We start from the raw sequence: 71,480 nt of genomic DNA, 5'->3' as shown, positions 1-71,480 counted from the left end.
GAGCTACCCCCCATCCTGACGGTCAGAATCGACCGGCCAGCCTTCCCCTCCCCTATGTTGCATATGTATGTTTTAAGTGTTTCAGGCGTTTCAGATGTATATTACATTTGTTTCATATGGATGTTGCAAAAGTAGATCGGAGGATGTTGCACATGTTGCATATATTGCAATTGCTTCAGAGGCATGTTGCAACCATATGTTTTGAGTGTTTCAGAGGTATGTTTCATTGGTGTTTTCCGGATGCAAGTTGCAAGTGTGTTTATCTGGATGTTGCACATATTTCACACATACGTTGCATGTGTTTTATTTGGATGTTTGCGTATGGTTGCAATGGTTTTCAAGTGTTTTTCATGTGTTTTTTTTAAAGTGTTTTAAAACCATGTTTCAAGTGTTTCAACTACCTTCAGACTTATGTTGCAACTATTGTATTTGGATGTTTTAAAAGTAGATCAGGTGTTGCATCTCCCCTCCCTAACTTTTGCTACATCGTCTCTCCCGGCGATGGCAAGGCATCCATATGACGCCGTGGCCGGGTCCTACCGAATCATAGGCGTCGCGCGCCCTTCCCCTCTTGTCGCTCCGGCTGGGTAGGTCCCGTGTGGAGCGCGAAATGGAGTGTAGCGTGCGGATATCCGAACACGAGCGTCTGTCCGTCCAGACGCTAGCACTTCTGAAACCAAATATATACGTGTGCAAGCAAGGATACAGCTAGGGCTGCAGTCTCACATCTCTAGCTCGTTATATCAACACTGTGCTAATTCACCATATAATATCATATAGTAATATTATATCTGGCACCCGCTACGTCCCTGCATGGCCAGGAAAAATAAAGAGCCTTTTACTTGTGTGCCATTATAAAAGACAGTCCTAACCTACAGGCCACTAAAATTTTTGAACATACCCCGGTGCCACTAGCCTTAACTCTTTTGTCCCACACGTCATTCCATCCATATTTGCCTCTATCAGTGTCAAACCGTAGCGGAAAAAGTCTAAAATGTCCTCAGAAATTTATTTTCTCCTTTTCTTTTAGTCCTTTTCTTTTTTCCTCATTTTACTTTTTCTCTCATCGGAGAGCGCAACGGAGAGGTCGTCAGCACCATGCGGCTCCTCTCCTCGCCCAGCATCGCCATCCGGAGCTCGCTGTTCAGGACCCTGATCTCCTCGTCTGCACCGCCGAACATGAGGTCCTTGACGCTCCTCTGCTTCAAGACGCCGCGCCGGGCGTACGTAGCAGCGGCCGTGGCCTCGAGGCTCTTATTAGCCTGCTACCGACGCCACGGTACGCGAGCACCAGGGCACCCGTGCGCACCCATGGAAGCTCGCGGCCGAGTGGGAGATGGCACGGGGCCCACTGCCCACACGCAGCAGCTGGCGGCTATGGTGGCTCCTGGCGGCAGTAGCCCATGGCAGCGACCACGACCAGGGGAAGGGAGCGGCGCAAGCGCGTTGATGCGAGCTAGGTGGTCGGTGCGGACGGCAAGGCGGAGACGGCGCAGAGCGGGCTCCCCACAGGATTCCTTGTGTGGTGGCCGGAGCTCTGCTCGATCACGGCCATGGCGGGCATGTGCATGCAGCAGCGAACGATGGAGGATGGCTTCGTCGAGCAAGCTCTTGGCGCGGAGGAGAAGAAGGCGGAGCCGGCAGTGGTTTTGGTTTGGGCCGAGGATGGCTGTAGGCAGTGGAACATGGTGGCGCTGCGAGCTCTTCTCGCAGGCCATGGCGACCTGCGCGCTCTGCAGTGAGGAGTGGGGAAAGGGAGAGGGGCAGCGCAGCGAGGCGAGTGCGACATTTCTGATCTGGCGGTACAACAATTAGTCTTCATCTTCACGAAAAGTAGTCGACTGATCTTGTCCTTCTCAGATGAGGTGGCTCATAACAAGGACTTCATCGACCTGAGATACCTCGGGCTTACTGTTCGGTATTCCGAAAGTGTCTCCATGGTGGCATCAATAGTCTCATCTCATGCTGTCTAGTGATGGGACTCCTTTTAGCACCTGCTCATTTGGGCAACCGATGATCCTGATTTTCTGTAACCAAGAGAGGTTGTTGATCCTTTTGAGCATGGGACAATCGATTGCATATGTCGAGTGCGGGGACACATTGAAGCACCTGCAGATTAGGACAGCGGAGGATACTAATCTTGTGTGATCTGCTGAGGCCAGTGGCCCTCTTGGGCTTGGGGCAGACGGACACGTCAAGCTCGACAACTGATGGGAAGTTCTGCACATATATATCAGGTTGGTATAAGCTCCTCGTACAGGTTGAGAGCCCAAGTGATAGAGGTGTTCTGGTGGAAGGCCCATAAACCAAGCGACGAGAGGGTGACTGTGCTCTGCTCTGCTTTGTTTCTGCTCTGTTATACTTCGTCCTTACTATGTTGACTGAACTGCACTGCATGCTGTCCCGTGCTTCCAAAGAAGTATGAATGAACCATTATATTCCTCAGTCACAGCTTTGCAGACACAGTGAAGGCTCGTCCTGCCCATTTGCTCTGCCTCCCTCACAAAGCAGAGGGCCTTCATATATTGGTGTAGTGCAGGCGACAGAAGCAGAGGACACATATGGTGTTGCCACGAGATTAGAGGAGAGGAAAACTCCATAATCGCCATTACATTGAGGAGGCTGAGTAAGATCGACCAACAATAATGATTGGGATGCCTGATTTCATTATCATCAACAGGTTAGAATACAATGTTCTTACTCCATGTCTGCTTTCATCACCACACATTCGGTCCATTACAAGATCCACGACTTCAGGCCCATTACTTGTGTTAATATATATAGGTCCATGTTGTAACATGGCCACTGCGAGTGGCGGAGACCTATGCAGTCAGCAGGTTACAAGGGCATCTCCGGCCTGTTACCAAAACGGAGGCCCAGCTCTCACGCCTCCAAACCCGGGAAAGAGAACGGTTTGTTAGATTGTGCTTGCAGGTTGTGGACGGTGGCCCTGGCGCGGTCTCCGCCCGGTCGACTCGTAGGCATCTCCGGCTGATGGGGCGGAGGCCGCTCCACTACAAGACTAATTAAATGCCAACATTGCCTAAGTATGTGCAGGTAACCGGATGAGGGCGCTCGTGGACTGTGCGGGCGCTCCAGCATGGTCTCCGCCCATCGGGGCGAAGACTGGGCGGTCGGAGGCAAGCGGCTTTGGCACTCCCAGAGGCGGAGGCCGACGGCAGTAGTCCAAGGCCCAAGGCCGAATCTTAGGGCCTGATGGGCCGACTAATCGTGCAGGCCCAGTACCTGAGAACGGTGCAACAAGATTACCCCCGAGACGAAGAGCATGTAGAGGAATATTCCCAGAATGTACTGTAGCAGTTGAGGGGCACTGTTGTAAACACCGCAAAGGCGGTAGTTGAGCCCTATAAATAGGGAACACTTGTAACAGTACCGCGAGGTTGGTGAAGGTATTAATGAAACCCCAGCATTACGTGTCACTCCCTTACACGCCCACTTGCCGTGCCAACCCTTTCGAGCCTCCGCCTGAGTACCGTGCTCAGCGGGCGGAGGCCTCTACCACTTCTTCACTGTCTGAGACCGCAAGTTTCAACATTGGCGCCCACCGTGGTTTGGCCAAGCCAAACCAACGATGGCAGGGAAAAGAAAAACCACCCCCAGAGCAGCAACGACCACGGGTCAGAGAGAAAGGCCTAGGCGCACCACTCGTAGCACCTACGCAACCTCGCCAGCGGAGGATGACACCAGAGCAGATGCCCAGGGTCAACCACCAGAACCCCAAGATCCAGAGATTCAAGATTCGAAGGCCCAACCAAATTCAGGCACAACACTCGAGCAAGAACTACAACAGCTACAAGCACAGTTGCAAAGAGCGCAACAAGAGAGGGACAGAATGGCAGCAGCATTCATAGCTAATCAGCAAGCTACTCAAGCATCATACAAGCAGCAGAAATAAGGCAGCAGTTGGCAGTCCTACATGCTGAGATGCTAAGTATGCAGCATACAGTACCAGCGTCAACCTCCGCAATCCCAGCCTCCGCAGCAACACCAACTGCACCTTCGCTAGTGATCAGCCCACCCACGATGCCATCTCAGGTGATGCGGAGGCCTATCGATCCCAAGTCCCCACTCTCTGAAGTCATACAACAGTCGCCATGGCCAATGACGTACAAGCCAATCATACTACCAAAGTTCAACGGAAAAACAGACCCCCATCAGTTCATTATGAGTTACGAGGCAGCAGTAGCCTCCGCCGGCGGAGACGACGCCGTCCTGGCAAAGTCATTTGTCATTGCAGCCGAAGGCGACGCGTTGGCTTGGTATTCTATGCTTAAACCAAACATAGTCTATTCTTGGGAAAACCTCCGGGACAAGATATTGACAAATTTCAAGGGGCTAACAGCACAGTCGCTGACATCCACAGATCTGTTCCAGTGCAAGCAAATGCAGGGAGAGACACTACACGACTACTTCCAAAAATTCGTGCAACTAAAGGCGAAGGCACCAGATGTCCCAGACGAGATCGCCATTGAAGCAGCGATCAAAGGCCTCTGAATCGGGCCGTTCGCAGCACACCTAGCAAGAAAGAAACCAACTTCCATACAGCAGTTGTATGACGAGTTCGAGAAATACTACAGATCAGACAATGACCTCCGGAAAAGGCTGGAGGAGCAGGGTCAAAACAGGCAGCAAAACAGCAGCAAAAACTCCCAGAAGAGCTATACGAACCAGAATGCATCAAATCAGAAACCAGGCCAGGGGCAAGTGCTCAGCATCGAGGGTCAACCTTACCCCGAACAAGGGCAACTGGCAGCGCCAGCAGGGCCAGAGACCCAGACCAGGAACCAAGGTCGGCAAGGTTACCAAGGCAAAAACTGGAACAAAAACCATAAGCAGAAACAACGCAGGCCATATTGCGTTTTTCACGGTGAAAGCACAGGGCACAGCACCAAAGATAGTCCGGAGACAAAAGAGACACAGGAAAGGATGAAGAACAAGCAGACTGCCCAACCTCCGACACAGCAGAGCGCAAGAGAGGTCAACACCACCTACACAACTGGTCACCAGCAGTACTACCCAATGTACCCAGCGCTAAATGCAAACAAAATACATCCCTCCACACTGGCCTCCACCTATTACCCAAACTTCCTACCAGCATGGCGGCCAGCGCCTTCGCAGCAGCCTCCGGCGGGTAACTACAGGTCGGAGGCAAGCCTGACCTACATAAACCCAAATCCTCCCCACATAACCTACCTCGAAACAAACCCACCGCCACAAAACCAAAGCAGGTTCGAGCCTCCGCCGCTACAACAACACATGCAGCAACTGCCTCCGCCACCACCTCACAACCAACCCCCAACACCAAAAAATGAGCCAAACCCAGAAAACCAAGTCAACCCCCATGGACCGCTACCAACAATAGGCATGATACTACCAATCGCCGGAGGATCATCAATGGAGTTTCAAACAAAAAAGCAGAAAAAGGATCACCTCCGCCTAGTAAACAACGTAGCAGTCCAAGGCCTAGCAAAATACATAGATTGGTCCAGAGTCCCAATCACCTTCACAGAAGAAGATCTCCAGCTAGAAAGCTACCCTCACACAGACGCAATGGTAATCAAAACCAACATAGCAGCATGGGAGATAAGCAGAGTACTGATTGACACTGGCAACTCAGCTGACATCATCTTCGCAAATACCTTCGACCAAATGAAGTTCAGCAGGAATCAACTATAGCCCTCCGAATCCCCTTTGATAGGATTCGGAGGCAAGCAGATACAAGCATTAGGGAAAATCTCACTCCCAGTGTCATTTGGAACCCAAGCAAATGCTAGAACCAAGTACATAACCTTTGACGTCGTCGATCTGTACTACCCATACAATGCTATCCTGGGCAGAGGATTTACAACTAGATTCAACGCAGCCCTGCATATGGCCTACCTGTGTATGAAAATACCAGCACTCCATGGTATTATCACAGTCCGAGACTGCCAGAAAGAAGCAAGAAACATAGAAAAAACAATCTACAGAGCCCAAAGAAACATCAATGCAGTCGAGTCGGCAGACAAAGAACTAGAGCCTCCGGATATGCCCAGAGGAAAAACATATATGGCAGGTCAAGAAGAGACAAAGGTGACCCCTCTAGAAAAGGAGTTACCAGACAGAAAAGTAACAATCAGCTCAGAATTGAGCAAAGCAGAGGAGGAAAAGCTCATGGAAACTCTAGTAAAAAACAAAGACATCTTCGCCTAGTCAGCCTCCGACCTCCAGGGAGTCAGCAGGGACATCATACAACATGAACTAGATATCAATGAAAACATGACGCCAAGAAAGCAGAAACAAAGAAAAATGTCGGAGGACAGAATCCTGGCAGCAAAGGCGGAGGTGCAAAGATTGCTAGATGCAAAAGTCATCAGGGAAGTCAAGTATTCAGAATGGCTTGCAAACGTAGTACTGGTACCAAAGAAGAATGGCAAAATGAGAATGTGCATAGATTTCACAGATCTGAATAAAGCTTGCAAAAAAGACCCTTTCCCATTGCCAAGAATAGATGCCTCTGTCGACAAGGCAGCCAGGTGCCAGAGGTTCTCTATCCTCGATTGTTTCTCTGGGTATCACCAAATCTGGATGAAAAAAGAAGACGAAGACAAGACAAGTTTCACCACTCCATTCGGGACATATTGCTACACCAGAATGCCGTAGGGCCTCAAAAATGCTGGAGCAACCTTTGCCAGAATGACAAAGGAAGTTTTGGGCTCACAACTAGACAGAAACATCATAGCCTACGTCGATGACATAGTGGTCATGAGCAAGAATAAGGATGATCATGTCTCCATTTTATAGGAGACCTTCGCCAACCTCAGGACAGCTGGCCTCTGCCTCAACCCAGAAAAATGTATATTTGGAGTCACAAAAGGGAAGATGCTCGGATACATCATAAGCAGCGAAGGCATCAAAGCGAACCCAGACAAAACCAGAGCAATAATGACAATGGAAGAACCCAAAAACAAGAAAGAAGTGCAAAAGCTGACGGGAAGAATAGCAGTGCTCAACAAATTCATCTCAAAATCAGCAGAACGCAGCCTCCCCTTCTTCCAAGCCCTGAGGGGCGGAGACAACTTTGAGTGGGGGTCCAAGCAGTCGGAGGCATTTCATAACTTGAAAGAGTATCTGGCAAACTCCCTGGTGGTCTCCGTCCCAGAATCGGACAGCCACCTATTGCTATATGTGGCGGCCTCCGACCATGCAGTCAGCGCAGTCTTAGTTCACGAGCTAGAAAAAGAATCAGGCAAAACTCAAAAGCCAGTTTATTTTATCTCAGAAGCATTGTCCGGAGCCAAGCTAAACTACACTGAGGTAGAAAAAATTGCCTACGCAGTGCTCATGGCATCAAGAAAACTAAAGCATTATTTCCAAGCCCACGAAATCTCAGTTCGAACATCGCTGCCACTACAAGACTTGCTCAGAAACAAAGAAGCCTCTGGCAGAATAGGCAAATGGGCTATAGAGCTATCACAGTTTGGTATCTCGTATGTCCCCAGAACAGCAATCAAATCATAGGCACTAGCCGATTTTGAAGCAGATTGGACACCTCCGACAGAGCCCAAGGTACAACCAACCACTCAAGGCTGGATAGCATTCACGGATGGAGCCTGGGGCCAAGCCGGAGCAGGAGCCTCCGCCGTCCTAATGGCACCCTCTGGCGTCAGACTGAAATACGCAGCAAGGCTAGAGTTCAAATCAACAAACAACATAGCAGAATATGAAGGCCTGATCCTAGCACTCAGTAAAGCAAAGGCCCTAGGGGTAAAAACATTGACAGTCAAAATAGATTCTCAAGTGGTTACTGGCCAAGTAGAGAAAGAATACACAGCAAGAGAGCCAGAACTCATCAAATACCTATCCGTTGTCAGAAATTTGGAGCGGAAATTCGAGGGCTTCACCCTGAAGCACATCCCAAGATTAGAAAATGCGGAGGTAGATGAACTAGCAAAAGCTGCGGCAAACAACCTGCCACTGCCACCAAACACTTTTTACCAGATCCTGAAGTCCCCGACAACCGCGGAGACATCTAAGGCACCTAAGCCCATACTACACCTGCAAAATGAAGATTCGAGAAAGGTGATAACAGAATTCTTGGAAGACAAAACCACCGAAGAAGATGAAGCAAAAGCAGCAAGAATATAGGCCAGGGCAAGAAATTACACAATCATAGATGGTGTACTGTACAAGAAAGGAGTAGTCCAGCCTCTCCTCAAATGCATATCGCAGAGCGAAGGCATAGAGTTGCTTCAAGAAATACACTCAGGAATTTGCGGGTCGCACATTGGCTCTAGAGCATTATCAACAAAGGCAATAAGGCAAGGATTTTACTGGCCAACACACATACAAGACGCTGAACAGACAGTCAGAACATGCAAAGCATGCCAAACATTCTCTCTCGGGCAGTCAAAACCGTCGTCGGAGACCAAGCTTATACCTCCGACATGGCCGCTACAAAGATGGGGTATGGACCTGGTCGGCCCATTACCACCATCCCAAGGAGGAAACAGATTCACAGTAGTGGTAGTAGAATATTTTACAAGATGGATTGAAGCAAAGCCGCTGGCGAAGATAACCTCAGAAACTGTCAGAAAATTCTTCTGGCAAAACATCATTTGCAGATTTGGTGTACCAAGGATTCTGACAGTAGATAATGAAAAGCAATTCGATTCAAAGAACTTCAAAGAATTCTGCAAAAGCATTGGGACAAAACTAGCCTTCATCTCAGTATACCACCCAGAGTCCAATGGTGCTGTGGAAAGAGCAAACAGAGTAGTGTTTTCAGCAATATCAAAAACATTGATGGGCCTCCGCAAAGGAAAATGGGTAGATGAATTACCCAGAGTGATTTGGTCACATAACACAACTATCTCAAGGACAACAGGATTCACACCATTCAAACTGCTTTATGGAGAAGAGGTCATGATGCCAGAAGAAATCAAGCACGAAAGCCTCCGCACAACGAGACAGCTAATGTTGCAAGATGAAGAATATGCAAAAGAAACAATAGAAGCCACAAGACTAGAAGCAGTCAAAAACATTGCAAAATATTAGTCCCAAACCAAGAAGTGGAGAGACTCTCAGGTGGTAAGAAAAGACATAAAACACGAAGACCTCGTACTCAGAAGAAAACCCGACGCACAACTTGTTGGCAAACTGCAACCGAAATGGGAGGGCCCATACACAGCAACAGCAGCAGGGCGCCTAGGCTCTTTCCACTTGACCGACAGCGAAGGTGTCACGACAACCCACACCTGGAATATTGACAGCCTCCGTAGATACTACATCTAGGCAATGTACCAAAGGGCAACCTCCACAAATAATAAGCGGAGGCCCCTCCGTTCATTTACCTTTCAGTTCCTTTTTTCTTCAACCCAAAAAATGTAAAAGAGCCTATACTCTTTTCCTCACAGGGGAACTCCAAGCGGAGGTGAGGTTTTTAACGAGGTAGGCTCAATGTAAAAATCCTCTAGAAGTATAAAGAGGTAATTCCCCAACAGAACGCTCGAAAAGTCCAAAACCGAAAGCGGCCAGCTCTGGCGCCGCAATATTCGGTGAACAAAAATAAGCACAGGTCCTTTCAAAGCGCCGGCCACAGCCTTTGGCAATTTGAAACGACTTCTGTGGCCAAACAGGCCTCCGACCTTGACAAAGACCTGACTAAATCCAGGCATCAAGGCAAAAACAACCTTGGCCAAACAGGCCTCCGACCTTGACGAAGACCTGACTAAATCCAGGCATCAAGGCAAAAATAACCTTGGCCAAACAGGCCTCCGACCTTGACAAAGACCTGACCAGATTCAGGCATCAAGGCAAAAACAACCTTGTCCAAATAGGCCTCCGACCTTGACGAAGACCTGACTAAATCCAGGCATCAAGACGAAAACAACCTCGGCCAAACAGGCCTCCGACCTTAACAAAAAAACTACCCCAAGCATCAGGGGCAACACCATTATGGCGCTAGAACCAGGAAGAAGGTCTCCGCCATCGAAAACAGCAAAAAGAGGAAAATGTCTGACAAAACACTGTCACCATTATGGCGCTAGGCCTATTTACTTCAAAAGATCTCAAAAGGAACGAATAATTCAAGCAAGATATAGGCCATTAAAGACAAGATATGTTCCAACAAACAACGTACCAAAAATTTAACACCCAAAAGCCACCACCCCACTATAAAACGGGCTCGCCCCATGCCCTTAAAACCTCAGTCAGCATAGGGCGCAAGGGGGGAAGAAGGCAGAGCACAAGCACAAGCCACAGCAACAGCCATGGAGGCAGGGGTCTCCTTAGATATCTAAGTCGGCTGTAGATATTGTACGAAAACTCATAAAATCGGAGGCACCAGTAGATGGTCGGAGACAGTGGGAATAGAGATAGAACCTACGGCACGGTGATGAACAGCGTAGGCCTATGGAAGAGGGGGGATATCGCACAAAATCTCGTAACATCCCCCTGACGCTGGAGACCTAACCTGCCATCCCCACAAATGAAACATGTCCCACGGATGTGCAGCGTCGGAGGCCCATACCACCAAACAGCTAAAACACCCAGCTAAAGAAATACCAAAAGTCTCCGCCGTCTGCACAGGCCGCGCCAAACCTCCTATTGGATCACACACCGATTCAGCAAGCCTCGCCAGGCGGACTTCAAGTACGCCTCCGCCGGCTAGAAAAGTGCCAACACTTCTATCCCGGCCATCAGGTAGGCACAGAGAAGGGGAGAAGATGGGGCGGAGGTCCTGGCCACCACCTCTGTATCACGCATGTTCGCCCAAGCAAAGGCCCACGGTGTGCAAGCTCAGGACTAGACGAGATATGTAAACTAGCACAACAGACATAGGCCCCCGCACAAACAATCAAGAAAGTGAACCTGTTTTGTATTCCATAAAACGTCAAGTAGCATTCTTACAGGACACAAACTTACAATAAAATCCAAACTATTGTGGTGGAGGTCCGCGCCAAGCAAGCGCGCGGGTAAACCCAGCGCGCTCGTCGTCTATGTCAAACTTAACTGACTCAAACACGTCGCGCGCAACGCTGCGGGGAAAGGCCGAACGCCAATACTCCCAAAGCTCTCCGCTCACATAAATACCATCGTTGTAGAGAGTCAAAGGCGCAACATCTTGTGCAGGCTCCCGATTCGGAACCTGCGCAAGGTTAAAATTTTCCACAAAATCATTCAGAACAAAACAAACTTTATTTACAAGAGTTCAACTGGACTACAATATACAAGTCAAAACAGCTAAGTCCTAGAAAGAGCCTAGACCTCCGGCGTCCCGGCCACAGCAGAAGTCCCTAGAATAGAGCCCGCATCAACTATGGGCGGAGACGGCGCCTGCGGCCTCCGACCATCACCACCGCCGATCGTAGCGCCCCCCGGAGCACCAGCGGTGGCGGAGGCGTCGCCAGCGGTCGCCGAGCATGGAACTAGCGGAGGCCTGCCCGCAAGACTCTTCTGCGCATCCTGTAGCACAGCCTAAAATATCAGTGACACAGGCAATGAAAGCATTCACAGCTTCGTAAAAAACAAGGAGAGAGAAAAATAACGGCTACAAAGACTAGAAATACCTTCGCCCTCTTTTCCTCCGCCAGCTTCCGGGCGGCAGGTCTCCCAAATGGAGCCCAAAAGTACCCAATGAAATTTCTCAATGTTTTTCGCAAACCAGGAGAAGTCTCACCAAGTGCCTCCGGACCCGGCAGCACCCTTTCCGGAATACTCTCGGTATGCGTACACCCGTCGCGCACCAGAAGCTTGGCGTTGTTCGTTACTCCCACCAGCGCCCCGTGGTCCGTGCAGCCATTTACCAGATCGGGGAGCTTCACAAGGTGACGCTTTAGCTAGGAGGCGAGGGCGTAGACGTTGTCTTCCTCCGGAGGAGCGGAGGTTTCACCTCCGAGCTTGGCGACGGTGGCCCGGTACTGGCCAACGGTTTCAGCAAGGACCCCCTTGACCGAGTCCAAACACCTCGTCGTCAAAGACAGCTGCTCCCCCACCGCAGCTGCGGATTCCTTCTCAAAGGCCAGCTCTCGCCGGAGACCCTCGGCCAACTCGTTCGCCCTGCAGGCCTGCTCGGCGGACAAAGCTTCTGCATCCTGGCCCTTGGCGAGATATGCCCTCAAAGCCTCTGTTTCTTGTTCCTTCTCCGCTAGAGAAAGGCGGAGAGCTGCAAGGGAGTTGGCCAAACCCCCTTTTTCACCTTCCACGCGCTCGTTCTCCACCTTGAGCGCTTCAATCGCAGTATCTCGGTCAGAGACCTCGCGAGTGCAACGCTCTTCCATAACAACGGCCATGTGATACCCCTGCGATCAGAAAGAAGAAGACCAAGGCGATCAACGATAGAAATAAAAACAAGTCTAAAGACGAACATACACCAAAAAAGGTAAACTACCGAAGACGCACCAAGCTCTGGTGTTCTAGATGAACACAGAGAAGTTGGAAGAAATCCATGTCCCTCAGACGTTGTTTGAAGCGATCTGTTCAAAGAAGAACAAACAAAAACAAAACCATAAGGTGAGAAAAGCAAATCTCACAATGAATACACCAACTGTCGGAGACCACCTCCGATGTCTTCAAGAACCCCAAGATAGCACTCTTCCCAACCTGAGATAGAAGTGTCGGAGGAGCCTGCATAGCAAAAACAACAACAACAACAACAACTCAGGTCAGAGGGCCGATCAGAAATAGGCAATAGCAGCAGACCAAAAGACGAGTAAGCTAAAAACACTCTACACTCACTTGGACCCGGCGCCATCGGCCCCGGCTGCCCCGGACCAAACCTGGCACTGGCGGCGGCCGCTTGCTCCTCCAGAGTGAGGAGTCCGGCCATGACATCACCTGCGAAGCAACAAGTACACGGCATTAGCACTTGGTAGAATACAAAAACAAATAAACCTGGCGAAGACAGCGGACACACAAATGTGCGCCAAACAAACTTACTCATAAAAAGCCCAGGATGGGCCGTCTGACGAGCCCCCTGGGCAGAGGTCTCCGCCCTATCATGCGGCGAAGGCCCAAAAGGCTGGCTCTCCCCAGCCCACGGCCTGGCGGGCGGAGAGCTCGAAGAAGCCTGAGCTGCCGGGGCCTGCTCAGCGAGCACGGCCTCCGGCTACCCGACGACGGCCTCTGGCGCGGGGGGAGATGCAGCAACGGTGGGACGTGAAGGAGCACGCGGCAAGACGACCTCCGTGCCCTCTTCAGAACTGGAATACAGCCCGCCAAAAATGTCGGGCATAGGATTGGCGGCGCTGGCCTCCGGCTGTTCGGCGCCACTCACAGCACCGCGTACAGAGCGCACCAGAGCCCCAAGAGAGCCGCTATCTCCGCCGCTCGCGACCCGCACGTCCCTTGATGGGACGGAAGAGCTCTGAACGTCTTCACTGTCGGCGGAGGCAACGCCCGCACTACCGGTCGAAGACGCGGCCGGCGCGATCACCAGAGCACCGGACTTCTTCTTTTTCGCAGGCGCCTGAGCAACAGCGGCGCCCTTCCTCTTCTTGGACTCGGCCTCCGCCGTAACATTCTTCACGGAGGCCTTCTTCTTCTTCTTGTCAATCGAAGCCATGACCTCCGCGGGAACCTCGCGCTCCCGGTACACGATCCCGAGATCCTCAAAAACTCGATTGAGCCACAGCATGATGCCTGCCACGGCTCTCCGAGACGTGTACTCACGCTCGGAAATTCTACCGACCAACCCGATGGCGGCTTCCTCAACCTCGGAGATGAAACTGTCCTCTATCACCCCCTCCTCCAAAGACTGGCCGAAGCGGGGGAACGGAATCCCGGCCTCCGGCCCAAAAATGGGAATCGCCACCATTTCAAGACGAAAGGGTGGATTGTCTCCTTTCAGGGGCCAATAGTTGGAGGCCATAATCTCCTCCACCAGATCGCAGCCCCCGGAGTAGCGGCACGCCAATGCAAAGGCCCGGTCACAAGCCTCCCTCGCCGGAGACACCGCCTCCGGCGGTTCCACGCGCGTATGCGGCGACATCACCTCCATTCTTAAGGTCAATGGATACTCCACGACCTCCACACCATCATCGGTGGTGCCGCGGACCCTGTAGGTCTTCACATAGAACCACCCCTCAAGCCAGCCGCGGTCCCATTTGCCTTTCTGGCAAAAAGAAATCTCCAGGCGATCTACGCCTTGGTTCCTCTTCGACATGAAGGTGCAACTACCATACTGGCAGATCACCTCCACCTCCTTGCCCTCCCGCATCTCCTTATTCTTCTTCGGCTGCTTCTGCAACTCGTAGTAAGCGCAGAAGGTGTCCACATCTGGCTCGGCGCCATAAGAAACACACGCCCAGCAGAATTTGCTGAGCGTAAGGAAGGCCGTAGGAGTCAGATGATGGAGCTGGACATTGAAGGTCTCCAACACCCGTCGGAGGAAGGGGACGTAAGGAAGGCGGAGGCTGCAGGTGAAGAAGTCCCGAAACACCACCGCATATCCCTCCTTCGGCTCTGGAACAGTCTGGCCAGGCGGAGGGATTTTTACCCTCGAAGAAGGAAAATAAGATTCCTTCAACATCTCCGCAACCGCCTCATCAGTAATGGATGAGGGGCCGAAATCCCACGACTTTATCGCCATGCCTCCGGAATCCGCGTCGATCAGGTCTCCGACGGATGCAGAGACGCTCCCTAGATCCTCCTCCAGTAGCTTCTCAAATTCCAATGCAGAGGCAGAGGCTAGCATGCACTCCTCAAAGCGCGCACTCCAGCCGGCTGCCCTAACACCGAGAAGGTGGCGATAGGGTCCGAAGAAGGCGGGCCGACGAGTGTGGGCAGAGGCGGAAGAAGAAGCCACCGCGGTGGCGGCCTAAGCGGAAGACGCAAGCGAGGAGGTGGAAGACGCGACGGCGATGCAGGTGAGAGCAAGGTGGGCGAAGCGCGACTTCTTGGTGGCAAGGAAAGAGAATGAGGCTGTGTGGCGGGACCCCTCCACCAACCCCGCCCTTATATAGGCCGAGGGCGGGCGGTTCGGCTCCCACCGTACAACGGTCATCTCCGGAGAACTCGCCCGGTGTCCAACGGTCGTCTCCGAAGAACTTGCCCGGTGTCCAACGGTCATCTCCGAAGAAGCCGCCCATAGCCCAACGGGAAGCAACGCGGCGCAAACGGCTAGGTTTGCACAAACAGCTAAATCTGCAGCCTAAACGGCTACTTCAACAAGACCAGCGGCCGCGCCAGAGCGGGCCAGGGGGGAACCGACGGGGGCTCGGTCAGAGACGCTACTACGCGAGGTCTCCGCCCACATGGACGTCCTTGGCTAGGCCTTTTTTGAGCTCACGACACGCTCAGGCGGACCGTGGTCTCAAAAGGGGGGAACTGTTGTAACATGGCCACCGCGAGTGGCGGAGACCTACGCAGTCAGCAGGTTACAAGGGCATCTCCGACCTGTTACCAAAACAGAGGCCCAGCTCTCACGCCTCCAAACCCGGGAAAGAGAACGGTTTGTTAGATTGTGCTTGCAGGTTGTGGACGGTGGCCCTAGCGCGGTCTCCGCCCGGTCGACTCGCAGGCGTCTCCGGCTGATGGGGCGGAGGCCGCTCCACTACAAGACTAATTAAATGCCAACATTGCCTAAGTATGTGCAGGTAACCGGATGAGGGCGCTCGTGGACTGTGCGGGCGCTCCAGCATGGTCTCCGCCCGTCGGGGCGAAGACTCAAGCAGGAGATCGGCAATCCTGGGCGATCGGAGGCAAGCGGCTTTGGCACTCCCAGAGGCGGAGGCCGACGGCGGTAGTCCAAGGCCCAAGGCCGAATCTTAGGGCCTGATGGGCTGACTGATCGTGCAGGCCCAGTACCTGAGAACGGTGCAACAAGATTACCCCCGAGACGAAGAGCAAGTAGAGGAATATTCCCAGAATGTACTGTAGCAGTTGAGGGGCACTGTTGTAAACACCGCAAAGGCGGTAGTTGAGCCCTATAAATAGGGAACACTTGTAACAATACTGCGAGGTTGGTGAAGGTATTAATGAAACCCCAGCATTACGTGTCACTCCCTTACACGCCCACTTGCCGTGCCAACCCTTTGGAGCCTCCGCCCGAGTACCGTGCTCAGCGGGCGGAGGCCTCTACCACTTCTTCACTGTCTGAGACCGCAAGTTTCAACAGTCCATTACTTCAAAAAATATATATGGAGTGTACAAATATACATGGTCAAGACTACAAGAGTGCAGGAGACAGTATCCGTATCCATGATTTTGCAGTATGTCAACAGTCTGCATGTGAACAGAGTATGTGTACTGCGTGCTGGAGACGAGCTTCTACCAAGCAGATCTCAGTCCCACTTGCCAGTGCAAGCTAACATCATGTGTCTGCCATAAGGATCCTGGATGCCTGCATACATTAGTTACACGGTCAGTGCATAATGACACTTGAAAATACGTAATAATTTGAGAGAAAAAAATATAATTACAAATATAAGAGATGATAATACACATACTTTGGCCAGACTTGAACAGGGAAAAGGTGAACACAAGCACTGTGTTTTTCTTTTGTTCCAAGACAATTGATTGTTAACAATTGTAGATGTCCTCTCGTCGGACGGGCAGGCTGTAGCAACACTTTGTTTAATCACCATATATTTTGATGCCCTGCTGTTCTATGTGTGGTCCAATGAAAGCTTTTCCTGCAACGAATCAGAGTACAAGCAATAATTAATAAATATGAAAACTGACTTCCGGCCTAGTGAAAGAATGCAATTTACCTGAACACACGCGCCATCTTCGATGCAGCTACGTAGTTACCAGTCTTGGTCTGTGTCTCAATCTTCGAGGCAGACAATGTTGTGCTTTCCAATGTGGCTGATCTTGTCCCATTCGGAGCTACCTGGAGATGAGGAGGATTCGTATAGCTTCTTGTTGCATTCCAACTTGAGATACCTTGGGTTTACAGCTCGCAGGTATTCTGGAAGCGTCTCCATGGTGGTGTGCAGTACAAGGCTGTCGAGTGCTGTGACACCTTCTAGAACCTCCAGCTTTGTGCAGCGAACGATCCTAATCTTCTGCAACCTGGAGAGGCCGCTGATCCTCTTGAGCTTTGGGCAGTCAAACACGTCAAGTTCCACAACTGAAGGGAAGTTCTCCACATGTGTCAGGTTGGAGAGCTGGTACAGGTTTAGTTCTCTAAGAGTATGCCTCTTGGTGCTGGCGAGGCCTGGTGGAACACAGCTCAGCTTGCAGTTTTTGATTTGGAGTCTCTCCAGACAAGGCATGGCTATGGCAGTTTCCACATCCATATGCTCCTCACAGTCGTTCCATTCCCACTCTTCCCACTCACGTAGCCCATTCAGAAATAGCTGTCTCAGTTTAGGAAACGGTGCAGATGTACTAGCAGTGGAACCTCTAGCTGCCACGGAGGATGACGCTTGGAATTGGGGGCCAATACGCTTGATGGCTGGCGCATCTCTGATGATCAGCAATTCTAAACTTGTGAGGCAGCACAGACCATCAGGGAGCTGGGTGCAGCAAGGCAGGTTCTCCAGTTTCAAATACCTTATGCTCTTAAACTCTGCCGATGCTGGAGCACACATCCAGTCTGGTAGCTGGCGACCAACGTATCCCCCTTTCAAAGTAAGATTCTCCAGGCAGGTTGGAGGGCAGAGCTTTTCCAAGACCTCCTCGGCCACCTTCTGTTGTTGCTGCTGCTCTGCCTCAGCACCACCTGTCCCTATAGTATGTCCACTTGCACTATACTGTAGCTCTAGATACCCAAGGTGGCGCTTGCTGCTAATCATGGCCTTTTCAGCCATCCGGCTGTCCTGCACCTTCTCTAGGCCATATAATGTAAGATTCCTAAACTGAGAGAGAGGCTCCAGCTCCTGCAAACTGCACCAGCTATTGCTTGCATCCATGTCCACGTATACTGGGAAGCCATAAAGTGACCTCAGATTTGTTAACTCACCGAACCCCTTAGGAATGACACTAACATTTGATCCTTGGATGTCAAGAGACCTTAGATGCACAAGTTTTATGATGCTGCCAGGAAGATGGCATAGCCTCTTACAGTGACCAAGTGAAATGTATAGTAGGAATTTCATCTTGTGGATGTCATCTGGGAGCCTAGATATATCAGTATCCTCTAAGTGAAGGTATCTCAAGTGCTTCAACATAGACAGAGAGGGAACTAGTGTATCACAATCGGCAGACAGTATGTACAGCACACGTAGACCGGAGAAACTACCCACCGAATCACCAGGATGAAAGTTTACCCTAGAGTTTACAATTAATGTTCTAAGTGACTCGTGCCTTTGCAAAACAGCCCATTCCACCACTGATACGGTTTGTCCTATAGATAGGCGACGTACAAGCATCCCACCACCACTGGTAGTAGCCTGCTCTTGGCCAACCATCACAACTGATTCTTCTCTTACCATATATTCAGCAAAGGATCGGACCACATCATGCATGGTGCACCTGTATCCAGTGAGAGAATATCCTTCCATAGGTTCTATAAGATTCCTCATTATTAACTCTCGGTAATACTCGGTTGCTATGTCTTCCAACCCATACTCATGTGACCTGGTACTTCTTCTTTTATCTGGTGGTTGAATAAGTCCTTCACTGATCCACATTTCAGTAACTACGGCTTGTATGATTTCTACACCTTTAGGGAACATCGAGCAATACAGAAAGCACTGCTTTAATTGGGGAGACAAATCCTCGTAGCTCAAGTACAGCCGGTTGTCTAGTTCTAGAGGCAGTCCAGTTAGTGACCATGCAGGCATGTTCAGAACAGCTTTCCACTCATGCTCACTTGGGTATCTTGTGCTCAAGAGTCCTCCAATCACTTTAATTGCAAGTGGTAAGCCATCACAATTTTCAAGAATTTCCATCCCGATAGTTTTCAGTTGGTCAATTGCGACTACCTGCCAATAAATTCATTTAAGGCCCTTTATTATTTCTGACAATGATCGGGTTGCTTATGTACATTACCATGCAAACACGATAATGCTTCTTCTATGACACAATGACACTTATGTTGGCCAACATATTAAAAGTGTGCCATATTTTATATGAACTTACACATAAGCCTCTGCTCGCAATGGTCTGATTTCAATTGAGATCTGCATGAATGGGTGCAAATTCCGTAACACTAATAATATGGAGTTCATGCATTGCATTGAGCTCTAAATGTTCTCATTTGGGAATTGGGACTACAATGCAATGTTTTCTAGTGGTTATTTTTATCATCGTTCACATTGAGGTGTCCTTGCGTTTTAAGGGCAAGAGGTTTGAACAAGTAGATTTGTTGTAGCATAAAGGCATTTTCGGAGGCGGTTATCTTATACGGCACGCCTCCGAAATTCTGGCCCAACACGCTACCATTCCCAGGCCCAATACTGAGTGTTGAGTATATAAGGTGAACAAAAACCCTAACCGGTACTAACACATTCACAGGCACCCGTCCATCCCTCGATCTCTCTCTCGCACGCCTCCCTCCGCCCCTCCCTCTCTCCCAGCGCTCCCTTCGTCTTTCCCTCCGCCCCTCCCTCTCTCCTAGTGCTCCCTCTCCATGGTGGCGTGGGGCCGCAGGGCCGCGCGGTGGAACATATAATTTGCAAAAGCAGGTGATGCAACTGCCTCTGGCTGGACGCTAGTGGAACTATTGATTTACCTCTTTCTCCAACACGTCTTATGAGCATTATTGTGGAGACATTAAAAGAAGTATCTAATTAAGTACTCCATATAATGCAACAAGTTGGCAGCTTTATTATTTAGGTGAAACTATCATAGGTTTAACTAAATTATAGAGAAAATTGTCCACATTTATGAATCGAAATATATATACTGCAAATTCATTTCTCTAAGTTAAATCTAATGATAATAAAATTGATACCATAAATACTGATACCTTTTATTGATACTAAATAAGGTCAAATTTGAGATTGGTAGACTTCACATAGAACTAGGCGTGTAGTCAGTTTCTGGAGGGAGAGAGTAATTAATAGCTCATCTGACCCTAGTGTCATTTGGTTAATAAATTTGATTATGTCTGCAAGATCATAGTTTTGCTGGTCTCCTTTGCTACTCTCATAAGCTAGCTATGAGTAAACAATGCTGGGAACTAGATCATAGAATGCTTAGATTGTACTATAAGATTGACTTCATAGGCTTTCTATGAGTATAGCAGGTGTTCAAGTTGTATAGAGTATGGATAGACTAACCTGATCAGGCTGTAGCTGTTTCTTGAGCAAGGACCAGGCATCATCATTGCCTAGAGGCCTGACACGGTGTTGGTGCAGCGCGGCTTGCATCTGCTGTGGTAGGTGTGCAGATCTTGTGGTGACAAGGACCCTGCTTCCAGGCTGTTTCTTGCTAGCATTTCTGACTGGGACATAAAGCACGTCGTTCCACACGTCATCCATCACTAGCAGAAACCTTCCACTGGACAGGGTGTGCAATAGGGTCTCCGTCAGAGTGCTTTTGTCCTTGTCGGCACCATGGTCGCCTCCAGCATGCTTGATTGCTGTCCACAGTAGCTCCACCTCATCAAAGTGTTGAGTGATGCTTAGCCATATCGTCTTCGTCTTGAAGTGCTCTTGGATGGTTGCAACATTGAAGATCTTCTGAGCAAGAGTAGTCTTTCCCATGCCACCAACACCAATTATAGACACGACTTTGATGGTGTGATTATCATCACTTGAGACTAGCAAGTGAATGAGCTCCCTTATATCCCTCTCTATCTGTTCCCCAACTATGGCAGACTCATCGAACTGTGAACTTGTCCTATAGCTGAATAACTCAGCAGCAGTTAGCTTCCTTTCTCCGGGCTGGAACCGAGGCCTATATTGAACTTGAACTTGCACGCCTCCTTGTGGATGCCTTCTATCTGCTGATTCAGCTCCTTGATGCGGCTGCCTATCTTGTGTGCGAACACGGGATTCCGCAGGCAGAAGAGCAATGGCTGGAAGCAGCTGGGCAACTTCTGTTCCACGCCGTCGCCACCTTTGGACTCCCTGCGCTTGTCGGCCTCGAGTTGACACAAGTCTATGATGTCAGTGGCATCATACATGGCGTTCTTAAGCCTTGTCGCCCATCTCTGGACGCTTGTGTCAGTGATGTGCCTCCTCTCGGCATCTGCCATGAAGGCTTTGAGGCCTTCCATGTTGTCCTCCAGCTTGGTGATCTCGGCGGAGATGCCCAGCAACATGGAAACCTCTTCTTGCGCCATGTCTGTTATTAGCTTCTTGACGTAGGGTGCCAAGGCATCCAGGACGGCTGCCATGTCTCAACTCTCAAGCACAGTTCCTACATGAGCAAGCAATAAATCCTGAACCATTAGATAGATCCAGGATATCTACCAGCCCTGTTAGTCAGCTGTAGCAAATCAGTAGTCAAGGTAACTAATAAGTGCCAAGGTGCACTATTGTAGATTGATTTCTTCGTCAGCTTAAACGTACGTCATCTATAATTTGGACTGTAAGGACTCTGTTAAAGCCAGGATGACCTTATAGATTGATATCTTCGTTAAGCAAAACAAAGATTAGTTAACATGTCATACTGATGAGTGGGTTCATGTTCATGATCTGAAACCTTTAGTGGTTAATTACATCGAGAAGAGCAGCTATTAGGGGCTTCGGCCCCTCCAGTTTTCTCAAAAAAAAGAAGAAGAAGAGCAGCTAGCAAGGACTGCAGATCGAGTCTGTTTTGCTAGGTCTCAGAGAACGAATCAGATCAGAAAGGAGCTACCTTGAAATCTCGACGTTGAAGACGGAAGGGTGGTCGGGTGCAATGGCTTCTGGAGTGGATCTTGTCGGTGAATACGGAGTTGAGTTCAGGGACGGCGGTTGTGGGATGGAGACTAGGAGCTCAGAGACGGAGCAGAAGATGACAGGCTTGGCAGAAGGAAGTCTGCTGCTCCCTTGTGCTCTGCTGCTGCTCAGAGAGAGAGCTAATAACCTCCCTCGTGATGATGATCATCGATCCGTGACCGCGAGTCGTCAGTCGTGTATATTATATAATAAATAAACAATAATTAAGCATCTTCTTTTCTAAAAGCTTGGCAGCCTAGAACCGCAATACCCTGAAAGCTTGTTTTCTAACAACAACCTTTAGACTTCTCTTTATTTGATCATCTATCACTACCTAAAACCTTCCCCAATCTCAATGAGAAGGTGTCGAGAGGGGCCGAAAGCGGGGACAAGATAACATCAAACATATATTATTCTGATATATGAAAACAAACTGAGACATCTCCTGGAAAAGGCACAGCTTTCTTTTTCTGTAGTGGCAGACACATGCCTTTATCCACTTTGTTACTTTAGTATTTGTCTTCATCCAGCGCTTAGCGTTTCGTGTCTCGTGTGGACAGTGATCTGCTGCTATTGTTTCTACTTAGTGGCATGGCATCTCTCCATTTGCTGCTACAGGCATGCATGTGAGCATATGGAATAAAAAAAACTTTACTTGCAGCTTGAATTATTTTTATTTAATATCCCACTCTCTCCTTCGCTGTCGGTTCATTAGGCACTTACTCCTCTTTTATCACTCGGTCCTGTCTCCCCCACTATTTATCTCGTCTGTTCATCTCTCACTCGATAGATCTAGTATTTTAGTCTCATCCTTCTCACTTCGAGTCTGGAGTTGCAAAACATTTGTTAATGCCACACCACTCGTATCTTGGCTTGGCCTCGGAGCGAATTTACGTTACGGCAAAGCCCATTTTTGGTACAAGCTCAGTGCAACAAATTATACAAACCATGGTATGTACACCGTTGCCAGCACGTCAGACTTGTATATATATAACTAGAAACAAACAACAAATAATGAGATTAGAACGATAAACTTGTTCCTTGCGTACGTCGATGTACTACACTGTATAATAATAATATAAGCTGCCAGTGCTTTTTGTGCATGGCGAACCGCTGTCCTACAGTCTTTCCACATGGTTGTCGATCTCGAGCTAGTAGCTAGTATGGTTGCGTGCTTAGAAAAAAATATATTAGCTACTAGTGCTTGGAAACACGAGTCACATCATCATAATACATCTAGTTGCACGAAACAATGTTTGGTATACAGTCGACGTCAGTCGTCGAGTCGACGTCAGTCGTCGAGTCGACGACTCAACTTTTCATACGTACTGACTGTGTAACTTTTCCTACGTCTAAGCGGCCCGTTAGATGAAGATTATGATGTTACACAGTTGTTGTAGTACTCTCACAACGCAGTGTACCTACATACATACACAGTCGGCTCAACTGCTGCCGTTGCTTCTAAAAACACTTTTAATTTGTAAATTATACTACCAAAACCAGATTGAGAATGGGTAGTTCGTCCTCGGCTGCCAATGTTAGAGGCTATCACTATCGCACAACCAAAATAATTGACGACCTTCAACCCAGGCAGCAGATGCCAGATTAGCTAGTCACGTCGCGTCAAACCACCCCTCCATCCAATAATGCCCAGAGCTACTAATACTTGTTGGCCCCCGCGAAATAGGTAGTTTTTTTTTAATCCCACGAAATGGGTAGTGTCTGCCCTATCTAGGAGCACGAGCAGACTAAATTTTTTGGCTGCCCAAGCCCACTCCTTTTATTTTTCATATATCGTTGTCTGCTTTCTTTTTTTTCAGAATTAACCATGTAATGTAACCCGAAATGGGGGCTGTCCTTTTTAACGTTCCGAGCATCTTGAGTGCTGCCTTTGTTTAAAATAAGAATAAAAAAATTACTCGCCAAGATCTTGACCTGGCAAGTCTACACCAAATACGCACCTAATTAACCAAGATGTTTTGCTATGTGAAATGGACGTGTTAGAATATTGTTACCAATACATCTTCTTGACTGTGCGAGCCAACACTCACCCAATAATTAACATAGACAAAGACAAGTAAGTTGGGGTACATGGGTAGAGACCACATGATTTGCGCTGTCTTTTGCTCCAAAGCTAGTCGTGGGCCAAGAAGAAGAGACCACGGCTAGTCACTGAACTATGTGCATTTCCAAAAAGAAAAATGAAAAGAGAGCACCCAGCCATAACACGCCAACCTACCAGGCTCGCGTCTAGCCCACCCATGATGCCCTTGCCACAGGAAGAAATTAATAGCGGCTCTCACTGATAGGGGCTTTTGCATATGTATCACCCACAACTGGCCGAGTTGATGATGGATTAGTAGTAGTAATAGTTTACAGACGGAGTGCGTGGCAAAACTGATTGGGCTTGCTTATCACTACCAATGATGCCAAGAGGTATACGTTGCGCATGAGACTACTTTTTTCCTGTGTCGACCTGAGTCCAAAGCCATAGAGAGCCCAAGCTACAGGGTGCCTTGGCACTGCATCTGCTCTGCTTTGTTTCTGATCTGATCTACATCCTCTTTGCTGTGTTCACATGAATCGAAGTATATTATATTATTAAGCATACATATACGGTGGCCATCTGGGAGGCCGGCTGGACAGCGAAGAACCGGTCTGGCCGCTTGGCTCAGGCGGCCTGGACGGTTTCCTCGATCAGCTCAGGTCCCTGAAATTCTTCCCAAAAATCTAAAGTTGGATCGCCTCCAAAAATTCCCAAACTATGTTGAGATGATTCTTAGGTGTATTAGATGATATCCCCAAAGAATCAAACCCCAGAAACTCTGGAAATGATGCAGATCTGAATATCCATCTAGGGAAGTGGAGTTTTCTCAAGAAATTCTCCCTAGGGTGAAAAATCGTGCTCATGATGAATCTGCCTGATTCACTTGGCTGGGTGTTCATCTGGTGTCCTTTCACGAATTAAACCCAACACAACAACCCCAAAACCTCACGGACTCAAGATCGAGCAAAATGGTGAATAGGGGGAAGAAAGAAGGGAAAAACCAAATACAAATCATCTTAGATCAAAGGCTCAGGTCTCAGGGAGCATGATTGCTTTATTTCCATGATCTACCAGGTCTGGTTGTCTTACAGAGGATAACTTACAGAAAACTTAAACATAGACATAGTATTAACCTCCCACATAGTGGATCTCAACAGCAGTAGAACTCAACTAAATACTGGAAAAACTAGATAAGAGGGCCGGAGATATGGGGAAAAAATTGGGTGCAGACCCCTGCGCCCAACCTCTGTGTAGACCCATCTTGGATATAAGCCACGTGTCCCAAAATGACCATCACACAGGTCAGGGGTGGTTGGCAAAAGGCCCACGAAAGTTGGCCCACCGAAGTTTAAGCCTAAGCCAACCTCCCCTGACCGTGTGATGGGCTTTTTGGGACACGTGGCTTCCATCCAAGGTGGGTCTGCACGGTGGTTGGGTGCAGGGGTCTGCACCCATTTTTTTTTCCGAGATATGGGCTGGTTAGGAGCAGTCATCCTCTTATGTATAGAGATATTACACAACCCCTTAAGCAAAAAGACTATCTCCTAAATCAATCTTACTATTACTAATTAGAGGACTCAACAGAGCCTCCTTGTTAATCCTCACCAGATGCGCTAGAAAAAAAGATTAAATGCTAGAAATTCTCATATTAATCAGAAACATCTGCCCATCAAATCAAATACTCTAACCATCCATCACCGTTGGATCTATTTTATTTCCTGAGAAATTACCCATATCTGCCTTTATAGATTAAAATCATATTTTTGGGAGAAAACAAACTTTGGCCGAGAGAATCTTGATCGGTCATACCCACAGAGTCTAACGTTCACGGTTAGTTATTATTAATAAAATATTAAGACGAGTCCTATTAATGGCGTCACATGGTGATGCATTATCAAAATATTATTATATACAGTAACGATGTTAGTAGTTAGTTGATAAAATATTTGTATTAATAAAAAATATGTATTAATAAAATATCACGTTACCAACATTCACATAGTTGATAAATTATCTGAGTTAAATCCTATTAATCACGTTACATGGTAATGCATTATTCAAATATCATATCTATAGTAGTAACGATTAATAAAATATTTGTATTAATAAAACAAAATATATATTAATAAAATATCACATTACCGATGTTCACAATTAGCTAACAAACTGTCATATGAGTCCTACTAATCAAGCTCACTGGGTAATGTGTTAATAAATTATCATATCTGTAGTACCCATCACATCCACATTTAGTTAATCTATTAATAAAAAATCTGATAGAATTTTAATAAGGTAATAAAATATGAGAGGCAAACAAACAAGATTCATATGTGCTATTGGACCGTTATATATATATATATATATATATACACACACACACACACGCACACACACAAATAAAGAGGAGGAAATTTTCATCAACCACATGTAAACTGAGATTAACTCTCCTAAATTTACATCTAAAATACGCACCTGTGTCATTTATGAACTATAATTCTAAATAGCTCATAAATTTGTATCCAAATTACCCACATAAATCACCAACAAAGGCAATATAAAGTAAAACTTTTGAATTATCTAAATTATCCACCTTCACTATTACAAAATAAATAAAAATATCCCTAAATATATGGGAAATACTAATATAATTTATTTTGGGAAGTAAATTAGTAACCATTTTCACATTAGATAAGTTTATTATATGTTGACTAAAATATATGCCATATAGTAATCTATTTTAAAAATAAATAACAATAACACTAAATCTATGTGTAAATAATATTAGAAATTATTACGGTATTAAGCGAATAACCATTGTTATTTAAATAATTATATTATATCTTCGATTAAAACATTATGTCATATCAATACTGATAATCTGATTTTAAGCGTTCTATGTTTATAAAACAATAGTACTATAAAGTATTTAATTTATTTCGTACAATAAATTTAACATCTAGATCGTGGCTATCCAATCTATAACGATTTTTTATGCCATCGTAGTAGCTAAGAGTGTTGCCTAAAATCTATACTATTTTCTGAATAACTAGAAGTAGATAGTATGATAACACAGTGGAACCTGCTGCCAATCGGATCTTAAAATATCAAAGTATTCATCGTGGGGACATTGGAATTAATAAACATGAACGAGCGTCTCACAAAAAAATACTGTCACTAACCAAAAAAAAATACTCCGTCGGTCCCATAGCACAGTGGATTCTAGAGATTGTAAGATGACTTAAGAAAGAATACAAAAGTCACACATGTACACTTTATTTCTAAAAAAAAATACATTCATCAAGCCATAGGTAACATAGGTGCCTACATCTTCCAGCTCTTCGAAATTATTTTCAAGTAATAAACAATTATAATAAGGCTTAAATATTGATATCATCAAGCCATGTTACCCATCGTAGATCTCACATCAAGCTTGTCGGGAACCAATACTAGTGTACCCGAAGAGGAGGAGCTAATAACCATCAACATTGATTCATCTGAGTAGTCAAGAGCGCGACTACAGCTCCAACCGACCCCCAGGTGCGCAAGCTCTACCTCGCCCAACACCAAGGCCGCGGGCTCCGCCTCGCTCGACCTCTGTGGGCTGGCTCCGCCTCGCCCGGCCTCTGAGGGCGGGCTACGCCTCGCCCGACCTCAGAGGGCTAGCTCCGCCTCGCCTGACAGCGAGGCCGCAGGCTCCGCCTCGCCCGACCGCTGAGGGCTGGCTCCGCCTCGCCCAACCTCTGAGGGCGGGCTCCGCCGCGCCCGACACTAAGGCCGCAGGCTCCGCCTCGCCCGACTTCTAAGGGCTGGCTCCGCCTCGCCCGGCCTCTGGGGGCGGGCTCCACCTCGCTCAACCTCTAGGGAGGGCTCCACCTCGCCCGACCGTTGGGTTTGCGCTCCGCCTCGCCCGACCTCGGGGGCGGGCTCCGCCTCGTCCAACCCTTGGGTTTGCGCTCCTCCTCGCCCTACATCTAAGGGAAGGCTCCGCCTCGCCCAACACCGAGGCCGCGGGCTCCGCCTCGCCCGACATCTGAGGGCTGGCTCCGCCTCGCCTGGCCTTTGGGGGCGGGCTTCGCCTCGCCCGACCCTTGGGTTTGTGCTCCACCTCGCCCGGCCTCTAGGAGGATTCCGCCTTGACCGACCACGAGGCCGGGGGATCCGTCTCGCCCGACGGAGACCCATACCACCGCCATCCACTCCAGGTCGAAGCAAATGGGCATGGGTCAAAGCTCTGACACCAGGGAGGTGACCGGAACGCCCCGATATAACCCGTTGCCGTGACGGGCCATACCTGGGGATTCACATCAGGAACAGCGTCGGGCATACCGGTGCTGCTCTGCCGAACCCTCGTACGAGCAATGACAGGCGTGTCAGTTCACCACGATGTCCACCAGGACGGAGTGGAGCGCCACGACCGGGAGACGACGCCTGCGCATGGCGTTAGTGACTGGACAGGGCCGCGACGTGGAGCTGTCCCTGTTGACGTCTACAGGGTCGGCGGGACCCGCATGAAGGAAAAGAAGGACCTGGCGATCCTGGAGGACTTCTTCTCCTTCTCAATCTCCTCTTTTCCCTCCAGTATAACCCGTGTTTTTCCTTTGCCTATAAAAGGGAAAGCAGGGCGTCCCATGAAGGGGACTCGAAACCAGATTGAATTAAATCACCTTAAGATTAGCTAACTCATATCTAAACTGGATGCAAGGCTCATTTAAGGAGAATATATAATTAATGATTACCATGTGACTCGATCTAAAACTGTTAACCTATGGGGTTTGCAAGGTCTCATCCATGGCATGGAGTGTATATAAACTGTTGACGCTGGAATACGTGCATACAGATTGGCTAGCTAGCGAAAGCAAACATATATATACACATGCAATTAGAAACAGTAGAGAAGAAACGATGCAAGCAAGAGGCATTATTATTATGCCTCTTAAAAGAAGAAGATTTCTGTAGCAACGGGAGAGGACGGAGTAGCCACCTCAATTTGCAGGCGCGCGGGGCTTGGGCTGCTACCTGCTCTGCTTCTGCCTCTTGAGGATGTGATTGCCGGTGACACAGGCAAGGTGACAAGTGCGTATGGTGTGTCCCCTTATGTATAGCTTGCTGTAGGGAGGTGCACCTGAAAAAACAGAGCGAAAAATAAAGGAGACAAAGATAGATACAATGCTTGCAACACACTCTAAGGATCGAGTGACAAAGTAGAATTGGCATGGAAGCAGCTATTCCTTCCTTGCTTGTGGAATGAGCAGTCCATTTTCCTACTACGTACTCCATGGCTTTTGGAATTCATTCTGAGTTGTATTCATTCAATGCCCGGCATGCAGGTGGATGGAGCTCCAGAATGAATACTACTAGTAGGAAGGCGAGTTCCGTATTTCATACACGGCAAGTTATGCACTGCATGATGATTGGTAATTTGCAGAGTTCCTAATTAATTGAGTGGTTTTACATTGCAGGGTCCGTCCTCCCTTCCCCATTCTTCACCCTTCCCTTCAGATGCTCAGTGTTTTTTCTCGTCTGAATAAAAAAATTGGTACGTGGCTGCTCCGGCTCTCATGTTATGTCTGCTGGGTATGTATAATATAATAATAATAATCTGCCATGCCAACACAACACATTGCTTTTGGATGACAGACACTGAAATAAATAAATAAAGATTTACCATGGAATGGATGCATATAATATACCTAGTGCTGCAGTCTCACCGGCCTCTCCAGCTGTTTATATCAGCACTCAGCTAATTATATAATATTATCTGATGGCCTGACGCGCCCCGTGTGGCCCAAAAGTTTTCCCAAAAAATGCTACAGTAGCCATTACATCGAATCTTGCGATACATGAATGGAGCATTAAACGTAGACGAAAAAAAACTAATTGCACAGTTTGGTTGGAAATCGCGAGACGAACGTTTTGAGCCTAATTAGTCCATGATTGAATACTAATTGCCAAATAAAAATGAAAGTGCTATGGTAGCTAAATTTCCAAATTTCACCCAACTCAACACAGCCATAAAGTGCTAGCAGTGATAGGTGGTGTGGAGCCCAATGGAGGCAGAGGAAGGACTGAACCTGCGTGGTGTGAATGGCTGAATGCTGAAGCACAGGTTGGCCGGTGGCAGGGAGAGAGAGAAAGCTCAGAGGAGACGATGACCCGTGACTGCCAGTCAGTCGTCGGCGTACGGGCTTGCCGCGTTGTGTTTTATGAACAGCTACCGTGTTTTTCATTGTGACTGAACGATCTATGTGCCTTTTTGACAGTGAAGAGAACCGGGGTTCATTTGTCTGCATAGCGTGCTAAGGTTGCTAGCAACGGAGTTTTAATTTTTGTGGCCCGCATCGTCGTGTGAACTGCTGGACCAATACTCGGCCGCCGCTGGTGTTGGACTCGGAAATGACGCATGTATCTACAACCAACAGTTTCCACGGATAAACAACAGACGGCGCGGCAACGCCCCGTGCCATGGTTTTCTAGTGGATTTCGAAATCTAGCAGCCAAGGATTGCTGCCAGGCCATAAGCCAAACATGCACCTAAGTTCTAGCAGTGACAGCTGGTGTGGAGCCCAATGGAGGCAGAGGAAGGACTGAACCAGCGTGGTGTTAGTGCTGAAACAGAGGCTGACCGGTGGCAGGGGGAGAGTTAGAGCACCCGCAGTGTGGAGGACCGGGGTCGGTCCTATACTGGGTCCCACCAATGACGGGACTTGTCCTAATACCCGGCTCGCAACGTATCGAACTGGGAGCGTCAATGGCACGGTAGGAGAGAGAGGGAGCCAAGACGATTTTTTTTTTTCCGTAGGAGCGGGTTCGATACGACGGACCCGGAGCTCCATCGAATCGGCCTCGCAATGTATCGACCCAGATTCGATCGGTGCATTTATTGTATCGATCCACCTTCGAACTGCACACTGCTGATGCTCTAAGACGAGACGACGACGACCCGTGACCGGCAGACAGTCGTCGGAGTACGGCCTTGCCTCCTGTTGCTTGATGAATCCGTGCAGGGGTAGCTGGCTGGCGATCATTTGCATTGCATCTCGTGTGAACGCTGGGAGAAAGAAGTTGTTGGCACGCGAAATTGATCCGTGCAACAACACGATAACTATCATATTTTCGCAACGACGAGCGATTGTTTTCCGAGCAAAGCAACAAAGGATCCTCGCTTTCGTGGAGAAGAACCGACCATTTTTCAGCGCAAAACGGTAAAGATGAACCAATCCCTAGTGTAGCTAGGGTTCGGCAAGATTACGAACTACTATGCTAGAAAAACTAGATGAAAAAAGTAGATGTATTTTTGTGTTTGTCGATTGATCAGGCAATCGGCCGTGCCCCATACAAAATATATATAGGGTGCCTGGTCTACGGCAATAGAGGAGTCCTATACATATACGTACAAGATTAATTATCCCTTGTACAAGCCTAGTAGAATATTCCTATTCCTAACTGATCTGGTCATACGGATCTGATATGTCTCAGAGTCCGATTGGAACTTTCCGTGTTAGGCCAGCCAAGGACAAATAACTAATAGATGCAAAATCCTTTTCCGTTCCCTTCCTCTGAGATCTCTCTTGCTTGCTTTCTCCAACACGTATGCTCCAGTATATATCTATCAAAATGACGCCTGATTGCACATGCATATTTCTGATCGTACCCTTTCACCAGCGCCTACAGCTTGATGTCAAACTGCCACCAGCCAGCACTTGCCAATCCAGAAGAATGTCCTTTTGCTCCTCTTGCATGCTGCTGCTAGACTAGCTAACAAATTCATCAGAATACTTGTCAGCGACCGATTTATTTTTCTCAAACATTAAATCGGCCAATGGAAATATTGCAGTAGCCTATGAACAGAACATTGCCAAAAACCAAATTTCACGATAAACCCGGGGCATCCAAATTATGCTATCAACAGAAGTGTGTGGTGTTAGTGCTAGAGCAGGGTGGGGCAGTGGCAAAGGGTACCAACGAGCCCCCACCGCTATAGATGGCCAACGGGCCGGCCCGATCCAGCCCGGCCCGGGCCCGTGCCAGGCACGGCCCGAAGGGGGTCGGGCCAGCACGGCACGCCGTGCCACCCGGGCCGTGCCGAGGCGGGCGTCGTGCCTGACCAACGGCCCATGCACGGCCTGCTGGGCCGTTTTTCTGGCCGGGCGGTCCGAGGCGGGGATCGGGCCAGCCCACAGCCCGAAACAGGTGAGAGCGAGAGACTGAGAGAGAGAGAGGGTGGGAACTGGGAACGGAGGACGGGGAGGAGGAGGCCAAGGCCGCAAGGCGTGGTGGAGGTTGATGCCCTCGAGCTGGATCCGGAGGTGGCCGACATCCTCGACCTCGAGCTGGATCCGAAGGTGGCCGGCGTCGTCGACCTCGAGCTGGATCCGAAGGTGGCCGGCGTCGTCGACCTCGAGCTAGATCCGGAGGTGGCCGACATCCTCGACCTCGAGCCGGATGTGGAGGAGGCCGACGCCCTAGACCTAGATTCGGAGGAGGTGTGGAGGCCGGCCACCGCGCTTGCCACCACTGCGTGCGCTGCGCCTGCTGCTGCGCGAGGGGGGCGAGGAGGAGCAATGCGGCTGCGCGAAGGGAGAAGTTGCGCGAGAGGAGGCGTGGAGGCCGGCCACCGCGTGCGCTGCGCCTGCTGCTGCGCGAGGGGGGCGAGGAGGAGCGATGCAGCTGCGCGAACGGAGAAGTCACGCGAGAGGAGGCGTGGAGGCCGGCCACCGCGCTTGCCACCGCCTGCGCCGCCTGCGGCTGCGCGAGGGGGGCGCTGGGGCGTGGAGGAGCGATGTGGCTGCCGCGACCGCGAGGCACGAGCGGGACCGCGGGGGCGAGGAAGCGCGACTCGCAGTCGCTGTCGTAGGGAGTGCGGCGGCGGGGGGGAAAGGGAGGGAGGGGGAAAGCGCGACTCGCAGTCGTAGGGTTACCAGGAAATGAGGAGGGGGGAGGCGGGGACGGATAGGCGCGGCGCGCGCGCTGGGCCGCGGGGAGGCCGGGAGGGGAGGAGCGGAGTGAGGAGGGGGAGGGGGTGGCCGGGCCGCTGCCGGGCCGGCTGACTCAGGCCGAGCCGTGCCGTGCCAGCCCACGGGCCTGAGCAGCGGCCCAGGCACGGCCTGCTGCCTCGGGCCGGGCCAGCCCGGGCCCGCATATCACCGGGCCATGCCGTGCTCGTGTCGGGCTAAAAAAACGTGCTTCGTGCCGTGCCGTCGTGCCTCGGGCTGCATGGCCAAGTATACCCCCCGCGAGTCAGTCTCAGTCGTCTGTTGCCTTGCTTGGTTGTAAAAAATAAAGCAGCTGATCTCCAGTCGATGCATGGTGGTTGTCGACTTGGACATTGGACACTGCGTCTTTAATTTTGCACACAGAGATAGTTTCTACAGTAGGTTCTATACTTAAGTCTCCATAGTTAAATATAGGTGTCAATGTCCAAAGGCCAACTGTAACAGGATCCTCGTATTTAGATGCGTACCCAAATTCTCCTTCTGGCTCACATTGCCAAGGGCCCTGGGGAAGGGCCCCAAATTTCTGTTGGGGCGGTTCCTCCGTCCCACCCAAGCCCGGATCCGGTGGCGCATCCTCCTTTTTCGCTTCCCCATCGCCGGTGGAACTCCTCCTCTGCTCAACCCGGCTAGGAAACCCTCCCACAAGCATGGTGCCACTGTCTGTGCCATGCTCGCAATGGTCGATGCCGAAGACCAGCACTGCCTGTGCCCTAATCACGGTGTCCAGGGCCACCTTCGTCCGACGCCCGCCTCTTGCTCCGTGTGGCCACCCCAGCTAGCTCCCTATCCTCATGCCGGCGAGGCCGCTCGGCCTTGTTTGTTTCCCCCTCCTAAACTTTAGTCCCTATCACATCGGATGTTTAGACACATGCATGGAGTATTAAATATAGACTAATTACGAAACTAAATGCACAGATTGAGACTAATTTGTGAGACGATTTTTTAAGCCTAATTAGTCCATGATTTGACAACGTGCTGCTATAGTAAACATGTGCTAGTGACGGATTAATTAGGCTTAATAAATTTGTCTCGCGGATTACTGAGGACTTGTATAATTTGTTTTTTGAGTAAATTGCACGGCCGGTCCTTAAAGTATTGGGCTGATTTCGTCTGGATCCCCAATCGACTTAATTCGGTCCATCTAGGTCCTAAATAGCCCAGGCGGTGTCAAGCAGTCGACGTGGCTGTCCACGTACGTAGGGGAGGCACGTGAGGCACACGTGACCCTTGGCAACTGTCGGCTTTCCTTTCTCCCACTCACTCCTTTCCTTTCTCCCACTCACTCCTTTCCTTTCTCTCAGACCTCGACGAAAGGGGGAAAAGGGGCGGAGCGTGGCGACGCCGGCGACTGGTGCCGTTCACGGAGGCGGCGCTTGCAGAGAGCGAGTACGACCCGATGGCCACCCCTTGAGGGCCCTCTAGGCACGGACGGTGGGGGAGATGGCCGCCGAATCGAGCCCGGTGGCGGTGACCAGGAGGCACGGTGATGAGCCGCGACTGATTACGTGCCCGAGGTGCCATCGTCATAAGGTAGTAAAGTGCCTGTTCGAAGCAGCCGTGGTCCTTGGATCAGATCTTCTACACCTGCCCTAGATCACAATGTAAGTTAGGTTTGCCAGTTTGAGTTCATTCCAAATCCGAGTATTAGAGTCCAAGTTTTTAGTATGTGTGCTTTGTCTGTTTGATGAATCTGCAGAAGGATGGAACTGGTTGCCCATTTTTCCTTTGGGAGGCAGGATACATCAACCACTTGGAGACAGAAGTAGCAAAAGAAAAGGCAGCTGGGATGCAATCTGATGAAGTTACTGAGAGCCTGTTGGAGAAGAATGTCGACCTGGGAAATGGAGATGCCACAGCTGTTGAAGTAGAGCATGCCACAGCTGTTGAAGTAGAGCTTAGAACTTTGATCAATATAGGATATGATATTGCAGGGCTCTTGAAATGCATTCTCTGTATGTGCTTGATAATTGTAGTTGTGCAACTGCTGCTGGTGTTTGTTCAGATGAAGAAGTGAATGGTGAATGTGAAGTAGGTTTGAGGAGTAGGAATGCTTTTGTTTATGTGTGAACTTGTAATATTTCCATGTAAGAACTGGTAATGCTTTATGGTATTGATCATGTATGTTATCTGACTGCAATTTGTGGTATTTGTGACTGCAATTTCAGAAGAACACATTTCACTTATGCAAACTGCATTATGATGCTTAGCAACCAAAGTTGTACATCCAGTCATGAAATTGTACATCCAGTCATGAAGTTTGTAGCCTAAGACAATGGCATTGCATCACATGCATACAACCATCTACACTTGGACAGCTGCAGCTCAGTGTAGGCATCCCTATACAAGATGTCTAGACTTTTGGCATGCATACTAGTGTTTATGCATTACAAAAGATGTTGCTATCCACAAAAGCAACTATACTGCTACCATATTCCATGTTGCTATCAACAAAAGGCAACTATATCGCTTTCCTATTTCAGTCACAAAAGTCAGGTTGGCATGTCCACAGTTTCATGCAGCATTTTCAGATGTGGTCTTCTTTCCTTGAACTCCTCCAGTCTTCTTGCCCTTCTTCCCTCCACCTTGTCCAGCTTCTTTGCTCTTGCCGGCAGTAGTTACTTTCTTCTTGTTCACTCTTGCCCCGCCTGCTTTAGTTGCAACAGTGATAACTACTGGTCTTGCAGTTGGCTGGTTGGACTGAATGAAGGTAGAGTCTTGTAAGGGTCCCAACTGCTGATTTAGGCTGCTGCATTGAGTGGGCTACAGGCGGCAAGAAAAATGCAGATTGAGATTAGTAGAGTAAAATTGGTCATGCAAACGGCAGAGTAAAATTAAAATCACACAAACCTGAGAGAGCATCTATGAAAGCATTGTTTCCTGTGTCATCTCTACCCTATTCCTAAGGCTATACTCTATGATGGCCTTCCTCACAAGCTCAACTATACCAAATACTTGCCCTACCCTGAATGATGGATTCAACAAATCTTCCTGCCGAAATTCCCTGAACCTATTCCTATTGCTACCTTCATCAGAATCTGCCAAGTCAATCTTTTCCTCTTATGTTGATTCATCCTCATCTCCAACTCGACATAGTCATAGATTGCTTCCTCTTGAGTTTGCTGCCCGCAGCCTTCTTCCATTTGAACATTTTACAACCCTTAGTTGCCCCTTCATCAAACACACCAGCATCGACATTGTCAGCAAACAGGTCATCATCAGAAAATCCAATCTCATAATCACTATCATTAAAGTCTGAGTCATCTGAATTACTGTCATCTGCCTCAATGCCATCATGTACTGGATCTTGGTTCCACTCAGTGGCCTTCCTCATGTTTGTGTAAAACACTGGCAATTTCTCCCCTTCCTTTCCTTTCAGCTGTCACAACCTTAACAAGACTAAAGACCTTGGGCAAACTACAGACTAGGATTTGCTACAATGTCATCCCAATTGATACCAGAACAAATCATATCATGATGATCAAGATAAATGACCAGGTTCCTCACCCTATCAATCACAGACATCATGACCATTGTGTCACTATCAGTCTCTATAAGTCTCAAACCATCTGTTATTGTCTTCCCTGGCAATAACCAATGCACCTTCAGTGTACGTGATTCCTTATCATAACCTAACTCTTCCACAAAGTCCTTTATCCATAGGGGTGACCAAGTATCAACATCACACTGATCAAACCAGTCAATTTTTCCATCGAGGTAAGCACGGTTCTTCCGAACACCAACAAAAAAACCACCATGATGCACCTCTAGACTGAACTGGTTAGACCCTGGACCTATATTTCAATCAATTTTCAACATTCAGTTCAAAATTTTCTCATCCGTACCAAGAACCCTAGAACACCGCCATTCATGCCTACAAATCAACTACTTTCAAATGAAAATGGCCTAAATATACCGTAATGTCCACAAATCCATAGCAAAAACTCAATAGAGGGTCCAGATCAAGATAGGGTTTCTTCCACTCACCGTATTCAGCCGCCGGCTCTCCTTTCTGACGCAATCTGGCGGTCTTCTCCCCCAACGCCCACGCCTAGAGGGCCCTCTAGGCGCGGCCGTCGAGTCGTCCTCGATCTCCGCCCGCGCTGCCTCCGTGAACAACTCCAGTTATCGGCGTCACCACCCTTCGCCCCTTCTCCCCTTCGTCAAGGTCTGAGAGTTATGGAAAGGAATGAGGTGGAGAAGGTGAAATCGTGCGGGGGCTTTTTGGCTAAAAAGCAAGCAGCTGCCGAGGGTCACATGTGCCTCACGTGTTCCACGTCGACTGCTTGACACCGCCTGGACTATTTAGGACCTAGATGGACCAAATTAAGTAGATTGAGGAGTCAAGAGTGCGATTTCATAGTTTGGGGACCCGGACGAAATTAGTCCAATACTTTAAGGACCAGCCTTGCAATTTACTCTTGTTTTTTATTATTAATATCTGAACACTCTCCACGTGACACCCCTGTGTGACACCCGATATGATACCTCTAAACTTGAACCCCTGGATTGAAACACCCACATAGCCATGCAGCAATTAATCTTCGAGAACTGCTCCGGTACTTCTCTTTTTTAGAAATTATACGCATCTCAATGAATATATCTAAGAATTAACTTTTTTTTGAGCAACTTCTAAGAATTAACTAAACATCTTCTTCATTCTAGTCCATCTGGATCCCATATGGGCCTAACCCTTCCAAGCCCAGTCCAAATTCAATCCATTTGTTTTTATCGTCCGGATCGCCTTTGTTCGGAGTCGGACTAGCCAGTAGCCACGGAGACCCATCCTGGATGCGCATCATTTGCGTCGCTGCATCATGTCGTCGTCCTCACCGCAACGGCGCAGCCGCATTCGAACTCGCAGGAGTTGGCCCCGAAGTCATCCTCGCAGCCCTCTGTCGAGAGACACACAAGGAGCCATATGGGGAAGTGACTTGACGGGCCTCTCCAGCTCTCCTCAGTCGAGGACGCAAGCGTGGGCGTCTGGCAACGGCGGCCAGCGACGGAGCGGCCCGCACCTCCGTTCTAACTACAGGGCTGCCGTGGTGTTTTCGCTTAATAAACAGCTTTCTCGGTGAAGCGAAACTGTTTTTTTAGTCCGTTTGGCAAAATAGTTTCACACAAAAGACAAAAAGAATAAAATTACTATAATACCCCTCCTTTTCTTTTACTTCTCTTTTTCTCCTTGTCTTCTTCGTGGGTGTCTTCTTCGTTCTTCCTGCAAGCCTTTCTTCCAGACGGCGCCTCTCCCGGTGGCCCTACAGGCGGCCCGTGCCCCTCTCGGCGGCCATCTCCCCCTGTAGCGGCTCCCCACCCATCTGCCCTTCAGGGGCCCATGGCGGCGCTCCTCCCGGCGGCCAGCAGCAGCCTCCCTCACGGCATAGCCCCTCACGGCGGCAGGCATAGCCAGCAGCGGCGCCCCTTTTTTTTGTGACTCCAGCGGCGGCACCCTTGACGCACGCCTGCATCACCGCGCGCCCGACGGCCACGTCTCACACCCCGGTGGCCTGCCCTTCCGGTTCCGGCCATGGCCGCGTGTGCCTCACGGCTGCGTACTACATGCTGACGTCACTGAGAGAGGGCAAATGCAGTCTTTTAGGAAATTGGGGCCCACTTGTATTAGATGAAGCTGGGATAAGCAGCTTTTTTTCATCTCTCTCCCACCCTATGCCTCTGTCAAAGGACAGCTTCACCCATGAAGCTGTTTTCAAAAAAGGTGTTTGGCAAAAAGATAGCTCATAATAGCTTATGAAGTTGTTGGTGAAGCTGTACCAAACAGGCCCTTAATCTTCATCTTCAGCGAATGTAGTCGATATTTGGCGACTTGATATGGCTCATCTTGTCGTACTAAGATGAGCTGCTGCCTATTAACAAAGACTCATACAAAAAATCCACTAAGGTCTTGTGCGGATGATGTCAAATTCACCTCAATTCATATGTGTTGGTGTAAATTGGGGTGGAATTTAGTTCAAGTTACACTCCAATCCACCTCAACACATGTGAATTGATGTATCAAACAAGGCCTAAATGTAGTTGTCATCAGAAAAAGTATCTGTTGGGTTTACACGAATGGGCTGGGAAGAACAAGATCATTATGTACATGCTACTTTTTTCTTTTTCACAAAGATTATGTACATGCCACTTGACGGATATCTTCTTCTACAAGTGGAATTGTGAATTGGTCTGTCAGGCAATACAGGGTGGCTTTTATTTTCTTTGGTCATTTTGCTTCACAAGTTTTTTTTAGACGATTTTGCTTCACAATGTTAGAACGACCCATTCAAGACAAAAAGAATGACGGACAAATAGTGTTGATTTGACCACCAAAGCACATCATAATCACCATTATGGTGCTCCCATGTCTGCTCCCTGTTTATTACAAATCCTGCACCTCAGGCCCATTACTTGTACAAATATACATAGGTCCATTACTTCAATAAAAAACATACATAGTAGATGCGGGGCCCAAGTAATACAAGAGCGCCTCAGGTTCCAATGATTCCTCAGTATGTCGTTCGTAGGCCAGTGTACACAGTCTGGGTGTGACCCACCCACCGGCAGCATCAAGCAGAGCAATTGAGCAAAACAAAGTACTGGCCGCTGCAAGCTAGCAGGATGCGGCTCCGCCATAAAGATCCCTGCATATATATTAGTTACATACAGGATCAATGGATAATGATACTTCAAAATTGAGTGCGTATTAAGCGGTACTACTACGTAGTAAGTACTACGACTACACATGTAGGTGCAGTGCACTGCACTGTGAACCAAAAGTAATGTGGGAACACTTGTTACCTGAAAATATTAGTACATGATTTATTTCTGGTATGGTCGTGCAGCAATTAGTCTTCATCTTCTGCGAAAGTAGTCGATAGCGCATGACTTGATATGGCTGATCTTGTGGTACTCACATGAGCTGCTGCCTGTTAACAAGGACTTGTACAACTTCTCGCTGCATGTCAACTTGAAATACCTTGGGGTTACTGTTGTCAGATATTCTGGAACTGTCTCCATGGTGCCGTCCCTCATCTCCATGCTGTCGAGTGATGGGACACCTTCTAGCACCTCCATATTTGGGCTGTATGAGATCTCGATTTTCTGCAACTTGGAGAGATCGCTGATCCTTCTCAGCTCCGGGCAGTACAATACTTGAAGTTGCACGACTGAAGGGAAGTTCTCTATATATGTCAGGTTGCTCAGCTTGTACAGGCACAGTTCTCTTAGAGCATGCCTCCTGCTACTAGCGAGCCCTGGTGGAAGACAGCTCAGCTTGCAGTCAATAATTTGGAGAACCTTGAGTGCAGGCATGGCCACAGCATCTACTGTTGCATCCTCACCCTGCTCCTCCCATTCCCACTCCTCCCATTCGCACAAGCCAGCCAGACGAAGAAATGTCAGATTAGGAAATGTTACTACTGATCTAGCAGTGACGTCTATACCTCCACCCACTGCTAGGGGGGAGGGTGACTGGAACTCAGGCCCAACACTCCTGATGGTAGGTGCGTTGTAAATGGCTAGAGTCTCCAAACTAGGGAGCTGGCACAGACCGTCAGGGAGTTGGGTGCAATAATGAAGTTTGTCCATCCTTAAAATCCTCAGGCTCTTAAAGCCACATGTAGCTGGAACCATCATCCAATTTGGTAGCCGGCTACCAAAGTATCCTTCCATGTATAGATGCCGTATGCTGGATGGAGGGCTGAGCTTCTCAATTACCTCCTCCACTACTCTCTGCTGCTGCTGCTTGTTGGTTTCATCCCTCAATCCCATGAATCCGGTGCTACTCCAATATAGTCCCAAGAAATCAAGGTGCTCCTTGCTACTAATCATGGCCATTCCAGCGGACGAGCTAGCAGACACATTTTCTAGACCATGTAAAGAAAGCATCCTAAGCTGGGACAGAGGCCCTATCTCTTCCAAGCTGCACCAGCCCGTGCCCCCATTCTTGTCCAAATGTACTCGGAACCCCAAAAGTGATCTTAGATTTTTCAACTGACCAAACCCCTTGGGTATTAAAACATTGTCATGGGAACCAAACATGCTAAGAGTTCTTAGATGCAGAAGCTGTGTAATGCAGCTAGGAAGATGGTCTAGCTGTGGACATTTCTGAACCAAAATGTGCTGCAAGAACTTCATCCTATGAATGTCTCCAGGTAGCCTAGATATATTTGTATCCTCTAAGTGGAGGTATCTCAGGTGCCTCAGCTGACATAGAGAGTCAACCAATCTATCACAATCAATACCCCTTATAAAAAGCACTCTTAGGGTGGACAATCTCCCAAATGCGTCACTAGGCTGAACATTAATTCCTTTATTTATGATTAATGTTCTTACTGATTTGTGCTTCTGTAGAATATCCCATTCTAGTGCTGACTTGGTTGATCCTATAGACAAGTGACGTACATGGCTGATCTTGCTACCACCATCATCTTGCTGGTCCTGGACCACCAATGATTCTTCTTTAGACATAAACTCTGCAAAAGATCGCACCATGTCATGCATGGTGCATGAGTATCGAGTGAGAGCCGATTTTTCAGTTGGTTCAATAAGATTCCTCGTGATTAGCTCCTGGTAATACCCATCTGCTATTTCTTCTAGCCAATCATCATATGAACTCCTGCTTCTGTCTGGTGGATGGATAAATCCCTCACTAATCCACATCCGAACAACATTACGTTGCCAAATAGTTGTACCTTTAGGGAAAAGTGAGCAGTATAGGAAGCACTGCTTCAGCTGGGGAGACAAATCCTCATAGCTCAAGTAGATCGTGTTGTCCAGTTCATTAGGCAATCCAGCTACAGACCATGCTTGATGCTTCAAAACAGCCTCCCAATCACCCTCGCTTCGGGGCTTCGTACTTAGCAGTCCTCCCATCACTTTGATAGCAAGTGGTAAACCTCCACACTTACTGATAATTTTCATCCCGACAACTTTCAGGTGATCTGTTCCATGTACCTACCAGCACAAACAACCATTTCCACTCATAAAACATATTTACAATATTTAATTTGTAAAATAATGGTAACCAGTTAGCCGATTTGTTATACTATATAATCTTTTGTATATGCTGCCCCGCCTGCGCGGATGGAAGAAGCTAAAATGATAAGTACTCCCTGTCACAAAAAGAGCAATTATGGGATTCACGCTAGCCAAAATAGCTCCAGTGACAAAATTTTAATAAATAATATTAGCATTTATGTCTCCCTACAAATTTATTATGAAAATATATTCTGTAATAATTTAATGGCACTTACTTTGTATCATAAATGTTAGTAGTTTCTTATATAATTTTGATCAAAATTTAAATTACTTGACTTCTTGGGAAGTCAGAATTGCATTATTTATGGAACAGAGGGAGTAGAAAGGTTCAGTTTGGAATTTGTGGGCCCACCTCACATTGGGAGCTGTCCATGGCAGTTTCGCCCAATGCTTTGGCTGATTTGTTGATGGACGCTAAATTTCCGGTTTCCATTCAGTTTGCTACCTAAATTTGCCTACATCGCACATTTAGGTTGACAAATCGATGACAAATATTTTTGTGCAACTTTTCACAACTGAATATTTGGCATGGAAAATTTCGAGAGCAAATCAAGCATGCCTTAAATATGCTTAAATTGCCAAAATCAAATTATGATTTAGTGGCCAATCTTACATGTAGAGGGGAGAGATGAGTAATTTATTGGAGACTTATAAGTGACCTTAGATTATGTTTAATACTATAAAAATAATAATATTGATGCAAATTTAGAGGTACATTTATTACCTTTTAATAGTCGTACAAGTCGATAATTTAGATGCAGATGTTTATGTTACCTAGATTGTTTTTACTAATGAAAAATATGGGTAATTTAGATGCATATTTAGGTGTTACTTTTGTTATTTTCATGATGATAGAGATGGATAATTTGGATGCATATTTGGGGTTTTCTTTAGGTTATTAATAGCAAACATACCTGTGCATTGAAATGGGAACTTTGTCATGTAGTTAGATTACTCATGTAGTGCTGGATATCTATTTAGTAATCACTTCATGTGTTTCAATTCGTCTAAAATCAAACTCTATATTGTGCCTTGACACATGCTATATTTTTGCTCATATGTGTACGGGAGGAAACTCTCAACAATCATGTTATTTGTTCCATTTCATTTTGGAATTGGGCTATGCACCACGCCTAAACACTTAACTTGTACAGACATAGGTAAATGTGGTGGACCATGGTAACACTTTTGTATTCCAATTTGTTTTGGAAATAGACTCTGCATCATGCTTAGACATCCTACTCTAACTTGTACACAAATGGAATAGATTGAGTCTGTTGGATCCCATCGGGCAATTGTGATTGATGAAAGATAAAGAAACCTTTTGGTCTTTAATATATGAAAGAAGGCCCATGCGTTGCTATGAAAGAATGCCTAAGAGTTTTGAAAAAAAGATGTGTCATTTGTCCGGACAAGTTTTTAAATAAAACAAAAAATAAGAATTATTTTTGAATGACGGAAGCAATAATTAATACAGTTTCAAGGGCATCACTAGGATGTTTTTGGTGCCATTATCCGATGACAGTGTGTAATACTCTGCGTCCAGAATTTGCTTATTTGACCCAGTTCCTCAAGTGCAACGGGCCTGCATACACATAGCACCTCTCTTGCACTTCAGTCCTCAATTTATGTAAAAGGATTAACCCAAAGGTGCTAGTTTTCGAATGACAAGCCATCACCCTCATAAATATATAAGGTGGTAATAAACCCACCAATTGTAACTGCTCAGGTGCCACATGGGCCAACAACAGGCATCTAATAGGCTGAGGTGTTACATTCATCCCATGAAGGGCTGATGTCCTCGGCACCTCACCACACACTGTAGATGCCTAGAACCACCCCTTTGGTACACCCCTGCCTAGAACCACCCCTTGGTACACCGTTCTTTCAAAATAGTTAAATTTGATTTATTTATGCAATTATATGTGCATTTCAAATTTAGGAAATAATATTTTTTATGAAATTAAAAGTGAATATAAGGATAGAAACATGTTGATGCATTCATGCTATTGCACATTTGTTTTTGTAATGACTAGTTTTGACTAAAATTTGAATTGGATTCAAAAATCCTTTGAAAATGAATTTGGAAATTTGAATTAGAAAAAGAAAAAGGAAAAATTCTTTCCTCCCCTCCCTTCCTCATTTCGGCCTGCTGGCCTTTTCCTTCGCCGCCGGCCTGGCCTAGCCTTCTGGCCCAACTCCTTCCCCATCCCGCTCGCCTTCCCCCTTTCCCTCCTCCCGTTCCTTCTTGGGCCGGCCCAATCGGGCGAGCTGGCAACCGCCGCCACGCCAGCCCCGCCAGCCCAGCTCGGGTGCAACCGCCACCCCGCGCCTTAGTCGCTGACCGCCAGGGCCCATGCATCAATGCCTTCCTCCACCTCCAGCGCGTCCCGCAAGCGGTCAAGCCGCAATTGCCGTCGCGCTCCACTCGCGTCGTGGGAGCGTCTCCACGCGCCCGGCCTCTATAAAAGGGTGCCGAACCCCTCTCCGCCCTCCCTGCTGCCTCCCCGCTCCATTTTCCCATTCACCCGTGCACGAGGAAGCTACAACCGCCGCTCCGAAGTCGCCGAGTTCCGCTGTCCACCCTCCACGAGGTCCGCCATCCACGAGCCGCCGTCGACATCGATTTTCCCCGCTGTGAGCTTCGCCGTGCTCCCCTCTTTCTCCGCATGCCCTTAATTCCTTGTTTCACGGTCTCTAGGGCTCTATTCGCGTGCGCTCGATAGCTCCCAGCCGCCGGCCATGGCGACCGCCGCCTCAGCCGCGTCCTCCGGCCGCCGTATCGGCCTGGCCGAGATCCCCTGCTTCCCCTCTCTCTCCCGGTGCTCTCGGTTCATCGAACCGTGGACCGTAGCCCCCGAACCGCGCACTCTGGCGAGCTCCACGCCACCGGCCATGGAGCGCCGCCGCCGGGGCCACTGTTCCGGCCGGCTCCTTTCTCCTTCTCTCTCCCAGATCTAATCCGAGCCACCTATCCTTGATCCAACGGCCACCGAAGGCCGATACCCCTTCGCGTGGCAGTTTTGCTAAAGAGTCCCTCGAGTTCGGCTAAATAGAACCCGCCGTCCTTAGCGCATTTCCCTGAGTACGCTTTCTCCTTTTGAAAACATAAAACATACTGTTTTAGTCTAAAATACGTTTTTAGTATTTACAGAAATGCCACTGAATTTGTTTTGCTCATAAAAACTTCATTTTAGCTCCGAATCAACCCGTTCAAATTGCGTTAGTTTTGTAATTTCGTAATCTACGTGTTAGTACCACTGTTAATCATGTTTGCAACTTTTAAATTTCATGGTTAGGTTTAATTAAATAAATTGCAATAGGAAACCCTGTTTAATTCATAACTTTCGCGTTTTAGCTCCGTTTTTCGTGAACTTCGCGTTGACGTGATCATAGCGAGACGTTGATTCTTTTCATAAACATTTTATCTTGTTTTCTTTACTGTTGGTGTACTGTTCTAACCATAGGATTGTTTGCTTTGCATGAATGTTCCTAGAATGTTGTATGTTGCTGTGTTGGTCGTGTTCAGACGGTGAGGATAACGTTGGTGACCACGAGTTTGTTGACGACCAGTAGGACCAGCAGGAGTTTGCTAACCAAGGCAAGTATAGCATGGGATCTACCTTGATGCCTAATCACCTTTATTAATTACTCATTTGCATGTGTCTAATTTTGATACTCGTAAGGACATCCTAGTGATTGATTACCCTGTTCCTTGTCTCCTATGGGTTATATGCATATGGGTAGTTTGCTAGCGCTCAATGTAACTATACCTGATCTACATAATGAGTAATGGTTCTATGGAACGAAAAGGTAAAATTTGCTTTTAAACAACTGAATTATAAGGCGAAGGAGCGAATGACTTTCGATCGTGATGCTCTCGGCCCTCCATAAGGACTTATCTGTTGGCAAAAGCTGGGACTGATAGTGCAACCGTGAGGGTCATATGGCTCTGACTTTAGCTCAGTAATAGGACCTTTTCTAGCTTGTTAGAGGTTACCTTTATGGCGCAAAAGGGGCTTTCCACGTTGGGTATAGGACTGCCTCTGTTCCTATGTGTATAGCCGCGATGGATGTGTGCCATAGGAAAGGGGGGTTCCTACATCTGCCTGCCGAGGAAACCTAGCGGCCCTAACTTGTTAGAGAAACCTATGAAATGGCTTCATAGTGTACCCTGCCCGCTCACCTTGGCAGTGATATGGAAGTAATTAACCCAGGCATATGGGAATCACGACTTGCGGTGAATGTGCACCACCTCTGCAGAGGGTTACAAACTGTTATAACAGCCGTGCTCACAGTCACGAGAGGCCCGGAAAACTCATAGAATAAATGGCTACTTATAATGTTGTTCATACATGATGACTATGATGATATTATGATGATGTTTCATGACTCAATTGGTTCTGATATATGATTATGTGGGTTGAAAAGGGAGCTTAAGCATAACTTGATAATACTTGATAATAAAATCTTGACTTACTAAAAGTGCTAACCGTAGTAAACCAGTATCAACCTTTTTGAGCCTCATGAACCCCATGTTATCTTGTTAAGTACGGGAAGTACTTACGCTTGTTTACTTTCTATATTTGGATAAAAATCCTGGATGGGTAACAGATAACAACGTGTATGAGGAGTTTCCTGAGGACTATTAGGCTTGTGGTCAACCAGTTGACCATCCCTGTGTTGGAGCTTCCACGAGAGAATTGTCTTTTATTTTTCCGTTGTGTTGTGTAAGGCTAAGTTATGTATTATTCGTGATGTAAGATACACTGTGATGATACTTTTTATAATTTGTCAGCTTGTGTGTGTGACTGATCCCTGGGCACACATGAGTTTAGTGCATTCAATTTTATCCTTAAAATTGGGTGTGACACCCTCTCTGGTCTCATGCCAAAAGAGTTGATGCTCTGAATACTACCTATAACACCATATGTCCGAAATCTGCTTACAGCTAAGGCTGGACGAAAAACTCAAAGCTCGTTAGCTCGCTCGGCTCGTGGCTGGCTCGACTTGACTCGGCTCGGCTCGTTATGACAACGAGCCGAGCCGAGCCAATATTTTAGCTCGTTAGCTATAACGAGCCAACTCGAGTCAGCTCGCGAGCTAAACGAGCCAAGCTTCCAGGAAAAAAAGTATCAAAACTTATATTAGTTTTTGTATTACTTCATGTCTTGCACTTTACAATTGATTGGTAACTGGTCTACACCCTATAAATTGACTGGTAACTGGTCTAGATGCATTTCTTTTATATTATTATTATTCTCAAACTTTAGATAAATATAAATATTATATTTTGTGTATTTTTTATACCTGGCTCGCGAGCTTAACGAGCCAGCTCGAGTTTTTAACGAGCCGAGCCGAGCTGGCTTTCTGGCTCGTTAGGATAACAAGCTGAGCCGAGCTAGCTCGTTATCTTAACGAGCCAGAACGAGCCGAGCCGAGCCGAGCCAGCTCGTTATCCAGCCTTACTTACAGCCCAGCTCCTCACATGGAACGGGTCTGCATAGCACATCTCTTGCACTTTCGTCATCACTTTGTATAATAAAAAGGTTAACCCAGAGGTGCTACAATTGGAATGAAAAGGATTATAAGCTAGCCCTCACGCACCCTCACGCTCCTAAGCTTCCAAGGTGGTACTAAATGCACCAACTATAACTCCTCATTTGGCAGATGGGACGCATGGGCCAACAACACAACTACATGCTTCTAACGGGCTGGTGTGTTACACAATGTTCACCATGTTTCCAATGAGGCATTGTCAAAACTTTCTGGCACTTTTGTGGGATTTAACTTGGAAATCATTCTCAAATATGTGTTGTTTAGGTTATCACTGTGGATGTTGTCTTTAGGATCTCTTAAGCTTTTATGTCTTGTTGCAAGGTGGCTCCTTCCATTTAATGGGGGTCATTCCCTAATATCTGCAATTTTTTTCTTAATAGGTGAATATACAACTAGAGTTTCAACTTAAGATATATGCATAGAAAATTACAATGACTAATGATAGGATAAAAGATGCAGTCCATGACATCGTAGCTCATCATGGACTATAACCATTGCGGACACACAGTTTTGTGATACAAAAAGGAAGAAATAGTGAAGATTGATGAAAAACATATAGATTACTTGGTCAAATTATCACACTTCGGTAGAGGTAACAGACTATCTATATGGTTATTATGTATAAAGAATAAAAGAGAGACAAAGGGCACAAAGACAAGCAATTTGATTAGATATAGGTACTAAACATTTCCACAAACTTCTAAGACTTATATCTCAAAGGTTCAAACCTATATAGGTGGACACATAATGGATTAGTGTCGATAATTTAGATGCATATTCATGAGTCACTTTACATTCAACATCAAAGCTCAATAATTTGGATGCGTATTTATGGCTTTACTAGGAGTTGTATATTGTAACTAGTTTGTAATACCATAGTTTTCTAAACCTACTATATCAAAATAGGCTCTGAATAGATAGAGTTAAGGGAATAATGTGCATTAAACTGCAAAATAAATGGTATATGTGTTCACTAACTTGACCAGGTGTTGGCGGCAACTGTTTGTTGAGTAAGGACCAAGCATCATCTTCGTTGAGTGGGCTGACATGATGTTGGTAGAAGGAGGCTCCAGTCCGTAGAGCTAGATCTTCTAATCTTGTAGTGATTAGCACCCAATTGCCCTGTTGATTTTTACTTGCATTTCTGACCGGAACACTAAGCACATTGCTCCATGCTACATTACTCCACATATCATCCAGGACCAGGAGAAACCTACCCATGGACAAGGTGTTGGTGAGCCTCCGTGAGAGGAGGGTCTTGTCTTGCACCCCACCATGGACTCCCCCAGCATGCTCAATTGCTGTCCTGAGAAGCTCAACCTCATCAAAGTGTTGGGTGATGCTTAGCCATATCTTCACTTTGAAGTGTCCTTGGACGGTGGTCTCATTGAAGATCTTCTGGGCCAAGGTGGTTTTGCCCATGCCACCTGTGCCCACAATGGCCACCACTTTGATGTCGTGGTGTCCATTGATGGTTAGCATTTGAGCAAGCTCCCTTGTCTCCCTCTCAATTTTCTCACCAACAATAGCTGACTCAACAAACTCAGATGTCACCTTCTCTCCAGTGGACATCCTCTGTTCTAGGTGGGATCCTAGATTGATGAAGTTGAACTTGTGAGCCTCTTCATATATGTTGTCCAGCCTCTGGTTGAGCTCCTTGATGCGGCTGCCTATCTTGTGTGCGAACACAGGATTCCGTAGGCAGGAGAGCAATGGCTGGCAGCAACCTGGAGCCTTTTCAACCGTGCTGCTACCTTTCGATTCCCTCCGCTTGTCAGCTTCGATTTGACATAGGTCTAGGATGTCAGTGGCATCATACATGGCGTTCTTGAGCTTCTGAACCCATCTTTGCACCCTCAATTCAGTGATGCGCTTCCTCTCAGCGTCAGCAAGGAAGCATTTGATACTTTCCATGTTGTTCTCTAGCTTCTCAATATCGCTAGATATGCCCAGCAACATCTTCACCTCTTCTGTTGCCATGTCAGCTATCAGCTGCATCACGTAGGGTCCCATAGCATCCAAGATTGCGGCCATGGCTCCCCCAGACGTCCGTCCTATACATATACAAGTACATCAGAATCATACACTTGTTTCATTAGAACAACCACTAGATCATTTATTCTTTTGTGCCACTTGTACTAAATCACCTTATACTAGACCCTCATAATATAATTTGGATCATGATAATTCTTTTTTTTTCAATCTAGATCTATTGTTTTAAAGTGAATTAGGATTTGCCAAGGGATACTAGACGTTTAGTATGCTTACTCACGCCAAAAGGGCGAGCAGCTCGGAGTTCAAAGATCAAGATGTTAGTATGCTTATACTTACACCAAAAGGCGAGCAGCGGGGAGTTTAAAACTAACGCTGGAAAAGAACCAGCCTCGCTCAAGCTACCTATTTCGCTCATTCTTTTTTCCTTTTTTTAGAAGGATAGAACTTGCAGTTAACATGTAGATTCGCTACAGATACATTTTACAGGCATGATCCTGCATTAATGTGAATAGAACATGCATGCATGTATAGCTAGCTAGAGAAACAAACTTCTCCAAGAGGATCTCTACACACCGCTTTATCATAAAATTTAGAAAACAAAAACAAAAAGCCAGACTCCTATAGACTATCTAAAGCACTCTCCATCTCTTTTGCAATCTAAAACCACCCTTCTCACTCTCCATCAATAGAGAGGCTATGCTTTTGATGAAAATGGCGAGGCTACACTGCTCTCTAAATTCAAGATATGGTAGTTCTCTCATGAAATTTACACACAAGAAAAATGGTGATAAGAACAAAACCTAGAGAAATATGTGGGAAATATTTATGGCATGGTTCTCTAAATACAGATATAGGTGAAGTTTAGAGAATATAATGGAAAAGGATGGTCGAACAATGCAAGCAAGCAAGTAAGAAGACATTACAGAAATGAACTTTAAAATATTCACTGCATATATAGTTTCGGGATAGAGGATGGAGGCACCTCAATTTGCAGATACTGCTTGCGTCTCAGTTGGGCTAACTGCTCTTGAGGGTGTAAGGCAAATGGCAAGGCATCAGTCACGAGCCTTAGCTTATATATATAAGATGGACCAGCTGGAAAATGGAAAAAAAAGGCGACGATCCAATCCTTGCTACACACTACAAGAATCGAGTACCAAACTTAGAATGGAACCAGCATGCTGCTGTTATATATATTGCACGCACGTTATGCCTTGCTTGATGATTGATAAATGCACGTACTGTTAATTAACTATAATAATAACTTAATTTGTGCTTGCTTGATAGTTTGTTCTTTTCCTTGCTTCTGGAACTGATACTGGGCTTTGGATCTAGGTAGATGGAGAGCTTGGGTTTCCACGCTGCTGACAGCTGCCACCACAGCCGCTTTTGTTAAAGGCAATACATCTGCCACCACAGCCGCTATGTTAATGGAAGAAAGGAGACCACGATACAATGCTTGTTACACACTCTTAAGAACCAAGCTTACAATTCCTTCCTTCTGGAATCTATCGGCAGGGTTTTTTTTTTTTGTACACAGACAGCATGCATGCCGTCAGCAGTTGCGCACACGGCAAGTTATGCCTTACTTTAGAGTTGCGTACATCGCTTCCACTTCCTTCCCCTGCTTTAGCGTCAGATGCTCTCATGTTATTTTTCTCGTCTCCTTCCTGCTCTCATGTTATCTTCGTCTGGGTATATATAATAATAATAATAATTTCCGTACCTTCACCTATCTCAATCGCACCCTTGCATACATGGCATTTGGGCTGTGATCTGCTCCGATCCGTTATGTTTTCCTTCCTTGCAAAGCAGAGCATCTGTAAATGTATATATGATATATAATAGTACTCGTGCAAAGCTGATATCTGTCGAGGCCGGCACCCTTTCCTTTCCAGCACACACCTCGGCCACGCCGGCTTCTAGGCTTCTCATGATTTGGCACTAGGTGGTCGATCGTGTCTTTGCAACTGTCCTCTGTGTGACAGTGTAGAAAACTGAAATAAAATCTGCCAGCTAGAGATGACAGTGTAGTATCGAGGGCCTGGTCACTTAGAATGGAAGCAGGCATTACTAGTAGAGTAGTATATAGTTGTGTAGAGGCAAGTACATACAGCTCGAGTTCTCAATAATAATAATGGAACCAGCTTGCTGCTGCTATATATATATGGCGCACTACAATATATTACTTGATGATTGATAACTGCACTGTTAATTAAATATAATAATAACCTACGCCCTGTTCGTTTGGGCTGGTTTGGCTTATAAGCCATGATTGAAAGTACTGTTGGCTGCTTATAAGCCAAATACGACCAAGCGAACAGGCCGCTAATTGTGCTTGTTCTAGAAAGCAGAGACATTGCTGGAACTGGAATACCCTATCCTATGCACTACTCGTAGTTGTTCTTTTCCAATGTCCATCGGCAACGCAACGCAGGAATTCCTTGCTTCTGGAACTTGATACTGGGTTTTGGATCTAGATGGAGACAATTCCTTCCTTCCTTCCTTCTCGAATGAATTCTGGAATCTCACCGCATGGGTTTTTGTACACAGACAGCATATGCATGCCAGACGCAGGTCATAGTTGCGCACATCGCAAATTATGCCTTACTTGGTGGCTGATAATTTGTGGTAATCTGTGGTAACTGCATCTACATCTATGCTTTCTGAATCGCACCCATGCATGCATACATGGCGTCGCAAGGAGGCTGGTGCCGGCCGGCCATTTGGGTTGTGATCTGCTCTGACCCGTTATGTTTTCCTTCCTTGCAAAGCAGAGTATCTGTGTATATGATATACTGATGCAAAGCAGAGCATCTGCAGGGATGATAAGGAGGTGTAGGCAGGGATCGGAAAAGCAGAGGACAAACATGCTTTGACCGTGCGTGTCGTTCATCAACACACCTTCATTCAAGAACGCTGTTGTCGCTGTTCCCGCCCGGCCTACTTCAATGACTTCCAGAGACAGGCCACCAAGGGTGCTGGGGGAATCGCTGGTCCAAATGTTATGCGGATCCATCATCTGTGAGCCGACGGCTGCTGCTGTTGCTTATGGCCTTGACAAGAACGTTTTTATATTTGACCTTTTGCATTGGAGGCAGAACTTTTGATATCTATCTTCTCCGGAAAAAATGGAGTAACTATGGGCACCCGCGATGAGTTTGGTACACATGTCCATCTAACAAATGAAACTATTGCTTAAATTTAGGAGGAATAATGAGAAAAAAAAACTACATCTCTCCTATACATTGGATGCATGTACATGGACGCATGCCACAAATCCCCGACGGGTGCCCAAGGTTGCTTCATGGGGACCGTCCCCACCCAATTTTTTTTTTGTTCCCATCGAGGAGCGTACCTTTGAGGTCTAGGCCACAGCTGGTGATACTCACCTTGCTGGTGAGGATTTTCACGACCGCGGATGTAGGGGCGGAGCTGGAACAAATTTAAGACGGGGAGTGCTTGCCTTGTGGGTGCATAGATTTTTGCTATATGGATGCATATAATATACTTGTTCCCAATCAATAGACCACATTAATTAACAAGGGAGGGATGGGAACATACATGTTCTATAGTAAAACCTGTCAATAGGTCGAAATCATGCACACAACACTAGTACATACCGTACGTGCGCAAGTCCTCACATCTCCATTAGTTGTACAACTCAGAGAAACCAAATCGGTAATGCTCCAATTAAGATGTCCGGAATGGACGGACGCTTCACTCTGCTTGTTCCCGCACCCAGTCCCTCGCTTCCTCCTCCCTTCCGCGCTCGCGCCCTGCGCCTACCCCGACGCGCTGGCATGGCTGCCTCCATGGCCGGCGGCGGTGCGCTCCCCCACCCCGGCGTCCTCTTCCCCGGCGTCCTCCCCTACCCCTTGTTGCTTCTCAGTTGGATTCCGCCACCAGGTAGCAGCAGTCTCCTCTCCTCTCCCGGAAGCACCTTCGGCAAGGAGGGCGGGGCTTTTTTGTATAGTTGGTGATGGTACCTAGCGATAGCTAGCAATTATATAACGTGATGGCTTGATGGCAGGGCCAGCGTTGTCGTGTGTGTGTCAAACACTATAGATAGCAATGCCGGCCCCCCCGGCGATAGTATAGAAATTTAATGAAAGGACCATGTTGGTTTGTCCATCGGGGTTGCTGGCTCAATAATTCCGATGCATGCATGCCAGATCAGTTGGTCTAGTCATCACGCATCACCGACCCCTCAGATGTGGATCGGCCAACAACTTTGCAGTATTATTCTAGATTTTTTTTAATTATCAAACTAAAAATACTAATATCTATTTCTCGTCACTTCTTTATTATTCTTTATGATTCTCTCTACAAATCAAGGTGGTCTCACATGTCTATATTTCAAAGAAGAAATAATGGCATATAGCAAAAGGGCATGTAGCCCGGTGGTTACAATAGCCACGGTAGTATATGTGGTCCTGGTTCAACTCCCTGTGGGAGGGACTTGCAAAGATTTAACGGCTCTGTGCTTTCACTGGTAGGTGACGTTCACGTCGACAGCGAGACGCATGTGGTGGACTTTGTCAATCTCGTCTCTAGGATTTGCCAGCTCGGCCTTCGAAGGTGCTCATAGGGTTAGAGTTTGCATGCATGCGTTTATAGGGGTAAGTGTACATACGTTGCGAGCGTTTGCGTTGGACCGTGTAATCTTAAAAAAAAAATTGAAATAATGGCATATAGACACGGCACGTCGTATTCAAAGCGTGCAACAAAATTAGGCATGGCTAGTCCAAACAAATAGCCTTGGCCATATTTTGGTATGGTTTTGAAGCAAGCATCAAAATTTGGTCCAAGCTTTCGGCATGCATGGCCCATGTTTAGCCACAGCCAATTTTTGGATTAGTTTGTTACAGAGGCACCAACTAACCCCACAACGAGCCAGAGGGACATATGGTGTGTCTGGTTAGGTGGCTAACTTCTGGCCTCGTTCCCTGGAGCCAAGAAAGGCTTGTGTGTTGTGGCCTGGCTTCATAAGGCCATCCATAAGCCCCTGCCCTGGCTAGGACAGAATGCTGGTGGAGCTCGTTTTCTGGGGCCTGGCTTGGCCAAGCACCCGGTTGGCATTCCCGTCACCTCCCAGTGCTTGGTGTGTGACAATGCGAGAAGGGCGACGGCGCAAGCTGGCCATGGAGCTCCAGTGGCGCGGTCGAATACTCATCGGATCTGCACCGAGCCACTCCGTCGGAGCCCTCGCCTACCACCACGCGATCGCGGGCAGGGCATCCACTAAAGTTTTCCAAACGGGCCTGGCCCATCGGGCCAGCACGGGCACGGTGCTGATTTGGCCCGGTCCGAAAACGGCCCGGCCCGGCCTCTCCCATGCTCGTGCCAAGCACGGCACGGCCTCGTGCCCGTGCCTGGGCCGCTATGCTAGCCCGTTGGCACGGCACGGGCACGGCCCGCTCCAAAGGCCGGCACGGGGTCGGCACGGCTAAGAGCCGTTGGATGAAGCCCTCGGCGAGCGCTGGCCGTTGGATGAAGGGCTGCGGTGGGGCGCCTATATAAGCCAGGAGCCGCCCGGGGGAAGGTACTGTGCTCATTTCTTCCCCCTCCGCGCCGCGCGCACCTCGCTCTTCGGCTCTGCTCTCTCCGTCTCTCGTTCGAAACCCTAGCCGCTCACTCTCTTCTTTTCGCCGTCCGGTGGCTGGTGATAGCGGCGGTGGCTTGCACGGGCACACGGCACGGCCTTGTACACCCCTTCTCTTCTCTCTGACCGGCGATGTAGCTTAGTCGTTGAGATCTCCAACGAATCGTCTTCGTCTCTCTCTCGTCGCGCTCGTCGCGCTCGTCGCGCTCGCCGGACTCCGGCGTCATTGGGGCTCCGCTATGATGCGTTGAGGTACCAGGACGCCGGATCTGAGCGATGTCGTCGTCGCCGTTGCCTCTGGTGCTCCGTCAAGCGAGGTGAGTTAGATCTGTTTCTTGTTCTTCTTCTTCTTCTTGATTCGCTGTTCTTCTTCTTGATTTTTACTTCTTTTTCTTCTTCTTGATTTAACCCTAGATCTGTTTCTTTTTTTGAAGCCACTGGCGTTGAGGGACCGGAGGCCGGCGACGACGAGATGTCGGATGAGCAGGAGGACATCGGTCTCTCCATGACGATCAACGACGAGTTGCGCCTCTGCGGGATGACCGGAGACGACGAGGACGATATTGTTGGGGATGCTGAGGAGCTCTTCGGTCGTCGTGCTGCCGAGGAGCTCAACGGCGGTACTGCTACTCACCCACTTCCCGTCGACGACGCTGACGGCCCCAACGCCGTCCAGGGCGACACTCAAGCCGCTGCTGATGACGGCTCAACCAGCCAGCCTAACCGCCCTTCTACCTCGGTTTGCTGGGAGGATTTCGAGAAGCTCTACAAGAAGGTAAATGGTAAGGATGTCAGGTATGGCGCTCGGTGTCTTCACTGCCGTAAGGAGTACTCTGCTAATTCTAAATTTGGGACTGGCCACCTTCTCCGTCATCAAGACTCTTGCCCTAAAAAGCGTGAGAAATGTCGCATGGCTCAGTCCCACATTACTTTCAATAAGGATGGTAGTATGCGTAATTGGGAGTATTCTGCTGAGGTTGCTCGTGTTCAGCTTGTTCGTTTGCTTGCTAGGCTAGATCTTCCCCTACGTCTTGGTGAAACTGAGGCCTGGGAAGATTACATAAAAACTGCTCATAACCCTAGGTACTCAACTGTTTCTAAGCAAACTACAACTAGAGATCTTTTTAAGTATTTCAATGAGAAGCGTGGTCGTTTGATTGATGATTTGAAGAACAATGCCATTTCATCTGTTGCTATTACTTCTGATATTTGGTCTGGAAATGCTAAAGAAGATTATTTGAGTGTTGTTGGTCATTACATTAATGCTGATTGGCAACTTGAAAAAAGAGTGCTTGGCTTAAGGCTTATAGATGCATCACATAATGCTGAGAACATTGCTGAACGTGTTAGTAATGTGCTTAATGATTATGGTATATTGAACAAGGTCTTTTCTGTTACTTTGGACAATGCCTCGGCTAATAACAAAGCTATGGATAAACTGAAACCTATGCTTAAGGAGTATTTAGGTTCTGATTTGTTTTTGCATCAACGTTGTGCTTGTCATATCATAAATCTGATTGTTAAAGAAGCTCTGGTTGCTGTTAGTCCTTTGATTGATGCTTTCAGAACTGCAATATCATACATTAACTCTTCTAACCAGAGAGTTGCTGCATATAAGAGTTATTGCATGGCATCTGGTATTAGACCTAGGAAGTTTGCATTGGACATGGATGTTAGATGGAACTCTACATACCTGATGCTTAGGCATTTGCTACCACACAAGGAAACTTTCCATACTTTCATTGAGTCTAATTATCCTAGAGCTAAAGGTGGCCCCTTTCTTTTGACTCATGATCATTGGGCTATGGCAATTAAAATACTAGAATTCCTTGAACTGTTTTATGACTCAACAGTTGCTTTGTCTGGTGTCTACTATTCTACTGCCCCACTTATGGTTCATCATATTGTTAAGATTGCTATACACCTGCATAAGTATCAAAATGATGAACATATTAGAACTGTTGTTCAACCTATGATTGATAAGTACAATAAGTATTGGAGAACCATACCTGATCTTTACTGCATTGCATTTATCTTGGATCCAAGAGCTAAAATTAAAGGTTTTAACAAAGTGCTTAGAAAGTTAAATTTGCTTACTGATGCTGATTATTCTAATAAGCTCATGCAAACTAGAACTCTTCTCTTCAAACTGTATCATAAGTATGATGATTTGTATGGATCTGTAAGGGCCAAAAGGGCTGACCCTCCAAGCCTATCTGGTAAGAAAAGAACAGCTTGGGCTGAAATATATGATGATGATGATGATGGTGGTGGTATGGTTGGAGCTGGCTGTTCTTCTCTTCCTCCTAATCTTGATATGTCTAGGACTATTCCTGCTACTGCTTTGCTACATGCAGCAAATTCTTCTAGCAGTAGTTCTGAACTGTCTGCTTATCTGGACTGTGACACAGTGAGCCAGTGGGATGATGACTTCAACATCCTGAACTGGTGGCATCATCATAAGCTAACATATCCAGTTCTTTCTACCCTTGCTAAAGATGTTTTCAGTGTGCCTGTTTCTACCATTTCATCAGAAGCTACTTTCAGTACCACTGGCAGGATCATTGAAGAAAGGCGGCGGAGGCTAAACCCTGAGACTGTGGAGGCACTCACATGCATCAAGGACTGGGAAGCTGCTGAGTCAAGGCTACAACATATGGTGGAGGATAAGGAGCTCGAGGAGGCCTTTGAAAACCTTTATCTTGATTAGTCATTCATTTATGTAATGGTCTGTAATTTTAATTGGACTTGGATGCTTTGGACCTGTGGATTGGATGTAATGAACAATTGAATTACACTAAGGGGCTGGCTGCACTCTTTTTCCCTGTCCAGGGTTTCTCACAAGGGTGAGTTTTACCTGGACAGGTTTTTAATGAGGCAGCCATTGCACAGCCCTTCCTTTTGATATTTTGTTGCCTGGTGTTCTCTTCTTGATTTTGATTTCTTCATATTTGAGCTGTTCTCTATTTTCTGAAATTTTGATGTGGTTTTGTGGGTTAGTGCCAAGGCACGACACTAACACGCTGGACTGCCGTGCCCAGTGGCACGGCACGGCACGGTCTGGAGTGCTTAGTGCCGTGCCTGGGCCAGAGGCTGAGCACGGCGGCACTACACGGCACGGCACGGCAAGGCTACCGTGCCTGACCGTGCCGTGCCTGGCCGGGCCGTGCCCAGCCGTGCTCGTGCCGTGTAGTGCCCGTGCGGCCCGTTTGGAAATCTTTAGCATCCACGGCGCAGGCGCAGGCCAGCATCCACGGCACGGGCGCGGGCTCTCATCCGCTTTGGGGCTGCTCCTCTGCTCTCGGACCACCGCGGAGCTCGGCTGCTCCAGCCGGTGACCCCTCCAATGGCGCCCCTGCCTCCTTCCCCTCTTCTTCGACCGTGCGGCAACAACTGCTCTTCGGGTCCAGGCACGCTCACTACTGTTGCCGGCACTGCTGCTCTTGGTGGTGTTTACGGGTGGCGATATCCAGCTCTTGGCGGCGACATCTGGCTCTTGGTTACGGGCGGCGACATCCATGTCTTGGTGGTGTTCGAGCATGCAGATCAGGTGTTCGACGAAATGTCTGAGAAGAGGTAACCTTGCCAGAATAAAGAAGAGGTAATTCTATGCAAAACAAACCAGACAACCATACACACCCAATGCTAGCCATGCTTAGACAATGCATGCAACCAAACAGCTATAGATTAGCTTGCTGGAACAGACTTGGGCTGTGTAGGCTTAAATTCTAGACAGGCTACAAATAAGCCAGGAATCCACCCATAGGGCCATGGCACTGCATGTTCTACTAGGTCCTTGCAGGACCTCTGCGCAGTAATCTTTTCCTTTACCTAAAAGCAGAGTGCAGGGCGTTGCAGGAATTGCAAAAGCGTTGCGGCAACAAACAGCCTTTTTGCCACGCGAGATGATGTCAGGACAGGACTAGATGGAGGCACGTTGGCACCAGGTATTGAGAGTGACGAATATAACATGAAATGTATGCATGCATGTATAGCATGAAAAGTACGCATGTATGTATCTGGACCAGGTGCATGCATGCATACATACATTTCATGCTATATTTGTCACTCTCAAGACAGTGACAGGTATGTTGCCACTAGTCCTGTAGAAAATTCGGCGCATGCCAGTGCCAGCTACATGTATATCAGTCTTCTTCGTCTTACGCATCGCAGAGACATCGCTGTTTTTTTTTTTTGACAATTCTACCAGTTTTATTAGTTGTACAAATATATGGAAGAACAAGTGCAGAGATATACATGTGCGAGACGACAGTACAAAAGTTGAAACGGGGACTACTCTAACCACATTGTGTGTTTGTAAGTTGAAAAGAATGGTGGATACTGGACGAGCACTTTGCTTCCACCACATAATATTATGCCCTGGCCCCGGTGTGGCTGAACTTTATCCAAGCAAAATGCTTTCCCTCCCTGCTGATCATGCAAATATTTGACGTGTCAGTGATTGACATATGGAGATTGCTCTGCTTATAAAATGGAACAGGGGAGAGAAAGAAAGCACATAAAAGGAAGCAAGATACCTTAACGTATATATCATTTTACAATTCATCCCTGCATGCAGTCCTCGGACTTCATCCGAACACAGAATGTAGATGTTGTGCTTTCTGATATGGCTGATTTTGTCAAGTTCAGACTTATCTTGTTGTACTAAGGACTCTTGTAGCTTCTGGCTGCACCCCAAAAGGTCGAGATACCTTGGGTATACACCTAGCAGGTATCCCGGAATTGTCTCCTTGGTGGCGTCCTGCAGCTCCATGCTATCGAGTGCGGGGACACCTTCCAGCACCTGTAAATTCAGGCAACAGGAGATCTTAATATTGTGCAACCTGGAGAGGCCCCTGATCCTCTTGAGCTTTGGGCAAGGAATAACGTCCACTATCACAACCGAAGGGAAGTTCTCCACATGGGTCAGGTTGGCCAGATTGTGCAGTTCCAGTTCTCTCAGAGAAAACCTCTTGCTGCTGGCAAGCCATGGCGGAAGATAGTTCAGCTTGCAGTTACTATTTTTCAGAGTCTGTAGAGAGCAGGCATTGCCATACTATGTGTGTGTCCATTCGCAAGTCTTTCAGAGTCTTTGTTTGGCAATGCAAATTATAACTTGGTGTCCATTCGCATGCTCGCTCGGCTTTGGCTCCACCCATTGTCACTCTTCCCATCCACACAAGCTTTCTAGATGAACGGTGTTGTCTCAAATTAGGAAAACCTGCTGATGTAGTAGTGACACGCTTTACTCTTGGTAACTCAATAATGTGCAGGACTTCCAAACTGGGAAGCCGACACAAACCATCAGGGAGTTGCGTGCAGCAAGGCAGACCTTCCATTTGACATTTGCCCTGCCTCAGTCAGAAAGCAAAGAACCTTGCATAAATACGAAGCGAGAGCTTTTACAGTGGTTCAAAAAGTACCATCGGTACTCTTAGACACTTTCATAATTTATATTTCGTGGCCAATTGTTTGAGAAAGACATTTTATAAATTTAATTTGGGTTATTGGGGGTATACTGGTAATTTTACTTCAGTTGTTTGTATCACTAGGATCGCCGCCCCCTCGATTCAGCCACACAGGGGGACTCGTTTTTATTATCGGGTTGCTGCTGTCCCTCAACCCATCTGCGCGAGTCGCCAACATCGTTGCGGGCTTATGCGGACTGTTGTTGCAATCCAACTGGAGATACCTTGGATTCACTGTTGTCAGGTGACATGTATTCCGAAAGTGTTGTCGAGTGCGGGGACACCTTGAAGCACCTGCAGATTTATTTGGACAGCGGATAATAAACAACTTTCGGCCTAGTGGAAGGATGCAATTTATTACCTGACGGCCTAGTGGAAGCACCTGAAGATCCATCCAAACTTGTATCTGAATCTTCGAGGCAGACAATGTTGTGCCTTCCAATGTGGCAGATCTTGTCCCATTCGGAGCTACCTGGAGATGAGGAGGTTTCGTATAGCTTCTTGTTGCATTCCAACTCGAGATACCTTGGGCTTACATCTCGCAGGTATTCCGGGAGCGTCTCCATGGTGGGGTCCTCCAGTTCAAGGCTGTCGACTGCTGGTACACCTTCTAGAACCTCCAGCTTTGTGCAGTGAACGATCCTATTCTTCTGCAACATGGGGAGTCCGCTCCTCTTCAGCTCAGGGCAGTCAAACACGTCAAGTTCCACAACTGAAGGGAAGTTCTCCACATGTCGATTTGGAAGACAGCTCAACTTGCAGTTGTCGATTTGGAGTTTCTCAAGACAAGGCATGGCTATGGTAGTTTCCACATCCCTATGCTCCTCACAGTCATTCCATTCAAACTGCTACCACTCACGTAGTCCAACCATATTCAGTCTTCTCAGTTTCGAAAACGGTGCAGATGTACTAGCATCGGAACCTCTCGCTGCCACGGAGGATGACGCTTGGAATTGGGGGCCAATACGCTTGATGCCTGGCGCGTCTATGATGATCAGCAATTCCAAACTTGGGAGGCAGCACAGACCATCGGGGAGCTGGGTGCAGCAAGGCACGTTCTCCAGTTTCAAATACCTTAGGCTCTTAAAGTCCGCCGACGCTGGAGCACACATCCAGTTTGGTAGCTGGCGACCAACGTATCCCCCTCTCAAAGTAAGATTCTCTAGGCAGGTTGGAGGGAAGAGCTTTTCCAAGACTTTCTCGGTCACACTCTGTTGTTGCTGCTGCTCTGCCTCAGCACCACCTGTCGCTATAGTATGTCTACTTGCACTGTAGTTCAACTCTAGGTACCCAAGGTGGCGCTTGCTGCTAATCATGGCCTTTTCAGCCATCCGGCTATCCTGCACCTTCTCTAGGCCATATAATGTAAGATCCCTAAGCTGTGAGAGAGGCTCCAGCTCTTGCAAACTGCACCAGCTATTGCTTGCATCCATGTCCACGTGTACTGGGAAGCCATAAAGTGACCTTAGATTTGTCCACGATATGATCTTGCTCTTTCACTACGTGCGACGTCGTGTCTTAAGTTGCAGCGTTTTTTGTCTCCTTTTCAGCCGTCCAGGAGCAGCTGATCGCCGCGTAGGGCGAGGCAGCGGAGGTGATCCGCGTTCGCCAAGTAGCCAAGGACAACGCCCATGTTTCCTCCCAGATGGCAGCCGAGAGCAACAGACACTACCAGGACCTCCACGCTGCAGCAGGCAACACCGTCCGTGTGCTTTCGCCTCCTACGCCTATGGGGACGGCCCAGGCAGACCGCCTCCTCACCGTGCCGCCGCGGATCGTGGAGGTGGCCACGTACTACATTCGCCTAGGGGCCGCTTCGGCCATGGCCGCCGCCCAGCTTCGGCTGGGTGAGGACCTGACCGTGATGGAGCCGGGGTTCCCGGGAGAGACGAGCTATCGGCAGCGCCAGAACATGATCTGCGAGTTCTCCACCATGGGCAACTGTCTCAGTTTAGGAAACTGTCTCAGTTTAGGAAACGGTGCAGATGTACTAGCAGTGGAACCTCCAGCTGCCGTGGAGGATGACGCTTGGAATTGGGGCCCAATACGCTTGATGGCTGCTGGCGCATCTATGATGGTAAGCATTTCTAAACTTGGGAGGCAGCACAGACCATCAGGGAGCTGGGTGCAGCAAGGCAGGTTCTGCAGCCATAAATATCTCAGGCTCTTAAACTCTACTGATGTTGGAGCACACATCCAGTTCGGTAGCTGGCGTCCAACATATCCCCCACTCAAAGTAAAATTCTCTATGCAGGATGGAGGGCAGAGCTTTTCAAGGACCTCCTCAATTACACTCTATTGCTTGTGCTCCTGCCCAGCCTCACGACCACCTGTCCATATAGTACTATGTCCACTTGCACATAGCAGCCGGTGAGACTGCTCTCATGTTATGTCTGTTGGGTATGTATAATATAAATGAATGCTATACAACACATGTGTGTTTCTTGGTTTGTTGGCACATGGATTTTGTGTCCGTCAGATCGTCTCGCGCGCGTCTGTTGGACGTTGGATGTGGTCTGCTATCTTTGCCTCTGACCTGTGGACCTAGATGTCGGCGCTAGTTTTGATTTTTTTTGGGAGTCGCGCCCGATTCAGTGGCGTCCGTCCCCCACCTCCCCCCGTTTCCATTCATGACTCTTTCCATTTCGTTTCGGCTTCTTCCAGGCGACTCCAGGCGACGCGCCGCTCTCCTTGGGTGGCCGACCGGCGAGCATTCCCTCCCACTCTCCCAGTGACCTAGTCCCAGATCTGCCGCTCATCTGTCTCCTCCGGCCCCCTGGCAGCCTCCCACCACGCGTGGAGCACCGGCTGCGGTGTCGTTGGCATTGGTGCATCCCCTTCTCCTTCCCTTCAGCACCACAGTGGCCCCTAGTGGAGAAGCGGTAGGGGAGCAGCGTGTGCAGGGCAGCGGCGGTGGAGCAAAGCACTCTGGCGGTCGTCCCGCATTTCTCGCCGGCGGAGACGGATGTTTTGGTTCATTTTGTGTCCATCTGGTTTGTGGAGGCGGAGGCGGACGTTGAGGCCAAGGTCGAGGCCGAGGTGTAGCCGGAGGCGGAGGTGGAGTCTGATGTGGACCCGGAAGCAGAGTCTGAGCTCGAGTCTTCTCTGTTGTCGATTTCTCTCGCCGGTGAGTTTTTGGATTTAGTTTTCGATTAGATGTTGCAGATCCGGTTTCTGTTGATATGATTTTTGCTCCTGTGTTGTGTATGCTGATGCTTAGGCTTAGGTTTAGGCATCTCCTACTGCAGATGGTGTCTTCGCCGGTCGGTAGCCTACTCTTCTATCCTTTGTTTTCCCTGCACTCCTGAGACTCATGTCCCTGCTGTTTGGTCAGCGCAAATAGCTCGTCGAAGCTGTTGTCGAGCAGTCTCTAGAACTAGCACGGCTGGTAGAAACAAAGGAAGAGGTAGTTTGTGCCAGCTCGATTTCGCAGGTAATTACTAATGACCTTGACATGCTCAAGAAGGAGTTAGATCTAGGTTGTCCTCTGGTCGATGCTGTCAGTTTGTCAGAGTAGATGAATTTAAGAGCTGCAATAGAACTGAATTCCTGGTTAGCACTTGGATCGTGAAATTGATTTTTCCATCCATGTGTTTGTCCGATTGGGCAAATTGGTGACCAATGGGAAGATTTTCTTTACTTGAAATTAATAGTTAATTCGTATGAAAAAGAGCAGGGGGGCTTGCTAATGTTTATGACAGTAGAAGCCTATTCATCTACTGTAGTGCCGAGGCTCTGGAGGGGAAAATATACGTTGAGTTATTTTTTTTTTTGACCTGTGTCACAGGCCAACAGTTTGCCTCGTTGTGGTTGGGATAAAAGTGTCCTTTGTGGCAGCCTAATATTCGACAAGGAAAACAGATAATGATAGTAATGGAATTTATTATAAAATAATTTGGCACACATAAAGGACAAAATTAGTAAATTTTGGTGCTGTTTGTTAGGCTTTTGTTTTTTCCTATGAGCAATTTTATCTTGTATGTGTTATTCGTCTTTAGATTTCTCTGTTTCTATGCTTGTTCTAAGATTACTTGATATTGTAATTGTTTGTTCATAAGATGGGATCATTGGTTTCCTTCCTATTCATTGTAATTTGATCTTTGTTTTTGGCTTGGTCATTGACCTGTAATAATTTGTTATTCTATTATGTGCTTTTTTATCCAACGACAACTTCACGTCATTTGAAATTCTTATTAATAGCAATGGCAACAACTGGTCTTATTATTCTTTGCTACAGGTCTCTCCATGTGGACTTTCACTTGCGGTGCTTCCAAGTACACTACATTCTCTACATCGGAATTTTGTTTTTTTGATTATGTGTTTGTTGAATATGATCTTTCTTTGTTGGCAAATTTACTATTATATCTACTATGAATTTGATTTTTTTCATTTACACTAGAATTCTTCTATACTTACGGCGCTTAATCTGTTGTAATTGCTAGGTATTATTCTTGTAATTGCTAGGTCAACAATACTAAGTGAAAAAGTTTATTAGGCTCATGTCTGATTTATAATTTGATTTCAGTGTATTTACTTTGATTTGGTTGTTTGGTTCGTGCACTGCCCTTAGTAAGTTTTTGGTTTTTGAATTGCATACAAGTTTTTTTTCTTTTATTTGTTTGGTTCAAGCAGTTTGCACATGTTTTGCTTCATTCTGATATTAGTCTTTCTATTATTATTTTTTTGTTTCTGTAACATATATTTTATACATCTAGTACTTGTTAGAAGCATTAGTCCTTTTCTTGTGTCCGACTTCTTGTCTCCAATTGGTTGACAAGGACGAAATGTGGTCTAGAGCTTATATTTTGTTGTACTTGTTCATCTATCGTTCATGTTTTTTTATTTCCAGTTTTGCATTTTTAGACTATCTATTTGGTGTTTCTGATCTTGCTTTCTTGTTGATAAATGTAGTAGAAAAATCTGTATATAGTAAGAAGAATGGTCCCACCTGATAAATGCACTTAATTAATTTACTATCATGTTACTATGGATTAATTTTGTAGTTACACTAGAGTTTAACTACACTTACAGTTGTTAATCAGGTGTAATTTCTAGGTATTATTCATGTAAGTAGTAGTAAGTCCAAAAAGTTCATTAGTCACATGTTTGGCTACTATTTTTGAGTGGACTATGTATGCTTTGGTGTATTTTTGATTGAGTCAATGCCCTCAATACCTCTTTAATTCCAATAGTCTTGAGTATGGTTTGTTTGTTTGATGCAATGGTCTCATAATCTTTCTGGTATTTTGCATTCCTTAGAAAATTTGTGTTTTTTTGTTTTATTAATTTGATTTGTTTAGTTCATGCAGTGCCCTTAGTAAAGTTTTGGTGTTTGCAATCCATAGAAAACTTTGGTTTTTGTTGTCTACATATTTCTTTTGTTCTCAGTTTCTCGTGCTCTAGTTTTTTGTTCATTTGTTATATTCTTTATCATTTTTCCTCCTTTGATTTCAGTTTTTGAATGTCAGGTTTGATATATTGGCTCCAAATATCCTTCTCCCTTAGTATGTATGGAGTCTCTCACTTAAACATCTAAGGTACTGCTCCACTACTTTATTCATTTGACATAGTGTTTCTTATTCTTTTGCTTCGAGACTTTTGCAAATTTTGAAATGTTTGTTTCCTACTTTTGTTTGTATTTTCCTATATTTGTTGGTACTTAAGGTAATGCAACCTTACTTTTTATCTGAATTTTTGTATTGTTCATAAGATTCCCTTTTCATTCATTGCTTTTATGTTGTCTGTCAAATTTTCAGTAATTTCAGCTTGACATTGATAGTAGTCATTCTGTCTTAATGTACTTAGACCAGTAAGAAGGTTTTGCTCCTCCTGATAATGCACTTACACTAGAGTTCAACTACACTTACAGTGGTTAATCAGGTATAATTTCTAGGTATTATTGATGTAACTAGTATTAAGTGAAATTTTTTTATTATGCACATGTTTGGCAAATGTATTTTTGATGGACTATGTTAGCTTTACTGTATTTTGATTGAAGCAATGTCCTCAGAACCTCTTTAGTTTGAAACTTTGAATTGACTTTTTTATTTTGATTTGTTTGTATGATCAATGCTCTCAGAAATAATTTGACTTTGGAATTCATAGAGATTTTTTTGTTTTTTTGGTTTCTTTTTATTTGCTTTGCTATTATAAATTTTTGTTCAAAGTATAGGCAGAGTATTAATTTTTTCCTGGGTTAATTCTATTTTTGTAAGTCAGGATTCTTGTATAGCATTTTTTTATTTTCTAGTTGATGATTCTCATCTTGCTTTCTTCATGGCAAATTTAATATTATATGGGCTTTGAATTATTTTTTTGTTTATGTTCTTCTGGTATGCTGAGGCGGAGCTAGAGGCAGAATCGTTTTCGATGCTGATTTGGCTTCGTCGGTGAGTATTTCATTCAGTTTTTTATTAGAAGTTGTAGATCTTGCTGCTTTTGTTCTGATTCTAATTTTTGTCACCGTTTCTGTCTTCCTGTGTGTGGCCCTCTGTTTTGTGGATGTTCAGGCAAAGGTCAAGATGGAGGCACTCACTAATGGTCTTTCTGTGTCATTAGTGAGTATTCCTTGCAGTTGTTCCTGACATTTTATACATGCAGTCATTGTTGTAGTCATTCTGATTTGATTTTTTTCTTATTTATGTTCTCCTTCTTGAAGGGCAGGCCTGGTGCAAGCGGTAGAGTCTTACCGCCTGTGATCGGAAGGTCTCGGGTTCGAGTTGCGGTCTCCTCGCATTGCATAGGCGAGGGTAAGGCTTGCCACTGACACCCTTCCCTAGACCCCGCATAGAGCGGGAGCTCTCTGCACTGGGTACGCCATTTTTTTAGTTTCATCGGAGGTGGCTCTAGATTGTACTTTGTACTTTGTGAAGCTTTCTTTGTGGAATGCCGGTTATGGAGCCGGTAAACGTAGACCAGTTGAGTGCTTTTATGTTGTACTTTGTTTGTTTATTTGCTTGTGTGTTTGTGTGTATGTGTGTGGAGGAGGCACAGGTGTGTCAATGTTACCATGGTTTGCTTGCCTCTAAATCCCAATTGATGCACATTCTTTGGTTAAGCTGTAGTAGCCATCGTGCCTATTTGAGCTCGGTCCCTCCACTAACAATGACATTGATGAAGCATTTTTGTTTTACCCTGTACTGCTTGTGTATAGCCTCATCCTCCTGTAGTTTTGGATAGCTAGGCTATCTTGTGGCTATTGTAGTGGAATAGTAGGAGCTCACATCTTTTAATTGTGTGTTGCATATACGCATACACTATACAAAAAAGCTGTGTTTAGTATCCATTTCTTGATTACACATTTATAAATAATAAATTGCACACTTAAAATGCTGCAATTATGGTGTTTAACATGTGCAATATCTAGTCTTTATATATAGCTTTGGCACTATTTTGTTTTCCTTTTTACATTTGATTAAGCAGGAAAAACATATGTTCAGAAAGCTTGCCTCTGTGGTTGAATCAGTTATTTGCCCCCACATTTTGGGTTCTCTGATCTGTTTTTGTTTGCCATCTATAGATATTTGTTGACCTGTTGAATGAATATGTGAAGGATGACAAAAAATATTTATCTGGAAGAAAAACTCATCATATGCCAAGAGGATCTACTATCCAAAGAGCGCCAGATTGCTCACCTAGAATCAGAATTGAGGTATTGAATTACCGAGGCTATTTGTTTTGTCTGATCAAATTTATGGGAAATTACGCTCTTCTATCTTTCTGAAGTCTTAGATCCTGAACTTTTTTGTATCATTTGCATTATGTTTGTGAGCCTTTGTTTAGTGAATGATGATATGCATCTTATAGTTTGCATAGATTTTCGATTTGTTCCTTGTTTTTTTGGTTGTGGTCAATGATGTTAGCAATATTGAGCTATGTTAATGCACCTGATTTGCCGTGTACACGGAGATTCACTCAACTTTGATCTATATATGTTTTATGAAACATCATGGCGAGTTTGATATATATAGAGGAGATTGCTTGGTGTGCTTCACTGCATTTGCATAAATGTTGCGATGAGATGTCAATATTTTTTCCTTTTAGTATTGTCAATTTTTCTAATTTTAAGTGAATCATCATACTACTATTTTAGCACTGTGATTAATCTAAAAGTGAATCATACTACTATTCTAGTTTATGTAGTTTTTCTACAACTGGGAACTCTGAATCTAAATTATGGTACTTGCAGCGTGAAAATTTACTGCTTGGTTAATATGGAAACCTGAAGGTACCAGACTCTGGACTGAGCATGTTATCTCTACAAATCAAGGTAATGACTTCTTGTTTGTGCTCCTCCAAGTTACCAATGAGTACTTGGTAAAAAAATTCACACATTTTTTGTCAACAAATAATCATATATCAAAATGAAGGGAAGTATAGGCAATTTGGCAATGCACGGATCTCAAAATGAAACCCTTGTGTGTCAGTAAAGAATTGCAACTTCCAGTCGAGGAAGGTTTGATAATGGATTGTGGTTTCTCAATGACATTAGAAAATGATGATTGGTTAGGACGATGCGCATGTGAGCTGTACAATGTTTTTGATTTTTTTTCGGCAGAAGCTAAGTATTTTCCAATCTTTTTGTCCTATGCGGGAAATGTTTTCTCTGACCGCATAGAACAAATCAATGATATGTGTTAGTTGTTTACAAAACACCTATAGTCCTGTATTTTTTATCTTATGATCTGTCTATCTCCTCACCTTTGTTATCAGTTATCACTTCACAAAATCACACCTGCTGTAGATGTAGGGGCTTAACAATTTTGGTTTGCTTCTTTCTTGGGATAATCCTGCTGCAAAGCATAAGAGGCAACAAAAAATAGATGTTTTACTCAATACAGATCCCTGGTGAGGATTCTTGCTACAGGCGCTGGTGATTTGCAGTGGTTGTATATTTCCTTACAAAATTTGGTCAATAAATATCATGTCGAGGGTTGGTGCTACATGTGCTGGTGGTTTGTTGTGCCTCTCCAAATTTAATTTGGATATATAGGTGGACAACTGGAGCTCTGTGTGTGGTACTTCAATTCTGGATTGGTTTAGTTGATAAGTCAGTTTTGGTGTTGATGCTATTCTATCTCGGTCTTCCGTGCTTTCCTATATATTTTTTCTTTTCATCTTGGTGACTGTACTTAGCTCAGTGGTGACAGGATGCTGCTAATACAAATAAATTTTGTAGCTACACTGTAGAGTTCCTATTACTGTGTTTGTATTATCAATCCGGTGGTCTGTGTAACGGCACATACTACTGCCATTTCTACATTTCCCGAGAACTTTCACACTATTTCCCCTTTTTACCTTATTAGAATTCAGATGCTACATTCTCCTTTTGTTTGTTCCCACAGCTAATTTCTCTATTTCTATTTCTGCTTTCCATGTTCACAGGTGTGCACCATGGCTTTTGACTTCCCTCCAAGCTTCTAGCCTCATGCAAGGTGTGGTACCATCTGTGTTCATGTTGCAAGGAGATGGGATGGATCATTATTCATTACCTTTGTTTTATAGATACCTGGTTTTCCATAGATTTAGTTTGTATCACTGTTTGCTGTGCAGATTTTTTCCTTTCTCATATTTGTCTGTACATTAAGTACCTTTAATTTCTCTATTCATGATTTGCACGAAAGCTTTTCGCCTGCTAGCCTGTTGATTGTTGGTCTAAGACAATTTGCACAGGTACAAATAAAAAAGAGCTCCATTTGCTGGTTTCTCCATGAAGGCCAGGTTACAGCGAGGTACGGTTCAGAGCACACCAGCTTTCCTTTTTTGGCTTTTGTCCTCAGCTCATTGCTTACCTACATATCTTTTTAAAATCTTGATCTTTGGTTATTAAGATTGTGTCCTGAAAAATATACTTCTCTACAAAAACATGAAATCTTCATGATAGAAATATAAGTTACCAGTGAGAAAAAAACATTCAAACGCATAGTTTTATTGGTACTATCTTTTTTCTTAATTATTATACTGAGATCATACTATCTTTTTTTTCCTTTACGAGGACCATGAATGACCAGGAGCTGCTGTCCTTTTTCTGCCTTGACTTGCTGCATATTTTGGGATTTAAGAGATCTCGTACCAAAAACAGGAATACAGTTACCGATATTTTATTTTCGTGAGTGTGATTATTATTACACTGCCTGTTTTTAACAGGTCTGGTTTCTAACAGGCCGTTGTCTTCCTCTCTGTATTGCATTTCATCAACTGAAGATCATTGTTGTGCTATCTGTGTTAGGCTTCAGCAGTTAAAGAGGATTAATCAGTTCCGTCTGTTTTAGAATACAACTTTCAGTGGCCAGGATTTATTGCTTTCAGCGCTGCTTACGAAAGTCTATTATCCACGGCCTCCATTTGTGGTTCTAATGTTACTTCTGTACTTAATCTGCCTTGCTTATCTAAGTAGCTGTGCATGTCTGCTTTACATATTGTGTTATCAACATATTCCTTCTATTAGAACTTATTATTATTTTTATAGTTAAGGCTTCATTTAACTAGACGGTCTCATCTCCTTTTCTTTACAAAAAAAATATTTTCAAAGAAGTGCTTCCTGCCTCTTTTGCATATTTGTAGTCAGTAGTGTCATATATAACTGAAAATTATTATGTACATAATGCTATGTGCTCTTTTTTTGCTCAGACAGTTCTGAAATGATTCTTCAATGCTCATAGCTGTAGATCCATGACTACGAATGGGGCAATGCCTGCAGGGATGAAATTTGTTGCAGTTAAGATCAACCGTTGGATAGACATACATTCAATTGGCCGTGTTATTTTCTACGCAAGTGATTGAATTCAGATGTTTGCATTTTTTGATGGATGAAAATTATAGAAACATTTAAGTGGAAAGACAGTTCTATGTGTTCTTCTCTCTTTTTTTCCTTTTATCATCTTTTGTTGAATTTTGTTCTCACTTCTCACCACATTTCCTTCGTATATATGCCTCACGATTTTGTACATTTGATATATGATGTCAACTGTTCTTGTTCAAAGCAGTTAGGATAACATGTCACATATTTTGCCCTTTTATTAT

General features: G+C 46.4%; 5 protein-coding genes across 5 annotated transcripts; 1 reads left to right on the top strand and 4 right to left on the bottom strand.

Moving 5' to 3' along the window:
• Positions 1-16,099: 16,099 nt before the first annotated feature.
• On the bottom strand, positions 16,100-22,086 carry LOC136485697 (putative disease resistance RPP13-like protein 1). The gene is made up of 5 exons (XM_066482536.1): positions 21,697-22,086; positions 20,172-21,255; positions 16,713-18,872; positions 16,449-16,634; positions 16,100-16,342 (listed from the first exon to the last, which is right to left on the bottom strand). The coding sequence occupies exons 2-3, from the start codon at positions 20,595-20,597 to the stop codon at positions 16,770-16,772; spliced, it is 2,529 nt and encodes an 842-aa protein (XP_066338633.1). The 5' UTR covers positions 20,598-21,255; positions 21,697-22,086; the 3' UTR covers positions 16,100-16,342; positions 16,449-16,634; positions 16,713-16,769.
• LOC136489617 (putative disease resistance protein At1g50180) lies at positions 20,759-21,232 on the bottom strand. The gene has a single exon (XM_066486195.1). The coding sequence runs from the start codon at positions 21,230-21,232 to the stop codon at positions 20,759-20,761; it is 474 nt and encodes a 157-aa protein (XP_066342292.1).
• Positions 22,087-39,161: 17,075 nt separating the features above from the next.
• Positions 39,162-40,564, bottom strand: LOC136485964 (putative disease resistance RPP13-like protein 1). The gene is made up of 2 exons (XM_066482751.1): positions 39,591-40,564; positions 39,162-39,433 (listed from the first exon to the last, which is right to left on the bottom strand). The coding sequence occupies exon 1, from the start codon at positions 40,560-40,562 to the stop codon at positions 39,645-39,647; it is 918 nt and encodes a 305-aa protein (XP_066338848.1). The 5' UTR covers positions 40,563-40,564; the 3' UTR covers positions 39,162-39,433; positions 39,591-39,644.
• Positions 40,565-48,287: 7,723 nt separating this feature from the next.
• Positions 48,288-50,458, bottom strand: LOC136489616 (putative disease resistance protein RGA3). Its single transcript, XM_066486194.1, has 2 exons — positions 50,368-50,458; positions 48,288-49,444 (listed from the first exon to the last, which is right to left on the bottom strand). Exon 2 carries the CDS (start codon positions 49,422-49,424, stop codon positions 48,288-48,290), a length of 1,137 nt encoding a protein of 378 aa, XP_066342291.1. The 5' UTR covers positions 49,425-49,444; positions 50,368-50,458.
• Positions 50,459-55,266: 4,808 nt separating this feature from the next.
• Positions 55,267-57,700, top strand: LOC136489614 (zinc finger BED domain-containing protein RICESLEEPER 2-like). Its single transcript, XM_066486193.1, has 2 exons — positions 55,267-55,307; positions 55,405-57,700. The coding sequence occupies exons 1-2, from the start codon at positions 55,267-55,269 to the stop codon at positions 57,698-57,700; spliced, it is 2,337 nt and encodes a 778-aa protein (XP_066342290.1).
• Positions 57,701-71,480: the final 13,780 nt, after the last annotated feature.

Source organism: Miscanthus floridulus, chromosome 10 (genome assembly GCF_019320115.1).
Source record: "Miscanthus floridulus cultivar M001 chromosome 10, ASM1932011v1, whole genome shotgun sequence".
Taxonomy (NCBI): domain Eukaryota; kingdom Viridiplantae; phylum Streptophyta; class Magnoliopsida; order Poales; family Poaceae; genus Miscanthus; species Miscanthus floridulus.
This window is presented reverse-complemented; position numbering and strand designations above follow the sequence as displayed.

Coding starts and splice junctions, on each gene's coding strand:
- LOC136489616 (XM_066486194.1), bottom strand. CDS start 49,424: ATGGCCGCAATCTTGGATGCTATGGGACCCTACGTGATGCAGCTGATA.
- LOC136485964 (XM_066482751.1), bottom strand. CDS start 40,562: ATGGGATTGAGGGATGAAACCAACAAGCAGCAGCAGCAGAGAGTAGTG.
- LOC136489614 (XM_066486193.1), top strand. CDS start 55,267: ATGTCGTCGTCGCCGTTGCCTCTGGTGCTCCGTCAAGCGAG. Junction 55,308..55,404: donor CTGGTGCTCCGTCAAGCGAG/GTGAGTTAGATC, acceptor ATTTAACCCTAG/ATCTGTTTCTTTTTTTGAAG.
- LOC136485697 (XM_066482536.1), bottom strand. CDS start 20,597: ATGGGAAAGACTACTCTTGCTCAGAAGATCTTCAATGTTGCAACCATC. Junction 18,873..20,171: donor AACAGCTACAGCCTGATCAG/GTTAGTCTATCC, acceptor ATTTATTGGCAG/GTAGTCGCAATTGACCAACT.
- LOC136489617 (XM_066486195.1), bottom strand. CDS start 21,232: ATGGCAGCCGTCCTGGATGCCTTGGCACCCTACGTCAAGAAGCTAATA.